Source organism: Papaver somniferum, chromosome 1 (assembly GCF_003573695.1).
Source record: "Papaver somniferum cultivar HN1 chromosome 1, ASM357369v1, whole genome shotgun sequence".
NCBI lineage: Eukaryota > Viridiplantae > Streptophyta > Magnoliopsida > Ranunculales > Papaveraceae > Papaver > Papaver somniferum.
The window spans coordinates 52,912,862-52,984,950 of NC_039358.1; the positions used below are offsets into that span (position 1 = coordinate 52,912,862).

Consider the following 72,089-nt stretch of genomic DNA (forward strand, 5'->3'; position numbering starts at 1 on the left):
GTCCAAGTCCAAGAGTGGTGGAAGAAGTGCGACGAAAAGGAGCAAAACACTCAAAATCAAGAGAATAGCCAAAGTACGATCTTAACTCATTAAAATTAAGGATTTCTCATCATCATCTTGAAGAGAATTTAAATATAAAAATAATGCAAAAAGAATGAGGTCATTCTGAGTTCGGATGAAGAAGTTGTGGTCAAAACAAGCTTTTATTGAATACCGAAGACAGTAAAGTTCGCGGACGGGTTTCATACTTTAATTCCGAAAATTTCTGCTGGAATTTGAAGTTTTCGGACTGGGTACGCGTACTTAGCAAGTGGAAAACGTGTATTAATACCTTGGAAGGTCTAAGGTCACGTTTGGGAGTCTTTATGTCGTATTTTCGGGTCGGGTTCTTGAACCGAACTAAATACTTGGAGACCAAGTAATGTAAACCTATAAAAAGGTATTAGGTTATGTAATATAAGATCATATCGAATCTCATATCACAAGTTCTACATCAAAAACCTAGGGTTTACCCCTTTAGGGGGAAACCACCATTATTCATCTTCTTTGTAATATGAGTAACTAAATCCTTTGTTGATTAAGGATGAATTCAATGTTCTTAGTGTGAAGATTTATTAATAATACAAATATGTTGAGAGTTTTTATCATCATCGTTTGTCTTTACCATATCTAGGGTTTATGAGTGATTCTTATATTGATTTGGGATGCATACTAGATTGATCTATTGCTATTAGAAGTTATGAGATAAGTAATCGTCGATTAACTCTCTATACAAGTAGAAATCGCAATACGTTACATAGGGATTATGTGGAGAAATCGTGCGTGAAGACAACACCAGCAAGGAAACCTTGATCTAAGAGTTTAACTACTGGGATTAACCTAATTCACAAAGCTTAAAGCGTTCTATTGGATTACACCTTGAGTGATCTACTACTTGGTGGTTCGTTGGATAGAATCTGGTAGTCGAGAACTTCCGTATCCAGTGATTGAAGGAGTTTTGGAGATAATACTGATCTAGCTGTTATTCCACGGTTGGTGATGAATGGTTCTTACGAACGATAGATAAGTATTTTAATCCTGTTAATGCTTGGTAACGGAAAAGGATTCCTTGATCATCCCTTTCTTCTTATTGTCTTTATATTTATCTTACAACCAAACCCCCCTTTGTTATTTACTTTATTTTGTAATTTCAAATAACCTATCAATTACACAGCTCTCTGTGGAACGATCTCTTACTACCGCTATATTACCAGTTAATTAGTGAGAAATATATTTATTAATTTTTTGTGCCTACAACAGCCCATACAGTGTGATGCGCATACAACTCATAACCGTCAGTCTGAGAAAAAATCCCGCCACCATAGCGTTATACCTGTTTTGGCCCGAAACAATGTATATCAAACATAATGTTATACTCGTCTTGGACTGAGCAGCTATCATAGCGTTATAATTCTCCTGTCCATGCACTTAACTCATATTGATATTAACATCCAAGTAAACTCATGCCAATCATGCCTTAGTCTGCTGCTTGACTCACCTCTATACGTTAAGTGCATCACTTGCATTCTTTTTGCTGAGGAATAGATAAAAATGTTGCGTTTGACAATGTCACTGTTGCATATGCATTGTCTAAGCCTTGGCCAATGATTGGGCCAATTCCTAAGTCATTCCATGACTTGCATTGTATCATTAATCCCTTCCTTGAGCTGGGCTAATTATGGATTACTGATACGCAATACTATCACATAGTATTTCATGTGTCAAGTAGCCTTTATTGTCTCGAACATCATGTCGCTTCATTTTCGGACTACACATCTCCATTGACCAGGCCACTGACTTTAGTAATGCATCATCATTGCGCTTCACTGACTAGGCCTGTAATAAACGTACCCCACCCAATCCATTCAACTCACTTGTTGAGTGCAACACCAGTTCAGGATATCTTAAACTACTTGGCCTTGTACGCATCTGATCCATTCTCAGAAATTAGCAAACTGGTTTGGCCTTTATCCTTGCCGAAAATTTTCTGCCTAGTACCATATGCCATCACTTAGCTTAAGAAAAAGAGCATGTTCTTCTAAGCTGTGAGTTAATATTAACTCAGCTTACTTGATGGACTTGCATCTTCATTCTTTCCGCGTTACTCCATGTTATCGCTACCAAATATCGTCGCGCTTCCACATAACTCCCAACAACAAACTTTCTTATGCACCATTTTTAAAAAAAAAAATTCAGCGTCTCTTATTGTATACTTTCGCTTAGTATATTTGTAGTGCTTCCCCAATGAACTTAGATTTATATTAACCAAAAAGAGACAAGGTTCTTGCTTAAATACCACCTTCATTCATTACACTAACTTTACATAATAGGCTTAGAGACTCATTCACATTTACACCATAGGCCAATATACAACCTTACTAAAAGCAAATAAACAACCAACGAAAATATACCAACAAAAAGTGAATTATCTTTTCAATACCATAAGATCATCTACTCACAACTTAAAGTTCAAACAAAAAAATGCAAACTAAGAAATGTTGAAGCCTCCATACTTCCATCACCTTGCATGTTCAGGCACAAAATAGCATTGCAATACCCCTGCTTCATACATGAGTCAATCATGGCGAACATGGGATAATAAGATCCATAAGGTGACCAACCTCCTGATGGATTTCAGTCAAACTCTCTTCAAACGAGTGGATAGGAGCAAACTCACTTGCCTTTTCTTTATCGCGCTTTATATCATACAGACTGACGTTTCTCACACCCTTTACAAAACATGACGCTCTTGGATCTTGTATGAATATCCCTTCTAGGTGAGACATCATTGTTGCTTCTGCTATCTAGAAATAGTTTTTACCAAGTATCATCTCAAATTCATTAAGATGCATTACCATTATACTGATACGGCCCCACTATTCTCCAACTTCAACATTCGTCATAGGCATCCCCTTGATAGGTTTAGCTATATAATTCATTGTTTTCATGCAGTAATCAGCTTGATATAGACTTTTAAACCCAAGTACTCTTTCATGGACTAGATCATCACAGTGTGTGAAGCACCTATATCATACATGCCTCAGAGACGATGGTTGTGAATGCCAACTTTCACGTAAACCAGGACAGCGCCATTCATCCCTTTCTATGTTGATGCCTTCTGTGCTACAGTTACATAGTTATGTCGGATTAACATCCTCTACCTCATCACCTTCATCTTTCTCGCCACTACCTTCAGTGACTATTACAGATAATTTTTGTCTATTAGGAAAATCACGTGCAAGGTGAGGGCCCTTGCATACGAAACATCCACCGGGTTTTTTCTTTGCGTGCAAACTATCATCCCTTTGATAGTTCTTCTCCTTAGCCTCAAAACTTTTCATGTTACCATTGTCTTTATACTTCTGGTTTTTCTTCTACTTGCCCTTCTTATTAGCATCAGTTAAGGTATTAATTGATCTAACATCAGCAAGGTTGTCCACTATTGCAATGAGTGAACGTAGGTCTTTGGCACCCTGCCTTCTTACTTTAGCCTGCCCCCACGCTCGCAAACCAGGCGTAAAGTTAAACAACTTAACCTCCTTGGACATGTTGCGAATATCTAGCATCAAAGACGAAAGATATTTAATGTACTCCCATGGTGTACCGGTATACCGCAACTTATGTCAGTTTTCTCTAGCTAACCAAGACGCAATTAATGCTTGGCAGGAATTGACCCTTCAATTCCTCTTTCATGACAGTCTATGTCATAATGTCTGGATGACTAACAGTAAAGTCGTCATCAGTTCCAGTCTTCCACCGAAACTTCACATCACCCTTCAGCTACATGCTAACAATAGTGACTTTTTGCTCTTCCGGGGTTATGGTGGCCTTGAAGTACTGATTCATGTCCCACATGAAATTCTCCAATGCCTTTGTATCTCTTGTGCCAGAAAACGCCTTAAGTAGTGGACTTTAATCTTGGAGAAATCCCCCCCCCCCCCCCCCCCCACTACTACCTCCATCAGTAGTCTATACTTTAATCTTGGACTTTAATCTTCTTACCCACTATTATTCTCCTTAGAATCCCTAACTCCCAGTTAGTTATTCATAGATTCTATGAACATGGTCTTAATATTAATTTTGTCTTCCAAATCTAATGCATGAATGCGATCCATCACCTTTGCATCATAGTTGAAATCGTTAGGATAGCGCACCCTTTTGCCAAACCTATTTTCCAAGTATGATATAGTATTTGCTAAGGTATCCATCTGAATTTTCTTGTTATCCATTGTGCTATTTCAACGACTAAAACTCGAGCACAACACAACAACCTGTGCTATGATACCTAAATTTTCATACCCGCAAATGCACCTTGCAAAATTTAGCGCAGATATGACCCAACAACACAATGGTTCAGTGATATCTAATCACCCACTTGTACTTCAGCCTTATAAGTTTGCACCTATGCAAACAACAACATTCCAATGAGTTATGCAACGGAAGATTTACTTAGATTTTCTCTTTACCTTCGAATGTAGCCCATACTACAAATAGGGGTTCTTGCCATGATTATACTTCACATAAATTGGGGAGCACTTACGAATCAACAAAACACATAGACAATTCCTAAGCCAACAAATTCCTTTTCATTAGATTAAGGAATGGTTAAATATTGTCCAACCAATGGACATACAAGCTTACTCTCTAACGAAGCTTAAAAATCACTCTCTACTGCAATGTGGTGCCTCTACACTTGAAGACTTGTACTTGCATAAGTTCTCTGGATTATTTATATCTCCAAGAAAATAGCCAATCTGTGTGTAACCGATTTCACATCCTACAGGTGGATGTCCATAGGCAGTTATCCTAACCGCAACAATACTTTATAACTGCTTGTTTTTGTGTTGTCTCGCAGATTGAATCCACACTTGTCCTCGGTGGTTAGGGAACGCCAAACATGGTTAAAACCACTTTATATTCCGTTCTTGTCCAACGCCTTTCTCCGGCATGCGTGTGATGCGCATACAACTTATAACCGTCTGCCTGAGACAAAATCCCGTCGCCACAACACTATACATGTTTAGGCCTAAGCCAATGTATAATTATCATAGCACTATACTCGTCTTGGCCTGAGCCAATGCACATCTATCATATCGTTATAATTCTCTTGGACATGCACTTAAATCATATTGATGTCGGCATCCAACTAAACTCATGCCAATCATGCCCTTATCTGCTGCTTGGCTCAGCTCCATATGTTAAGTGCATCAGTTGCATTCTTTTTTCCAACCAATAGAAAATAATGTCGTCTTTGGCAACGCCACTATTGCATATGCATTGTCCAAGCCTTGTTGGTAAATGCTTGGACAAATTCCTAAGTTATTCCATGACTTGCATTGTATCCCTAATCCCTTCTTTAATCCGGGCTAATATGGAACACGGTCATGTAGTATTGCATGTTTCAGGTAGCCTTTCATGTCTCGGCCATCATGTTGCTTCATCTTCGGGCTATGCAACTCCATTGGCCAGGCCACTGAATTCAGTAATGCGCCATCATTGTGCTTCAGTGACTAGGCCCGTAATACAAGACTACCAGCGAGCCTCATGAGGAACCTGCCAAGGGAGAATACTGGCCTACCAGCGAGCCTCATGAGGGGCCATCCAAGGGAGCCGAAGCGGATAGAGGGATTGATTATGTCGCAAGGCGGTTAAATGCAGTGAAATCACTACAATTGATATGCAGAAACATCTCTTGAAGGAGAATTAAAATGAGAATTAGAAGAATGAGAATGAGATGAGAAGAAGTTAGGGTTGAGGAGGGAGCATAGACGAAAGGGAATAACAATTCATTAACTGGTTGAAAAACAAACAATAGCCACAAGATGAGTATATGGACGATACTCTCCAGGCTAGCGTGTGACTCACACGTGAAAATTTAAGGCAACACTCAATTTACTAAGGGCGTCAGCTAAAGAAGGTCAACCCAAATTGTCATGAACAAGGGACATGACAAATACCCTCTACTCCAAAAGATCCTTGTCCTCAAGGATCAGCTTTTGGAACTGTGTTTTCATCAATTGGGTGTCTTCCCAAGTTGCTTCAGTATCAGTCAAGACTTTCCATTTTACCAACACTTGAGATATCACTTGCTAATTCTTAACAACATTTCTGGTAGTTATGACCTTGTCAAGTGTCATTTGAAGCTGTCCCTTGCCATCAGTTGCAGGTAGAACAGCCTGAGCTACTATTCCAGCACCTAGTTTTGGCTTCAGTTGTGATACATGGAAGGTTAGGTGAATTTTGGAGCCTACTGGTAGCTTAAGATGATAAGCCACACCACCCACCTTAGAAGTAACTTGGTAAGGGCCAAAAAATTTGGCAGCTAGTTTCATATTTCTTCACACCTGCACTGTTGACTTCCTATAAGGTTGTAGTCTCAGGTATGCCCAATCACCTACATTGAAGGACCTCTCAGTTCTCTTCTTATCTGCTTGCTGCTTGATTCTGTGTTGAGCAGATTACAAAGCCTCGTTAAGAACTTGAGCCATTTCTTGTCTCTGATGTAGATAATCCTCAACTACAGCATGAATACCTGCTTGAGAAGATAGGATACCAAACTGAGGAGGAGCATAGACATAAATAGCTTCAAATGGGTTAACTTAAAGCTTGTGTGATATGTGGTGTTAAACCACCAATCATCTAAGGGTATCCATGTGAACCATTTAGTAGGTCTAGAACTAGTCATACATCTCAGATAAGACTCTAAACAAGCATTGATTCTTTTTGTTTGTCCATCTGTCTGGGGATAGTAAGCAGTACTAAGATGCAGTGAAGTCCCTACCTTAGCAAATAACACTTTCCAAAAATTGCCGATGAAGATACTGTATCTGTCAGACACTACGGACTTGGGCACGCCATGTAATTTGAAGATAATATCAATGAATTTGTTGCCACTGAGGAAGATGTGTATGGGTGTCTGAGTGCAATGAAATGGCTGTATTTGGTAAATCTGTCTACCACTACTAATATGACTTCCCTTCCTTCTGATTTTGGAAGTCCTGTAATGAAATCCATACAGATGTGCTCCCAATCCTGATTTGGAATGGGTGGGGGTTGAAGCATACCAACTGGTGAAGTGTTGAAATTTTTATGTTGTTGGGAGACATCACATTCCATGACATATGTAAGGATATGTTGTTTCATCCCTGCCCAATAAAAATAGAGTTTAGCTTTCTGATAAGTTGTTTTCCCCCCTGAGTGTCCTCCAACTGGAGAAGAGTGTAGGGCCTCTAGTACTTTCTTTCTCAAGTCACCAGTTTGGCCAATATATATCCTCTTCTTGTACCTCAAAATTCCTTGCTGATAAATAAAATATCTTGTTTCTTGGCTCTTGGTGGTTAGCTCAGGTATCCACTTTCCAGCTATGGCATCATCAATGTGACTGTCTTGGATTCCTTGTAACCATGATGGCTGTACTTGAGTCAATGCATGACAAGAACTGTCCCCTCCAAACTTAACTCTAGATAATGCATCAACCACTAAGTTATCAGCACCCTTCCTGTATTTAAGTTCATAAGTGTAATCCAAAAGCTTAGAGAGCCACTTCTGTTGTAACACTGAATGGATCCTCTGGTCCATAAAGTACTTAATACTTTGGTGGTATGTGTATATGGTGAACTTGTTACCAAGTAAATAAGTTCTCCATTTTGAGACAGCTAGTACAATGGCCATCATTTCCTTTTCATAAGTAGACATAGCCAAGAATCCACTTCCCATACCTTTGCTAAAGAAGACTATTGGTCTCTTCTCCTGCATCAATGCACCTCCAACTCCAACATCACAAGCATTTGTTGCCACTTCCAATGGTTCATAGAAATATAGCAATGCCAATACAAGGGTGGTAGTGACTACTTCTTTTAGTTGTTAAAAGGCTGACTCTGCTGACTCACTCCACTGAAATTTGTTTTTCTTAGAGTAACTTAGTTAAAGGATTACAAATGAGGCCATAATCCTTAACAAACTTCCTGTAGTACCCTGTAATACCTAAAAACCCTCTGAGATCCCTAAGAGTATTAGGAACTGGCCATTTAACCATGCAGGCAATCTTCTCAGGATCAGCTGCTACTCCATCACCAAATATGATATGCCCCACATAATCAATCTGTGATTGTCCAAAAGAGCATTTTCTGATCTTGCCAAATAGGGAATGCTGCTTGAGTAACTCCAAGGTGATGGTTAAGTGTTTAATGTGAGTTTCCACGTTAGGACTGTAGATGAGTATATCATCAAAGAACACTAAGATGAATTTCCTTAGATAAGGCTGGAATATATATTTCATTAAAGTTTGAAAACTTGCTGGAGCATTTGTAAGCCCATATGGTATTACCAAAAATTCATAGTGCCCCTGGTGTGTCTTGAATGCTGTTTTCTGTATGTCAGCTGGAGAAACTCTTATATGATGATACCCATCCCTTAAATCTATCTTATAAAACACCTTTGCACCCTTCAATTCATCAAGAATCTCATCAATGACATGTATTGGATATTTGTTCTTGATTGTGAGTTCATTAAGCCTCCTATAATCTACACAAAACCTCCAACTTCCATCCTTCTTCTTGACCAACAATATTGGAGATGAGAAGGGACTATGACTTGGCCTGATAACACCAGAAGCTAACATTTCTTGAACTAGTTTTTCCACTACATATTTTTGAATGAAAGGAATTCTATAAGGCCTTTGGTTTGGTGGGGATGAAAGTGGTTGTAATGGTATATGGTGGTCATGACTTCTGGTGGGTGGTAGGTGAGTTGGCTCCTGGAAAATGGATTTAAAAGAATCTAAAAGTGGTTGGAGGGAAGGGGGGGATAAGGATTGTTTTTCTTCACCAGAGATAGAGAATAAATGTCCCATTAATCCATGCTTGTGTTTCCTCCTGTATTTTGCATACTCCTTTCCTGTCATGAGTGAAAGGATGGATGACTCAGTAATTCCTTGCAGCATTACATCCTTCCCCTTTGAGCTGAAGGTGATGGTTAACTTCTTGAAGTCAAACTTCACTAGACTGATTCCTTTCATCCAACCAACACCTAGTACCATGTCACAACCTCCTAAAGGTAGTATTCTCATGTCCAACTGGAAATTATTGTTTTGCATTGCCCACTGAAAATTTGGGCATTTGGAAGAGCTTACTAACTTGTTTCCATCTGCCAAAGCTACTTGGAAATTAGCAGTTGGTTCAACATGACGGCCACTTAATCTTGTAATCTCAGGGTCTAGGAAGTTGTGTGTGCGTCCACTGTCTACCAGAATAGTAATAGCGTGTTTATTTAGAGTCATGCCATGAACCTTAATGGTGCTTGGTGATGTATTACCTGCCAGGGCATGAACTGATATCTCCACATCCTTATCTGCCACTTCTTGTATTAAGAGAGAATTAGAGGGTGAATTGGCTCCTCTTCATCACCCACTAACATAAACAATTGTTGTCTCTGACATTTGTGACCAACCTTGAATTCTTCATCACAATTATAGCATAATCCCTTATCCTTTCTGGTCTTCATTTCAGCATAAGTGAGTCTTCTTATTGGAGGAAACTTTGGACTAGTAGGAATTGTGCCTCTAGGTGAAGGTGATGTAGATTTTGGGCTATGCACTGTATTCATGTGGCTCTGGGGAATGTACAATGGTGGTGGTCTGTTAATCTTAGCCTTCTTGTTGGAACTGTCAAGAAGCATCTCATGCATTCTTGCCAAGTAGATTGCCTTTTCCAAAGTAGCTGGGGAAAACATTTGTACCACAATTCTTAATTCTTCCTTCAGCCCACTGATAAAGCTTGATGTGAAGTAATCCTCGGTGAGGTGCTTATTCTTAGCTAACATTAGTGCCTTGAATTCCTCAAATATTTCTTGGTACTCTGAAACAGTACCTACTTGACTCAATTTATTAAACTCCCCTACTATGTCATCATGACCCAACTCTTGAAAATGAGAACAAATATCCTTCATAAACGTTTCCCACCTAACAACCTCCTTCCCAACTTGATAATCATGAAGCCATACATCTGTCTTACCTTCTAAATACATGGAAGCTACATGTACCTTTTGTTCCTCATTCATTTGATGCAACTGAAAATACTTGGTACACTTCCTTACCCAAGACCTAGAATTAACCCCATCAAATCTAGGAACATCAACCTTAAGTTTGTGTGTATGAGCAAAATTAGAATTCTCACCAGGTAGAAACTGACCAACAATTCTCTCATGTGTATTATGAACCAATGGATTGTTGAGTATTGGTCCACCAGATCTAGTTGATTGGTCCTTGAATTCTTCCAATAACTTTCTGGATTAGTTTTGAACATATCCATCATAGTTGTAAGCAGCAGCGGAGACGGCGAATCTTGCTTGGCTTTAATTTCTAACACCTCCTTTGCTAGATTCTCATTAGACTGAATAATTGATGTTAGTTGTTTAGTAAGAGCTTCAAACTCAGCTTTGCTCACCATGGTTAAGGGTCACTCAGAATCGAGTGCTCTAATACCACTTGTAGTGATATCACTACAATTGATATGCAGAAACAACTCTTGAAGGAGAATGAAGATGAGAATTAGAAGAATGAGAATGAGATGAGAAGAAGTTATGGTTGAGGAGGGAGCAGAGACGAAAGGGAATAACAATTCATTAACTGGTTGAAAAACAAACAATAGCCACAAGACGAGTATATGGACGATACTCGCCAGGCTAGCGTGTGACTCACACATGACAGTTGAAGACAACACTCAATTTACTAAGGGCGCCAGCTAAAGAAGGTCAACCCAAATTGTCATGAACAAGGGACATGACAGTAAACTAACTCCACCATCCATGTCAATGTCAATTCTACAGTATTGCGCATCGGTGACTCGGACCTGGAACCTCCTGGAACACATCAAATCAAAGACATTATTAACACTATCCCCTAAATAATGATCCGTAAACTATATATATGTAGTGCGAAACTACTAAATAATTCTCCCAGATCGGGATGACCAGACGAACTAGCTACGCGTTTTAAATTATTAAACGTGGTTGTGGTTGTTTGGTTCCTAGACCGCTCCACCTATCATGAATTGATTTTCATTTTCGTTGTAATCTAAATTTCTAATCGGATTATGCCATCTTACATCAATCAGCTAAAGATTGTTTGGATATAGCATCAGGCATAATAAACTTTACTTCCTAATATATATATATATATATATATATATATATATATATATTGTCATCTAGATTTTGTAAGTCGCTGGTCCTTTTGGCCTAATATATGAAGTTTACAATTTGCATACTCTCGGAGTCTCAATTTTAATCTAGTTCAGCTATTGCCAAATAAGTTAAAAACATCATGGTAATACCAATGTAAATGACAGCTCAATGTGACGAGTGTAGTGCCTAAAAAGGTTCACTCTAATTGCATCAGAATCTGCAACCCAATCATCAGTACAATGAGAAACTAGATTTGTATGCGGTCGACCAAACAGCTTGCAGCAATAACGTGTACTTCATGCACCAGTTCTGAGAAGTATGTCATGCAAACTGGTGGTGTTGCACACAAAAATCTTATGAAGTAACAGAAGACATGAATAACCTTTCAGCAATTTAGGTTGAGTGCAGAAACAATTCACCAGTTCTGATGACAAACAAATACTATAAGCATCATCCAAGTCATTTGATCCATTGAAAATGAAAACAAAAAAAATAATGATACAATTGCTACATTAAGATCAAGCAAAATGCTTAACAATTCAAATACAGACACTGCTTGCAAATAAATAAACTACATTAAAAAAACTTACAAACAGAACTTCAGATATGAAATACAACAAATGAAACATACAAATGAAACATTCTTTCATTAATCGCAGCTCTCTTGCGTAGTTTCAACAACAACCCATCATGGTGCACAAGTAAAACGAGCATCATATTCAAACCCGCGGTATAATCCATCACCATTACCAGGAATTCCATCAACCCACCGCCATTCACCTTTGCCTGCCTTGATGGAGTAATTCCACATTGCTAATCTACCAATCCGTTTCCCCGAAAAACAAACCCTATCTCCTCCACCAAACACCTTAAACTTACTCGACTCCTGAAAACTTTTAAACATGTCCGTTGGCATTCTGCCAACTTCATCCCATTCCAATGTCTCCAAATCCAGTCTCAATATTAATATAGTCGAACAAGAAGCATTCAATGAAAAAGATGATTTCAATCCACCCACCATCAAAATTCTATTACCATTTCCACGAATCAACCTAGGTCTTTTCAATATATCAAAAATATCACCCCATTCATGTTTTTCTAATCTTTTCCAACCTTGTGATTTCTCAAGCTCAGTTAATGTACATGAAAACAATTTCCACTGACTTCTCCATGGAGATCCAACATCACATAAAGCAAACAAAGAATCAAAAACTAAAATTGGACTCCTAGGTTTCGACACTAAATTCGATGAAAACTTCTGCCAAGAATCACCAACACCATTAAAGTAAAGACAAGCAAGTTCAGTAAGCACCAATACTCTATCAACAGGCCCAACTAAAACCGTGCCGTGCCTCGACCAAGCCGATCCAAGTGCCGGCAAAACCTGAAATCTCCTCGTCAACGGGTTACATAGCACCAGTGATTTCCCCGAATCGGGAGAGTCAACCCACAGATAAACGATTCCTCCTGATGAAGCAACTGGATTTGGAGATCTGAATGGAATGAAATCGAAAGCGAATTTCATCCATTGATTCAGATCAGAATCGTATACGTGCAGATACGAATGAGGTGATGATACAGTAACTCGATGGTGGTGGTGGTGGTGGTGATGAGATGGACGAAGTGATATGAGATTCAGAGGCGGCTTTAATGAGAGGAGATTTATAAATGATGATGAAGTTAAGATTTGATTGAAGAATTTTGATAAAGAACGACAGATTAAGATCTCACGGATTGATAGAGATGAGAAGATTTGATGAAGACTATCTTGAGGTAAGTGATGAATCAAACAGGTGGTTTCCATTCCCGATAAAACGGGTTGAGTAACGGGATATGAGCCTGTTTTATCGGGCGGAGAAAGGATCTGCTGTTTGATTCCGGATATGGTGGGAGGGGGAGAGGAAAATTGGTGAGGAGGATTTTGGTTGATGATGATGAGAGGATTTTTATTTAAGTTGGTGTGTGAAAGGAGAAGACGAAGAAAAAGGAAAGTTTTCTTCTTCTTTATTGTTTTTGTTACGGAAGTACCCTTTGTAGAATGAATAATGCCTAATGATTTTGTTCCGAGCAAGAAGAAAGATAGAAAATTAGTCCCACATCGGCTATCTAAGACTTAGGCTTTAACTACACGAGTTTGGAATTATAACGTAGGAATTACTGTTTAGTCCATTTTTTCATAACCCAGTTAATGACTAGTCCATCCGTGAAAAAGATTTACTCCCTAGTTTAGATTAGATTATTTACTCTGTAGTCCAAAAAATTTACTTTCAGTTTTTCAATTTTCTTTTTTATTTTTACCAGCCAGGCCGTTCTACCTGTCAACTTATCACTAATCGGTTTTTATTTTTCATAATAAAAGCACCGCTCCACCTATCACTAATCGATTTTTATTTTTACGGGCCGCTATACCTATCAGCTTATCACTGATCGGTTTTTATTTTTCATAATAAAAGCAACGCTCTGAAGATAATTTCTGTTGGTTTTTATCTTTCATAATAAAAGCAACCCTCTGAAGATAGTTTCGGTTTTTCAATTTTCCAGACCGTCCCACTTCTCGCTATTCGATTTTCTATAATTTCATAATAAAGACAACCGTTTTAAAGGCGACTTTTTATTTTTATCAGGCCGCTCTACCTATCACTAATCGGTTTTTACTTTTGCCAGGTCGCACCATCTACCACAAATCGATTTTTACTTTTTTTTTTATAATAAAAGCAACACTCTAAAGATAATTTCAGTTTTTTAATTTTCCAGACCGTTCTACCTCCCGCTATTCGGTTTTTATAGTTTGATAATAAAGACAACCGATCTAAAGGCGACTTTATTTTTTCCAATCGTCTCCACTAATTACTAATCAGTTTTTTATTTTTTCGACACCGTTTCACTTATAGTTAGTCGATTTTTTCTTTTTTAAAACAAAAAGAACCGCTCTAAAGAAAACTTCAGTTTTCAATTTTCCAAACCATTTCATCTATCACTAGTCGGTTTTTATTATTCTTTAACAAAGAAAACTGCTTTAAAGACTGTTCCGTTTTTTATATCAAAATTTTGACATTCATTTAAGTTGAGGATGATTTTAAGACCACACTATCTAGTTATACTCGAAAGATGCGTTGCTAATACTTTAGACTACAACTTTGTCTTTACTTTTTTTTTAAGACGATTTCTTTTAGAGACTGCTCCATCTATTACTACTCTGTTTTTTGTTTTTGTTTTTCCAGGCTGCTCTACCTATCACAAATCGGTTTTTTGTTTTTTCCAGACCGCTCCAACTATCACAAATTGTTTTTTCATTTTTTTATAATAAAATAACCGCTCTAAAGACCACTTCAGTTTTTCAATTTTCCAGACTGTTTAATTTATCACTAATTGGCTTTTTATAGTTTTGTAACAAAAACAACCGCTCTAAAAGCGGGTTTGTTTTTTTCCAGACTGCCCCACCTATGACTAATCGGTTTTTTCCAGACCGCTCCACCAATTATTAATCAGACTTTTATTTTTTCTTATAATAAAAACAACTGCTCAGTTTTTCGATTTTCCATACCGTTCCACCTATCACTGATCGTTCTTTTTATATTTTAACTAGGTATCACCGGGGCTTTACGTCTCCGGCTCAACCTTTGATTAGTGTCATGTATCATGTAGATTTTGGTATTCATATATTTTCATCAAAATAATTTAAAATATCATTTAGGATTAAGAGTGTCAATAGATGTCCGAAAATTCCAAAATGTCAAATATTATTCGAAAATAATTTTCGGACTCGGATATCCGAAAATATAACTAATCTGATACGATGTCGAATATAATCATATCCGCGTTCAAAATATTTTTATCCGTAATTTTAAAAATAAATATATATTTTTTAAACCTGAAAAAAGATATTTTTTATTTTATTTTAGTTAAAAAATCATTTACAAATATCTTCATCCTAATTAGTTTTAAAATAATACTAATTTGTTCCAAAAATATAAAAAATTTATTATTTTCCTTTTTTGTGATTTCGGAGCAGATAATTATACGATATCCGATAAAATTTCAGGTACGAATTCGAAGTAAAAAATACAGTATTCGTTTGAATTTCGAATCGAATTCAGATAGTTTATGAAATTTTGGGATTCACATACGGTAGCGCCCTATTCGCACTGTATTCATCCGTCTACCCCCTTAATTAGGATGCTTACCATTAATATAATCTGGTAGATATCGCCATTAATGATTACATAATTTTTGTTACTTGTGTGTTTTTTATTAACCATGACCATGGATTAGATGTGAAAATCAAATGTGGAAGTTAATGGCCGTCAAAGTATAACATGACATGTGAGGATGATACTTGGCGTTTTGTCTAACAAATTAGAAAGATTAAACACGATTTGAATATGTATAAAATCTTTTTACCAAAGTTTAATTGTTTACATGAAAGGAACAAATGAACAATTCCAGCATTTATTTTAGTATCCTTTTGAAAAATAAAGGTTCTAAAAATTAAAACAGTAAGTCTAGATTTTTAAGAAAGCAACACAGGAAATCTATTTCCAAGATAAAAAAAACAGTCTAGTTCAAACTATCAAAACAATAATAAGGTAAATAATCAGGTGCATAATGCAAATGCTATTACAGATGGTCAAGCAGTTAATGTCTTTTCACACAGCCAAAAACCTAGACCTGTTGTATTCAAACCATAAGATAATGTGAACAATATAAAATTTAGTTATAACATTCTTTATCAAAAATATCAATGACGAAAATAACAAAAGAAATTAAACCAATTAATAATAATTACTATCGAAAGTGAATAAACATGTTTTTGATCCGTCCATGAATCTTAATTTCTCTCTTTGGGCATTTCACTATTCTCGCATCGGTATTTGCGCAATAATTGTGTTCTTTCTAGAGTCCAGATTTTTTCTATGTCGGTTCTGTATTTCCATTCGGGATGTTGTTTTGAATACCCCAGTAGCTTTTTTGAATCTTTGGATGAGTGGTGCACCAACTTTTAGTCGGATTTCGTAGATTGGGAATCCTAGTTATTCTAGATGTTTTAAAGAATTTTTCTGTTGTTTGAATCCGTACTTAAATATCAGGCGCGAGTTGATCGTATACGGGTTCATCTCTTTGTATAAGTGAGAGTTAATCTTATATTTAATTTCAGTTCTTTGTGTTATAATGATTCTTTCTTCCGGATATTTTAGATCCCCGTGCTTTCTAGTAACAGAGAGTCATTTGAGAAAGTCATTCGATTTTATTCCCTATACATGTATTATATTATGTATTCGAGAGTCCATGATTACAAAATTGATTCAGAGTTGCTAGGTTGATCAAAGGTTTTCACCGTGAAATGCACCGTGAGGGTGATGAACGGTTCAGATAAGCGTGCTTTGCATTTGGATAGGGGTGGGGCAGAACCATCCCCTCTCACACGGTGCTTTGCACGGTGAAAACCTTCTGTGAGTTGATCATTTCTAAATTGATCAGCGGGAATAATACTATTGTTATTTCATATTTTTTTGTCTTACTCTGCAAGCTTTTCTTATACTCTCTCAGTTTCTTAAAAAGAAATACTTTTAACTTTAAATTTTGTATCTAAAAAAAAGATACTTTAACACATATACTGTTTGGTTTTCTTAATAAAATTACTCTCTCATATGCTTGCCTTAAAAATGTGCAAATAGGAAAAGTGTCTCTTTTTTTAGAAATAGAGGGAGTATAAAATAACGCGTAGATTAAGTATGGAATTCAAAGAAAATGCACCAAAAAATTGCATGAGATCTAGTTCCAAGAAATAAACCCAGCACCTTAAGAGAGCAAGAGGGTAAAATTTGGACGCGCCAACTGTGAAGAAGGTAAAATTGGGACACGTCAATTATTTAAACTTTTAGGATGATTAGTCTTGAACTTGCTGACTGCAATAACTCTTTAACAAAATTAATATAGTCACTGATGGACATATTAGAAATAGCGCAGATATGTACATGAGCTAGGCAAGAAGAGGATCGCAGTTATATGATCTTCACTCCTCCGATCATCTACCCGTTTTTTTCCAAAAGAAGCATTTACAAATCTCATTTAATTCCATTGGCGATGGTTCATAGTCCCAATCTGGTTAGGTAACATCTATATGACCATTAACTTGTGAAATCTAGGCATGCAAGATCAAGTCCACAAAGTTGAGTCAACCGAAATATTGTTGGATCTTCTTTCTACACCAAGCAAGAGCTGTAAAACAACCAACGAACTTCAAGATCAACACTTGTAAATTCCATAGCGAATCTAAATAAACCATGCATAAATTTCCAAGAGAAAAAATAAGCAAAACCTTAGGTGGATGAACCAATCACATAAACAATCCATACCGTTGGAGATGATAAAACAACATACCATGTATAGATCCAAATGAGCAGATTCAACTCAGGGATTTCTACAATGAGGAATAGAGGAACGATGAGATTCCGGAGACACTAATATGATGACAATCATGGTACCATACTGGAGTTTCCAGAAGCACATGGATTCTTGGGAACCATCCTCAGAATCATTTTAGACAAAACTCGTCGGAGCATCAACCTTCAGCAATCCACGGTTTGAGTATAAAAACTAATGATTATCCATAAACAAACTCAGCCACATATGCTTTGCTACACCAAGTAAACTGATTACAAAACTAATCCTTTCACCACAACCTCCAGAAAAAAAACAATTTACCGATAAAACTGATAAACCTAAAAACCAAGCATCACAAACGACCAAATAGTCCATAATATGAAATCATGAGCATTCCTCTAGTTTCTTATATGGATTTCCTAAAAAAATTCTCATGTATTTCCCATCAGATATATCACTTATATCCCATTGTTTTTCTCCAAAATTGTATCAAAGTCATTAAACTCTCATTCTCATTTATTTGAGATTGGTACTTCAGGTGCTTATTAAGAGCTACATGATATTGGTAACTTATTCAGTAGTCATCTAGGATACCTACTAACCTAGGTGGTGACCCCGTAATATATCCTTATAATTTACCTACTGAAGTGATGGACTTTCTCCAATAGTGTATGTAAAGAAAACTCCTAATGACTCGTGCAGCAAAAATCACATTATCAATATTGCAACATTCTAGAAAACCCGAAAAAAGAAGATGAAAATTGAGAATTAAGCTAACATCAGAATTAAAAAATTTAATCAGTACATATAATGGAAACAAAAGACGATAAAATTAATATCTTTAATGAAGAAATACCTAGCTGAAAAATCAAAAACTACTGTATAAACAATGCTAGGATATCCCAGATATAAATTTTAGCTACTCTGTTATCCTGTGAAAACAATCTTAGAAGTCCAAGATCCTGGTCCAACTCGATATCTTCTGTTGGAATCCTACTATATGAGCATCAAATATTGGAAGCACTGTTTTGTAATCGGAAGCATGGGTAAGGTTTTAGCCTTCCTAACCTATCCAAATAAGAATGCCATCTATGGGAGTCGAACCCACAACTACATGGTTAAAAACCATGCGCTCTTCCATTTGAGCCAAGACAACAACTACCATTCCCAATGTAAGTGGGACATGATATGAATTTAATACAAAGTAAATTGAGCATAATGAATGAAATTACCCGTCTTAAGACCATAATGCGACATTTGTTGCACTTCAAACGCCTTGGAACTATTAAATTGACAAAGATTAGAATGAAGCCGAGAACATATAGTTACAAATAAAAGATAAAAAAACAAATCAAATAAAAATAATTAAACACCTTAAGTTTTGATATCCTTAAAGCTTAACTGGTTAATACGGTATGGTGTGTATTCAAGATACTAAAGGCAGTTCTTAATCAAAAATAAAAGACAACTAATGAATGAAATACAACCTAGGAATTGTCTGTTTCATCTTTGCTAACTCTGAACAGTTCAGAGAAAATGTCCAATTTTTTCAGTGCTATGTACAGGTGTGCAGAATCCTTTGGATCTCTCTTTTTTAGAAATAACAATCTACTAATCAAAAATCATATCCAAAACCTAGTGGTTATTACTTACATAAGAGCTTTTCACATAAAAATAAAAATAAAAAACAAAAAGGAAAAAAAAGAACCATCAGTAAAATCAGAAAATAGAAAAATCGAAACAGAAAGGAGATTAAATCCAACCCCTCAGCTGCAAAATGAAAGAACAGTGATATAAATCAAAAGTCAATAGCCCAAAAATATTTCAACACTGAAAATATATATTATTACAAACAATAATTAATTCAAAATAAAAATAAGATTAGGACTAACAAAATATGGGTAATTAGACATACTATCACGGCACAACAAAGCACATCAGTGGCATTATCTCATATAAATTACCCTATCAACGTAGGATGATTTGACAACGAAGGTCCCTCTCCATCTTTAATTCATGGGTTTTCTCTAAAAACAGGTGGTCTTTCAAGATCACGCTGCACACAAAGTGACAACCTTATAAAAATATTTAGTTAGAACAAAGCTGGACAGATATGTGGACGCTGAACTACATACAATGAATTGGAGACTCTTTCTTTGACACATCGAACAACTTCCGGTAAACCTAAATTACTAAGACTAATCCCACTAACCACCAAATTAACTCACACTTTAAATGAAGCAATCCCAACTAATTGGATAACACATCCAACTACCGAAAATTAAGAGAGATAACCAACCTGAAAACAACTGCGCAGTAATCTTTCAACTTAATATCCTCTAATTGGTGTGGAGGTGTCAGTTGAGATCCTATGTTGGACAGCTCATCCAAAAGCTTTGCACGGGGACCAAAGTCTGATCTCTAACCTTTTGTCCATGTATTGGAGAAAAAAACATTAAAATCTTAATTAGGAATTGTTAGTTTCATTCGCAAATGCACAAATCTTCTAAATCAGATCAGGATTACTGGTAGTTCAAATGTATAGTCACGTCAGGAAATATTGTTCTCAAAGAACCTCATCATGTCCCTTCTCCAATAAGGATAATTGACAATGAGCGTTTCTGCAAAGAATATCTTGGCCTAAAAATAGTAGAAAGAAGAAGTGTAACACTGACCTAACATTCAAACAGTTCGCCTGGCATTTTTAATCGCATCTATTGTATTTGCTCATGGCACCATGAAAAAACATGCTCAGCGTAGTCACACTGATACACCCATTACGAATGATATCATCAAAAATAGGCCATAAAGTATTAATACTGTAGAATGTTTTGGCTGAAAAACACCCAAAACTTTAGGGTCTCAAATCTCAATGTATGGTTGGGACCTACTGAATTCACGCCTCCACATATTTGGAATGACAGTGAACTATTCCCGCCTCCACATATTTGGAATGACAGTGAACTATTATGGTCAACAGATATATCTTCCCTAATATTTAGTTTGCAAAAATAGTGAGGGATGCAAGCATTGTACTTTGAGGATAATTGTAATTGACTAAGCTAAGCTAGGGGAAAGATACACCAAAAGTTGGAGTCAACTGAACTCTTCGAATCTAAGTGCATTTCGTGGAAATGGACGCATGATAATTGAGGAAAGATTATTGCAAAGCAAATAAGGTATGACAGCTCAAATAACTTGCATCTTCACTGTTTTGCTCAAGTTCTTTTGCATGAGTTTCCACCAATTCTGAGAAATTTTGGATCCTGAATCAAACAAAAATATGGTAATCATACTTCGTAAATAATCATCAAAAACTTAATGCTGTAGAAGTGCATGAGGAAAGTACAACTAAATCGATGACAAAAGAAAATAAATAAATAAATGAAAACTGTCATTTCCACAGCAGGAATGACATCTTAAGCTCGCTTACACCATCGCGATGCCTGAAGGAGCTCATCAGTATCAGAAGCGTGTTCTATTGAATCACTTTCATAATCACTGAATACAGGACCGAGAAAAATGTCTCCAACAGCTACATCTTCGTAGTTATTAGTCATGTTCCTTTGTATGACCACCTTTATCTTCAGTATCATCCTTGTATCTACCTCCTACATTAACAATAACAAAGCTAATTAGATCACAAAACTTAAGTCATTATTGTGGTCATTTTTTAGAATCCTTGCTCGGAGTCTTCTTTAAACATAACTTTAAGTTTTTGCCTCTTCTTCTTTAAACCATTTATCCCAGGGAAGCTCCACCAACATGCTCGTTCGATTCAGTATGTTCTCTCAAGGGAGTACTTCCCATACCTACTCAAATTTTCTTATTAATCAAATTTTTTTATCAGAGATTGGTGTAGACAAAATAAGATAAGTAATGTATGAACTTTCAGCACTCCGCTGGTAGTTGCAACAGGCGATGCATGTCGTAATGCATCACAACAACTAAAATTATCGCGTTGTTCCCGTGTATGTCAAAGCTCCGCCAATAAAAATCTGTGGATCAACATTAGCATGCAGAGACTAATAACGTGCATCGTGGTTTTTATATGCGACCCATTACCTGAAATATATTGCTAGTCATGTTTGTGTTATAGATATTCTGAAGAAAATTTAGCCAGAAAACCCAAGATCATTAGTCAGAAATTACAATATTCATAAGTCATGTTATCTAGTTAGCTCGTTCACAGTTTAAGAATTGATTAAAACCCTAAATATAAACAGAAACTAACCTAGAAAATTGACCAACAAAGCTTCACCTTCATCAACTCAATTTTACAGTTCCTATAGCAAATAACAAAAAGCAACTATATTAACTATTGAGAAACTTCCGACATATACCTCAAAAACGTCAATGAAGTACTGTTTCCTATGAAACTCCCTTGTCCATTTTGTTTGATCTACAGGTTATAGTTGTCTGGTTTAATATGTGAGGAAAAACAATTAATTAGTAATATAAACATTGAAGTATGTTGTTTCCTTGAGTTGGAATCAAGAGCCCTATATATCAGAGTTGAACCCTTCTTTAAACCCATCTTTGTAACACGCAAAGTATAATCATAACAAATATAACATGAGTACAGAGTACCAAACCACTAAGACTATCTACTTGTTAAAATGAATTTTATATACCAATGCGAATCTACAGACTTATTCCCTATATTTATTCATCCCGGTGATCTCTGTTCATTTCCTAGGTAGACATAATTCAAAAGTCATTTCGAGAATCTAAGCCTATGTAACAAAAATATTGATTTCCTAAACAAAAGGTGACAGTAATATGATGAGACGATCTTGAAAAAGATCGTTAAAGCTATTAAGAAGACTAAGAAAATTGTTACCATTTAGAGCCACACTAAATCTGACCTTTTCGACCCCACTACCAAACCAACAAAATTTCTACAATTGGAATCTCGAAGACAATGCTGGAGAACTGAATAGCAACACGTGAAAATTAGTACAAAGACATGCAAACAGATACTTCAATATAAAAAACAAACGAAGAGCACTGTTTAAAACGCTCAAGCAGGCAAACTGAAAAGCGAAAAAGAATGCAGTAAAGTTTGTCCAAAGTTCTAATTTGTTCTTGATCAAACAATAAGAGAAACTACCAAACCAACTATGCAACATAATGGAACACCGACCTGATTGCAATGGGCTTCTGGTGTGTAACTACTAAACACGTGATTATGTTTGATTTGGATTTCCCAGGGAAATGTCTCTAGGTGCCAGTGTACATTCGATTAAGATGCACAAAAAATCCAAAGAGGATATCACATGTCACTGGTATGCCTGTTTCTCATTCTTCTAGAGATAAGAGTCGTACCTGTCAGAGTACGTAGATCTCTATAATTTACTAAATGTCAATCAATCGAGTTTTACTTTATGGTGCAATAATGTATTAGTGTATAGAAAATACTGACACATAAACATTAGCTGATGATAAGAGTGTAAAAAATAAATAAAAATTGGTCGCAAATGCTAAGGTGGTAGCATAAGAGATTCATCTGAGCATGAGACATTACCACCGGGATCGCTTGATATTCTCGTATATTTTGATCATGTAGTTCTGTAAACTTGAGCAGTGAGTATAAGTCTCGTGGAGAAACCAACCCTGTATAAAACACAAACTAAAAAGGAACACATAAAAAAAATAACATACTTTCATATACACTTCTTTCTAGCAACGTTAAAACCTTTCAAAATAAACCAACCTTTCAAAGTAAAAGCTTGGCAGTAACTCAACCTTACTGGCATCTCCTGAATGGACTTTTCAAGACAACGATGATGATATTTTAATTTCTCAGAAGTATCCCTTGGCTAAATGATCAAATGTACGTCTCACTCAGCTGTACACCTTTGTAATAAAGGCAGGTAAGTGCTCCAAGCTCTAGATGGTGCAATGTTGTGGCTATAATTAAACAGGTCTCAGAGTGGTGTATGATAGCAAACGTATTTTTTTCGGAAACCAAAATGGTATCTGCACTAAACTTATAAAAAATAGAAAGGAGAAATGGGTACATGAGAAAATCTCACCTTTCTAGACCAAAAAAAAATCGAAATCAAAATTTGGACACCCTGAGATAGCTAAATTTTTGTAATCTCAAAATACAACCACCCCAAAATTTCAACCGTAAGATTATTGAAATCAACTAAGCCATCTTTGCGAACATAAATGTCCAGTTAAAATACAACAAATAAAATTGAAGAAATTGATTGAAACCCCTAAATTGGTACATGAAGCAATGGAAAAAGAAAGGGTTTTCCCTAAAATTGTTACCTAATTCAACTTAAGTTAGATCCATAAGAGACTTACAGGAAGTTTGATAAGTATAACTTCCACTGATATCATGAAAAAAAAGCATGGATTTGCGGCTCTGCCTACAAACCTTAATTTTGCGGAGTTGCGGTCATACTCCGCATCTTGATGGGGACGCGATCTAATTTGACCCTTGAGGTTAGAAAAAGTTCTTGAGTAGCTCCCATGCGTGCTGGATTCCTTCAGTATAAAGGACAACATACTCCAATACTAAACAGGGATTACGGTATAGAGGCGTAGTGTAAAAATTGTAGCAAATCAAATGTTTTTCTTTGTCATTTTTCTTTAAATTAGTGAGTGCTTATATCTGTCTAAAGGGATAAGGGAAATAGATTATACAATCAAACATGGGATGATCTTTTATGTTCGAGGGATTTCGAAAAACAAAAATGTCTGATCCAGAGTCGTTGCACCTGAGACGAGGTCAAATTATACCGTGAAAGCAAGCCTAAGAAAAAATCGCTTAATACAAAATAAGTTACTCCCCTGCATGCATCTCCTTCCTAGAAAAATTCGACCAACTGACACAATAAGTGATGCTATCTCTGACTTAGTTGAAACTGAGAGCTTCTAACTTCAATCAACAATGTTCCTGATGTATAGTTAAATGCCCCCTTTACCTCCCACATCAAGAATTACAATCACCTCCTGTTTAATTAATACGAATGCACACAGTATCATAAAGTTATTGAAAAGCTTAGAGCCAAAATCTTGACTGGAAAATGCTACTCTAGTGCATTCAAAACTGTAGTTCACGTCTAAGCCTTAGCAATCCAGAAACAAAGGAGAAGACACTAACCATTACTAAGACAGAAAAATAACTACATGGATGCTACAATTTCATTTAATTAAAAATGTTTTAACCCTTGCAATTACCAACTGATGAGCCTAAATAATCCCAACTAAGAATGCTCAGAGGCAAAGGAACACATATCAATTAAATTCAAGCCAAAATATTTTCGGCCCGGCGCAAGTAAAATTTCATGCAGAAAAATGGTTACAAAGCAGAAGATCCAAAAATTATCGGTAGAGCATTCCATAATGATGTCTTACTGCATGCCTAGAGTACGGAGAGAGTAAAAGAGCAAGAATGAAGTTTCTTAAAAACCACCAAACATGAAAAGCAGAAAACACAAACTCAAACTTAGTAAACTTAGTAAAACTGATGTATTGATGTGGAGGAAGCCAGGCTCATTGGCTCATATAGCCCTTGGGTCAGTCTGTTCTGATGACTGAATTGGGGGTGATATAATTTTTACTATATGCTATACCATTCACTATAGAAGTTAAGAGACTATGATAGTATCATTTTGCTCCAATAGATTTTAGGATATCAATACCAAGAGATAAGTCGAGCCCCGCAAGAAATTGGTAGAGCCAATCATACCTGAAAACAATCTATACTTTAACTTGCAATACCATTCATCTCTTCCCATACTATCCCACAGCAACCGTGCAGAAAAATACTACAACTATCAAATTTGACGCTAACTGGCACCAACACCTACATTGTTACCCAGACTAAAGAACTCATCAACTGTACCAACTAATAAATTTCAGCTGACTATTGCTTGGAGTCTCAATCTACCCAACCACTTACTAAACTAATTTTATCTCAAAAACAATCCCAAGGAACTAAGATTTACTCATGTTAAAGTAACAATCCGACAAATCAACGTTTGTTAGATGACTAACCATACTTAGGTGAGTATGCTGATGAACCATTCTCTTTTCCACCTGTTCGCAAAAATAGAACAATCTTTATGAATGTATACTTCCAGATAGAACCCCTTAAATTCATGCATGAAGCAACGGAAAAAGAAACTAAGGGTTTTCCCTCAAATTGTTACCTAATTCAACTTACCTCAGATTGCATGAGAGACGTGACAGGAAGGTTGATAAGTATATCTTCTACTGGTTGGTCATCAAGAAGATGGTTGTTTTTCTTAATTGGCGTCTTCCGTCCATCTTCTCTTTTACTTCTGATTTGAATTTCCAAACCCTAATTTAAGATCAAATATTACTGACTCACCTTAACATACGGAAAACACCTATCCAAAAACTCCAAAGAAATTACAGTAGAAAGTGTGTACTTGTTTACAGGAGAAGAGAATATTGGATAGATAGTGAAATTGAATTAATCGATGAGTGCTGTATAGAGCAAGAAAGATGGTTTCAAGCAGAAAAATTAGTCGTACATTGGTAGTCTATGCCTTAAGATGTAAGGGAAATTCCTGTGGGAATTAACAACCTAAGAAGCTTGGTCGGCCACGTGGATGGGTGCTAGGATACCGACCCTAACTCGTCATAATTCATGGGTAAAACTCAATTCGAAAACTGGTTGATTAGATGAGAGAACCCATTGACTTATAAACTACCCAATTAAACTCCAACCAATGTGGGACTAGGATCCTAACATCTCACCACGCTTCTAGACCCAACGTCCTCGTTGGCCCACTCTATCGACACTGACCCGGCGGTAGCCCTTTCCTTATGGCGGCTCCACTCGACTATCAGTATTCAATGCAGTGACAACTACGCCCATACATAGGTGCCCCTACACCTTAATCCAGCCTATAGGTCACCCCTTCCGTGGAACGGGCATGGATCGTGGTGGTTGGCTCTGATACCAAATGTTAGGGTACCGACCCTAACTCGTCATAACCCATGAGTAGAACTCAACTCGAAAACCGATTGACTAGACGAGGGAATCCATTGACTTATAAACTACCCAATGAGCCTCATCTAACCAATGTGGGACTAGGATCCCAACAATGGGCTAAACAGATTTTCTACTGTAGTAATATATAATGACTGCAGTACAAGAAGCGCGCAGTGAAATTCAGGAGGCATGGATGAACCTAAAACGCCAATGACTAAAGTGAAACTGCTGCCTACTTACCGACGCTGGCGGCTTATAGCTTCCGCCATCAACAACTAACGGTAACAATAACGATTATTTCTTATCTGTATAATTACTTAGTTCTCTCCTGCTAAATTAAAATACTTTTTTACACATATCAATTTTCTCTCAATTTCATTCAATTTATTTTTCAACCATGTAATCTTGGTTTTGATTCTCGTAAAGGACGGAAATGGATGAAATTTTGTACGAAGAAGAGCCGAAAATATACTCACTGCATCAATTGGATGAAGAACCAAATGAGACTAGAAGGAGACGAAATTTTATGTTGCAATTACATTCTGGAATGATATCTAAACCAAGTCGCTTAAAACAATTTAATATGGAAATTTTCCATGTCCGTGTGCATAAAATGCAACATACGTTTCACCTGAGTTCAATAGCAACTAGTGCTTCAACTGTATTATGTGTACATCGAGCCTTGAACTGAAAATGGTGCTAACATGAAGCAAAAACTTCCTTACATACATAAACCTAGGAAAGAGATAATAATTATCACCAAGTGACATTATTTTAGGATGTACCCTAGAGAGTTCCTATGGTCCATGCCACCTAAGATTTTTATGTTTTAGAAAAAAAATTAATGTGTGAGGTAGTTATCTGAATATTATTTAAGTTATTCTCTAGTTTCAGGTTCAGAGTTCTGTTCCATTAGAGGATGTAAACTACCTAGTCACAAGTATATATAGTTATAAAGATATCAAATATCTAATTTTAAGATCATTGGTTTGAAAAATTCTCAACTAATAGAAACAAGTTTATAGTTGGAGACGTTTTCTTTTTACCTCCTTAAATTAAGGGGATTTTTCTTTCACATCCGTAAACCAAGAGTTAAACTGTTCAAGCATTGTTCGGTTGAACTCTTCAAGCGTTGGTATGTCAAGGTTGGTTGTCATATTTTAGTATCAAAACTCAAAGTCGCTTGATTATATTACTAGAGTCAACTTCGTTAGGTTAGACTAGGCGTCTAGAAATGTTGAGACATATAAGTATTACTCTGAAGAATCTGAAGACGTATCGACATCAACAAAGACACCATCCTTCTACTTAAGGTTAGTAATACAAGACTTGACTTGTTTCCATTTCCATCGATGCTTTCAAGTCATTTAGATTGAAAATATAGCATATGAATTATATATATAATTCTATTATTAGAGACTTGATCATCTTATTATGATCAAAGTGTCAAGGAAAAATATACAATTTGTATCACAACTTAGGTATATTGAATTATGAAGTATAACGTTTATCTTGTAAACTCCGTAATTGCGACATAAACATAATCTTTGTAACTTGTTACTAGATTATGCAATGAACTTAGGATCGATTTCATGCCTAGAAAACTATTTAGACTACATGAGTTTAAGGAAGTAGACTTACGAACCTGTTTCGCACTTGAAAAAAATCAATTGGATTGGTGATCCGGTTTTTATTGAAGGTCTAAGGCAGGACCGATCCTTACCTATTTGAGGATCTCGAGTGAACCGGTCCGTACCTATATGGGGGGTCTCTAGTGAACCGATCCGTACCTATTTGGGGAACCATGGTAGGATCGATCCCCATTGGAAGACCGATTTCTGATGGCACATATACTTTAGGGTTTGTGTGATTTTGGAAATTGGGTTTGCAAAATAAGATAGTTCTAGATGTCAACATAGTGAGTAATTTGAACATGTGCGTAAGTTGTATCTTTTATTGTTCAAATATTTTTCTTGATACTCAAAGTGAGATCCAAAACCAAAATGTTTGAGAATTTTTTATTAAGATTTTCGAAAATTTATATTTTGTTTTTCCAGCAAGTAAAACATATTTATGGAAGATATATTAGTTAAGTATCTTGTATGCTAGTTAATATTGAGTTGTAATCCAAGAGATATTTCGGTATGACAGTTGGAATATTGGTTGGAACTAGACAAAACCGAATTTAGGTGATTATTACGTATCTTGAAAAAAAAATCGGATATGAAAATTCCTTGGTGACGAAACTACCTTGGTCTATAAATAGTGAAGTTTGTTCTTCTTACAAACTTATTCTGAGGAAGACACTTCATTTTGCGGTCAATGTTGTAGCTAATGCTGTAGTTGACTAATAGTATTACTTGTTAGAATAAAATGTGTGAGATTCAGCCTGATCAGGTTTTGAGGATACACTAATGGCTAACTATATTACCTCTGGAGGCAATACTTAATAATTAAATTAGATAAATGTTGCATTATTCTTTTACTCTTTTTATTAAACATTATTAGAAAACCATGTTATAGGTAATCTTGGTTGGTTCAGGGTTCACCATATTATTAGATAAATGCTACGAGTACCGTTACGACACAAGTTATTTCTAGTATTTCTATAAAACATAATTTGAATCTCCGACATGCCCCTCAAATTTGATTGCTGGGGAATTTACTATTCTCGACTCTATTCTCGATTTTGTTTCCACTCCTCTCCCGCTCATAGCTATTAGGCTTTGGCTCTTTGATTTGGCGTCAAGCGGCATAATAGACTCACATTGATGAACTAAGCCATACACAATAAGTATATAAAGTTTATTGTTTGGCATCTCCGTGTCGATTGGTAGTTTGTCAAGTATATTAGATAATGGGCGTAGCTATTTTCGATTGGTGGTTGCTTGGATGTCTTAGATAATGAATCTACATCGATATCATTAAAATTCACCGGGAGTTGGATTTAATTTCTTAGACACACTGTACCTATCACTAATTTGATTTTTTACTTTTTATTCAGTAAGTCAATTCTGAAGTCTGAACCTTGATCTTGGCATACAAAAGATCAATAACTATAGTCACGCTCGAAAAATATCTCTTCAGGTTTTTAGTGCTTTAGCTCTTCCACTTGCAGTGGCGGAGCCAAGGGTTGACATACCTCGCTTTAGCCTTTCTTAAAATCTCAATAACTAAATAAAATGTTTAGCATTAAGCTAGTATATTAAAGTCCTTATGCTTATTTAATATATTTTTTCCCCCCTCAATATTAATTTCCAGTTTCGCAAGCAAATTATTAACCAAGGCAACGTTGGTGGACTCACTGCATGACTCTAGTAATGAAAAAAAGCACAACACATCTCGTATACTAACAACACTAAGGCTTATTCCTATGGCTATGGAAAAAAAAATGTTGTTTGGCATACCATGTGGTATGGCAAATGAGTTGCGCCACTATGGGAAAACCACTGAGAGACAGAGTTCCTATCGACCGTTATTTTCAAGAATGTTGGTGATATTCAGAATGTCGCTGGTGTCAGACATTCCAACGCGCGATATAAATAGCAACGCTGCCGATATCAAGATTATCGACCAGTAGTTATTTTGCAACGGCTAATTCCCCCATGTTGGTTCCTATATATACGTCATCGTACTTCTCCAAGTTACTCACACCTACTTCTACATATATTTCGCCGATTTCTCTATCTCTATTCTCAATTTTAAATTTCATAAATTGCGAAATCCAATGAAGAGAGGAATGTTATCATGAATCAATTTAGATTACAGCAAGAAATGTATCATGGGAGGTTTCAACAACTTGACGATAAGGAAGCTGAAGATAATAAACTAATCGACACTTTGATGCTAGTACATACGGGCCAAATGCCCAGAGTTCCAGAGCCACAAGAAGAATTCTCAAGATGATATACGTATCGAGGGAGGGAATTTTACCATCAGAAGCTGATGCACGATTATTTTCTTCCCAATTGTGTGTACTTAGATCGAGATTTCCAAGGTCAATTCTGCATGCCTCGGCATCTGGGGAGAAAGATTATTGAAGAGATTTGTCGAGTAAAACCTCAATTTAATTATCAGTTTGATGCACTGAATATTATAGGTCATCGTTCTGAACAAAAAGTTACTCCGACTTTAAGGATTATAGGTTATGGCAGACCAGCAGATGCAAACGATGAGTACCTTCGTATGGGTAAAACAACTTCATTCACTAACTTTTCATTGTTTTGTGAAGTAATGATTAATCATTTTGGTCCAACATATTTACGAAAACCAATCGAGGAAGATGTTAGACAAATATGGAGGGAGAATGAGGAAAGGGGATTCCTAGGAATGCTAGGTAGTCTCGATTGTATGCATTGGGTATGGCAAGGATGTCCTGTTTATTGGGCCGATCAATATACGAGTCATTATCCAGAACCGACAGTTATCATTGAAGCTGCCGCTTCTTATGATTGTTGGATACGACACGCTTTTTGGTCTTCCGGGTTCACAAAATGATATTAATGTTTTGCACAAGTCGCCTCTGTTTGAAGATCTGAAGCATGGAATTAGTCCCCAAGTCCGTTTCATGATCAACGGCCATCAGTACACTCATGGATATTATCTTGCGGATGGTATCTACCCAAAATGGTCTACCTTGGTTCAATGCTACCGTCAGCCTCCTGCTGGTGCATTGGGCCGTTCGTACCGGCATTTTAACGATGCCCAAATGGCATTGAAAAAGGATGTAGAACGCGCTTTTGGAATTTTGAAGAGGGAGTTCGCTATCATTTGTGTCCCATATCGTGGGTTGAGTCCTCGTGAAATGCACAAGACTATGCTCACTTGCATAATTCTTCATAACATGGTAATTCAGGAAACCCGTCGTGATTCAGAGTGGACTAAATATGAAGACGAAGATTTGAGACCAGAGATTCAACCAGAAAGAGGCGTCCCTGCAAGGAATTATTCTCAAATGCCTTACTACATTCAGAACCGAAATTTGTATGACAGTTTAAGAGATGATTTGAGATTGAATCTTTGGACAGAGCATGGAAGACAATGATTAAGTTATGCAGTTTATTAAGTTATGTATTTTGTTTTAAGTTAATAAGCAATAGACTTATTTAAGTTAATGAGCAACAAACTTATTTAAGTTAATGAGTAACAACATTTCAAATTAATCAACTTTTCATTTCAAACTAATATTAAGTAGAATGCAACAACAACATATCAAATTAAAATACAATACTTCAAATTAAAACTTAAAGTAATACATCAATCATCTAAAGGAACTATTACATCAAACTCATCATCAGTTTCATCCTCATCATCATCACCATTGGGTTAGTTGTTAGTTAATCCAGCTTGTTGTTCAACCTGTGCTTGAATCCTATCAAATTCGATTTGCCACACATGTTTTTGTTGGGCGTTCATAATTGAAGTGTTAGCTTGAAGAATGTTATGCTTGTCATAGTCCAACCCAAAGTTTTCTTGAGAAAGACGACTTTTTTTACTCTCCCTGTTTTGAAATTTCCTATCAACTGCTCTTTGCTTCTCGATGGTCTTTTGATGTTCCATAAACTCCGCCATGTTAAATCTACTGGAACTCCCCCCTTCTTGAGCTAATTTTCTAGACAGTCTTGCATTGTTCCTCCCTAGAAGTTTTCTCTTACCATCATCATAATTATGAAAAACTAAGTTACCATTTGGGTTTCTTGTATTATCTGGTGAAGAGTTTGATGAACCTGGTGAAAATGGTGAAGAATTCGGTGTTGAGGGAGAAAAATCATATGGTGACTTTTCAGGTACTTGTTTACTTGCTAAGAAATCTGGATTATATTTGTTCAACACCTTCAAAATATTGTAACAACTTTCGCAAGAGAACCGTTTACCATGTTTTCGCTGCCAATCTGTATGAACTTGTCTTTCAAAATCAAAATCCACCAGACCACTCTCCTTGCCTCCTCTTGGCTTGCATTAGCAATGCAACATAAGCGGCTACTTCCCTGTTGATTACAATGAAGTGTTCTGCCAATCCTCTTGCATCACGACCATTGATGTTCATGGTTTGTTCTTCATTTTACGAAATATATTTTCCCACATGGTGTTACCATGTTGTTGTGCACCATCGATACAATCTTGGGTAAAATAAACATAATTACGACAAATGCATTCATCTTCTATCATGTTGTATTTTGGACCACAGAGTTTGGTTTTTTTAACTTTGCCTTGACTTTGAGTTTGTGAATCCATATTACAAGAAATAAAGAATTGTAGAGAAGGTGTGATTGTTTTAGATTTGAAGAAGATTGAGAGATTGAGAAATTCTAGAGATATTTACAAATTCTGGTGTGAGTTGAAACGAGTTTGAAATTGGGTATTTATAACGGGGAAGAATTGTAGCCGTTGGATGAGGAACTGATGAGCAATGCTCGGGTCAGCGAACGACATAGACACCATCGCTGGCGCAGGAATGACCAGCGCGCGTTTTTCTGACCATATAGCGATGGACTTTCTATCGCTCGCTGGAAACTCCATCATTTATGCCTATATGTTATTTCTGACATATACGCATACACGTTTGGCAATTTTGTATACCCATAATGAATGCATATATGGCAAAATCAGTTATTTGGCATGTGTATAGGAATGCCCTAATGGCATCATATAAATACTGAAACTGTTACACCCGAGACAATTGGGTTGGTCCAGATATGAGACAAACAGTGGCACCTTTGGAACCGTAGATTAGCAGAGGGCTGCTGCAGCCACGGATGGGCGCCACATCACTTCCCTTCTCCTTTTCCTCATGTCCCATATCTCGACTATGCTTTTTTTTTTCCTTTGTTTTTGTCCTGCTTTAGTGTTTTCAAATAAATACTTTCGAAGAATAACATCATACATATCCTTCAACATCTCACAGTTCGGAAGCATGGTGGACTTTAATTGTAAAAAGACAAGAACCGCATGGCTTGTAGGTCCTAAAGCATGGTGGACTTTAATTGCAAAAAGACAAGAGCCGCAGGGCTTCTAGGTTCTAGAAAAACTTAACGCTTCCAAGACTTTAAAAGACCAGCGAACTAGTAGTAACTATACACGGGAACGGCTAAGAAAATGCTATCGAGATGCAGATGCTCCACCTGCATAGCATGTCAAGAAGGGAGTACGAATAATATCACTCCGTCCCTTCAGAAGACACCCGTGCGTGCACAAAAATTACATTTGATTTCTCTCGTGTGGCCAAAAAGAGGCGCAGTAAGCAAAACAAGCCTACTATAAGGTCGGCATGTTTTATTAGAGGGGCGGCAGTGTGATAGTAATGTCCCTTTAGTTGGTTAGGGATGTCTTAAATGAGATGTAAATTGACTAGATTACCCTCCCCATTTTTTAACCTAAATCAAAATTAAATTGAAAATTTGTTTTCTTTTTTTTTCTCTCTTCTCCTCCTCCCATCAACCATAACCTCCATTAAAACTCAAAATTTCATCGTCTTCGATTAATCGACGATTCGAAAATTAATCAAGTGTAGTGTAATGACTTATATAAAGTATGTTTTGAAAAACCCAATCAGGGTTTAGTTTATTTTGTTCAATTTAAATTTAATTTCTATCAAAAATTAGGGTTTTAGAAGAAAATTGAAATTGAAGTTTCTGGGTTTACGTGAGTTACGGTTGATTTTAACTCTATTACGAACCGTAACTGGAGATTTTGATGTTGTTACGGTTGGTAATAGTTCAACTACCAATCGTATGTTCTTATATCTGAGAATTTTCTTCAGTTATGGTTGGTAACCATTTTAGTTTACGAACTGTAACTAAGTTACGGTTCGTATCGAGCATTTGGAGTTACGGTTGGTATCGAGCATTTGGTTACCGACCGTTACTGAGTTACGATTCGTATCGAGCATTTAGTTACCAACCGTAACTGGTTTTACGATAGGATTTTCTTCGAATTGATTTTTCTTAAACTCTAAAATCTGATTTTGTTTTGATTTAGAGTTAATTGAAGTGAAACTTAATCATTTACACTAAACTAGATTATCAATACTAAACTATATAAGGGTTAATTTGTCATTTTCAGTATTTTTTTTTGGATAAGGGGCACTTGAATTATCATGTAATGACCCTTTTTGTCCTATTACAATGTCGTCCCTCTAATAAACCACGCCGCCCCTATAACAGGCTAAGCAAAATCATTCAGTCTCTGGTACCATTTGCATCTTAGTGATCCATCATAATAATCCCACATTGCTGAACTAGGCCTTGAGGCGTGCAGTTTATAATGTTTATTATTTGGTGTTACTATCGCGGGTTGGTGGTGGGTTGGATGTCTTAAATAACAGACCTACATGGCCTATCAGCAATATTGATTATAATTCATCACTGGATTGATCTCTCTAAGACCTCTCCATCCATTATCAATGCGGTTTTTGTCACTAATAGGTTTTCTTTAACTTCTGTTTCTTTGCTCCATCTCTAATTGGTTTTTATTTCTAAATTATTTTCACATCGGATTCTACCATCTTTTCCTCTTTCACTTTAAATTGAGCACAAAGGTTTCTTCTCCTTTTTTTTTTTTGGGGTTTTTTGTTTTTTTCTTTTGAAAACTTTTCGTTCAGGAAGGATGATGGCTTTGAAAAGGTCCCCGGGTCAACGACAACTCTGAGGTCTTTGAAATGATATCACAGGAAAATAAGCCATAAAAGTTGCCTCAAAAACTAAGTCCTACCAGTAGACTGGAGACCAACCAGCTCTTATGCTGAAGAATGCTGACCCCCTTATGACAGCCTGTGGAAGCTGTTGCCCTCACAAATTCGCAAATACGATCTTCCAACCTTGTGAGTTCTTCCAGTAGCAAAACTTAGCAAGCTGATTCAGCAGATTTCAAAATTTATACCTCTGGCAACAGAAGCGCATGTCCACACAAAGAATACTAAACTGTAAATAACTGCAAACTGAAAATTCTAAACCTCAATTGCATTGATAATTCACATAAATATTATTCACAATAGCAAATGATAATAAAAAATAAATAATCAAATCTTTAGTACATAACACTACTACTGTACCATTACTATCCATTCTTACAGAGACAGATCCAGGAATTGGGTTCAATCAAGATATGGATAAATAACAAGGACTTAGTATACAAAGAGGCCAGAACTAGAATACAGAAGGAAATACCCGCACAATGGGATAAAACAATCACAAACCTGATGATTAAGAGCAACTCTCGGTCATCACTCAAATGCAATCTCCAAACTCTGACATGAAAGGAACAATGACAATAATTACACTCGAAAAAGATCTTGTTGGGTTGTATCTTCTTTAGCTCTTAGATTTGGAATGCTTTACAAGCCAATCGATAACTGAGTCGATGTTGGTGGAGTTTCTGCATGATATCATAAAGCAACAAACTTCCCTGTCCGTCAATGATTTCAGTCCCCTGCACAAACAATAGCGAGAATGGCATTATCACTCGGTTACTTCAGTGTCCACAATCTTTCAAGTAATCATGACCTAAATTTCCCCATCCCTTCATGGACAGATACAGTTGGTAAAAAGAAAGAAACAATTCTATTTCACATACATTTGATCAGTTAAAGCCTGTTTGGATAGAGCTTCGGGCTTGTCAATCTTGTTACCCAGAACCAGCAAAGGGATACCGTTCAGTGAAGGCTTGCTCAATAGGTCATGAAGTTCACTTTTTGAGATGGTTACATTGTCGTGATCAGCAGCATCAACAACATAACTGCAACGAGCAAATGAAGAAACAAGTAAAATCAGCACAACTATAGGTTTCCATGTTGACAAAGATAATGTTACTAGTAGTTTAGGCTTTTGAATGACACTGTACACAGCATTATAATTCATACCAAATCTTAGAGTGTACAAAAATAGACCAGAACCATAATTCAAAATGTTATCTAGTCTAAATTCAACAAGTCGCTGATATTCTACACCTAATTTTTACCATCACAGTACTCTCAAAGTCTCAATGTCAAATTAGACAAGCGACTCTAAGCAACATGGACTAGTAACGGACAACATGGGGCTCCAGTATCAATGATGCCTCAATGAAAATTTATAACTAGTGCAGAAAAAGGAAATATATAAACAAGAAAGCTAATCTGTTCACATTTAGCAATCATTTCTAATATACAAGGGGGATTTTTATAAGGCATACACCTTTTGCACCACACTCTCAAGATATACAGCAGTAGCCATACATGCAAAATTAAAATCTATGCTCTCACCTAGATAGCTTACAAAAATATATGCACTACAAATACCAGTATCAGGAAGTATGCCATGCAAACCGGTGCTGCACAAGAGTAAAGCATACAGATTATACCAAATTCCAAGTAACATGATTTTTTTCATATAAAAGTTCCTGACGGTTCAATCCTGAGCACCTAGGAACGTAACATACTCTGATTCTGAGATATAAGATCAAGGATCTACTTTGAGATAATTTGGTTGTGAACCCTACAGTCCAAAAGCAACCAATTACCAGATGAGGAGTTATCATTATTAAGTGTCATTGAGATATGTTGATTTGAAACAAGATTAGGAAATGAAATATAAATAACTCAGCATAGAGGCAGAAAAGAAAAGAAGGCGAAACACATCTCATGCAAGTTCAATATTGTAGAGCATTTTATGTGTCATTCAACATATTATAGTTTAAATAGTGTCGGGCAACTTAATTCACAAACAGACAAGGCTTCTTGGAAGATGTTTATAGATTATCAAACTAGTGGCCATACACGCAAACAGCAAAGAAAGATCCAATATCCTAACATAAGCTTTTCAGAATTAGATGCTTCCTCTATACATCATACCAACGGAGTAAGAACCAAATAATATTATCATTCTGTCACTAGCTTTACGCCTTCCATGTACAAAAACAGGGTTATCATTCCATATAGAAAAGGGAGTCCTTCTAAGGCCTTTAATGTGGTTGTAAATGAGTATGAAGTAGAGAAGACCTACTTTTCTATGGAGTATTTTCTAACACAGATTCATTATCCAACAAACAGGAACCTAATCTATGTACAAAGTTATTAATTGGAATTTGAATTTTCCCACTTGACGATAAGCTGATTAAAGAACTTTGCACTAAGGTCTTAGTTTTCGAAAATGTCATAATGCCTCACTAGATTTAAGGTAGCAGATATACCAAAGGTCATCCAAGAGAAATCTAGTAGCATATGTGAGAACAAGTTGAGCAGGCAGATACATACACAATGGCTGAAACGGCACGACAGTATCTCTCCCACATGCTGCGGAACCTGGGTTGACCTCCAAGATCCCATAACTTAATTGTGACATTCCCTTTAGTCACCTTTCTCATATTGAATCCTATCTGTGGGTCACAAAATAATGGAAAGACAACATCTTTTTCAAAAACTGAAGTGGCACATCAGTCGTAAATTAACAAACACAGGAAAAGACTCCACTTGAGAAAGATACCAATCACTTACAGTTGGTATCATGTCTTCACTATATCCACCAGTCTACGGAAAGAAAAAAAAAACAGAAGCAGGTCTCACCCATAAGTATTCAGAAGTAAAATCAAGAGAAAGGGACACGAAAAGCAAATGTCTATAAACTAAAGCGAAAATCTACTCACAGCAATGACATTAACAAGAGAAGTTTTCCCTGCACCCTGAAGTCCAATCAAAGAGAGCTCCATTTCTTGTTTGAAGAAGAGGCTGCAAAATATAACAGCAACCCACCAAACAAACATTCAATCAACAATTTTCAAGTAGGCAATTCAATGTTTCTATTCTCAAGTAGTTACTATTAAAATCTCAAGCCAGTACAGTATAACATGTTTCGAAAAAGGAATTCCACAAGAGATGGTCACAAACTTAGTTTTTAAGATTTTTAATATCCTGAATAATTGGAATTTCAATGGATGTAACAAAACTGAGATAGGTATATCATCCCTGAATTCAATTAGAACCTCAAAAAACATAACCTAGCTGATTTCATTACCAAACTGATAAATACGAATTTCTCACAACATTCAAACCTAATTACTGTCTCTACACATACGATTGAGCTACTGATCATTGTCTTAACCTAGATGAATCAGAAAAACAAAAAACAAGAAAAAAAAACAGAAATAAAGAGATAGGGAGAGGGAGAAAGAGAAAGAGAAGGAAGAGCACCTTCGAAGCCAATTGAGGAAATTTTCCCATATTCCCATGGTTGAAAAACGAAAGAAGTTGAAAGAAAAGGGAAATTGTTCAGATTATTTAGGTAGGGTTTTGAACGAGGAGAAGAAAGAAGAAGATCTGACAGGCGTCTTTGCAAATTCTCGACAGCCGATACAGAGTGTCAAACTTAAAAATTATCAGAAATTAAATTGTAATAAATAAAGGAAAACAAAGAGCTTCGGAATTATGAGGAATCATAACCCTTACTTTTGACTTTAATTACGAAACCAACCCAATCACCTTTTCTTTGTTTGTTGGAATGAGACAAGCTCAAGCCGAGAGAAGGACTTGGACGGCTGGACCTCTAGGAGGTTAAAAATAGATACCACGGCCCAATAACATACTCATACTCCCTCCGAAGAGTGATATATTCATTCTTATCTAATAAGACAAAAATGGGTCACTCATAAGTAATATCAAAAATTCTTTATTTTATATAATTTTGCGATGACAAAACAACCGTTGTGCCAAAATTGGAATTACGCTTGGAAAATGAACTAAACCTAGGCGTAAAATTGGAATTACGCTTGGAAATCAATTAAACCTAGGCGTAAAATTGGAATTACGTCTGGAAATCATCTAAACCTATGCGTAAAATTGGAATTACGCCTGTAAATCAAATAAACCTAGGCGTAAAATTGGAATTACGCCTGGAAATCAACTAAACCTAGGCGTAAATTTGAATTACGCATGGAAATCAACTAAACCTAGACGTGAACGACATGCAAATCAAAGTTTATGCTTGAATTGAACTAAACCTAGACGTAAGTTCTTCAAAAACTAAATTACGATTGAAAAATCTAGTACCGTACCATGTGTAACACTAGCAGAAAGTAAGTAAAATCCTAATTTTACTTCGATTTCATTCGATTTAAGCACAAAAACGAGTACAAAAAGATGGGTTTGTTCGATTATTACCTTACATACATCATGGATTGTTGTTGAGGAGTTTGAAAACTTGATTCTTCAATTGATTGAATCGGTGAAATGAGTTGAGGATGAAGTTGAGGTTGATTGAGATGTTGATTACCATCACTAGGATCAGTTTGCTTCTTCCTCATCTTTTTTTATTAGTTTTAATTGAATGGTCATTTGGAAAAATTGCTATTGAATCAAAAGTATCCCTTAACCAGATTTTTGGTCATCAGATATCCAAGTGACGCTCTTCTAAAGGAGCGTGACTCCCCAATAACAGACTTCTAAAAGATATACTAGATTGAAAAGGTGAAAATACTATGAATTGCGAAGGAAATTTTTGGCTTCGATGATTAAAGATTCTGTTGTACACTTTTTGTTTTGTAAGAAACTCTTTCGGGCCATATTGTCAACCATATGGTTGCTTGTAGCATGTTAAGAAGAATAGTGCAGATTTTTCGCCTTCTACTTGGGACGTTGCAGCTTGCAGGAAACCACTAAGATAGGACACAGTTTCTGCATCGTATTCCTAAGACCTTGAAGTATTTGGCATGATTAGCAAACAGCCTATGAAGACGTACGCTTTTCGTGTCACTCATGTTCTTAATTACGGTAAACATTTATTCACTTTGGATCGGGGTTTCCCTTTGCTATCTTTGGAGGAAGAACATGATTAATTTAAGCAAGCAAAGAAGAAAAAAAAAAGCCTGATTGATCAATAATTTAAACGTGAGAGTGTTTTACACATTTATTAATCCTAAAATAAATGAACGGAGCCATTTAGGAGGAGATGTCTTTAGTTGCTGAACTATTTGCATCAACAGAAACAAGACTTTCCTTATAGATAGTAGCCCTAACATAAGACGGTTTCATTCCTTTCCCCAAACCAAGATCCTCAAACTCATCAGTAATAGAGTTGTAACATACCAAAGTTTTGCCCAACATTAAATCAAACTTTCCACTATAAGAATTTGCAAGGATACGACACCATCCATACCTTGTTTGAAGTCGTGGAGACATGAGATCAACTTCGTAGAGCTTCGACCATGACTCCTTCACCGTATTGTAATCATTCAATATCCATACCTTGTATATCAAAGAACATTCCCTAGAGTACGTAATGCAAGCTAGTTTATCACCTATTGATTCCAACTGCAAAAAGTTATTTTCTGGAATCTGTATTTTTCTTTGGTATTTTCTTTGCTCAAGTCAAATGACAAAATCACTTTCTGATGAGGATCTGCAATATGGTCCACAGCTTCATGGAAATAAATACCATTCAAACTCTGTCCCGTTGTTGGGCAACCACATTGAATACGGAAATCTGAGTCTATCAACCTCCAAGAATCAGTACTGAGGCAGTATATATGAACTTTGCGCGGGCTGTAAAATATAAGATCATCATTTTCTTTGGGTCCGAAATAAGAGACCTGTATCACCTTGTAATCCTTGCTTTTAACATCAAAACCGAGTCCAACAAAATCATAATGGTTATACCCAACTTTAGGGTTTCCGTCTGACGACTTCGGTAGAAGTCTACATTGTCTCGTTGCAGGGTTCCAAAGAAAAATATCCCTGGTTATCGTGTTAAGTAAGCAAATTATTCCATGAACAGAATCCTCCATCTGCAAGGCACAAAATTGTCTCACATCTTTCAAACCTAATCGTTTGCCTAGATCCTCCAACTTCTTGAAGCCTCCTTTTTCAGAAAGCAAATAAAACGAAGGTGTAGGTTTTCTTGTTTCTAGTAATTGATGCCTGCAGATGAAGGTGCCGCCTAACCTGGAGCTGTTCATGTCGTCAACCGCAGTAGCAGTGATATGGCTTTGTATAAAGTGAGATGATTTAATGAGGGCGTACCATGATCTACACACAGATTTGAATCGCAACAGAGATTGTACTGGGAGCCATATCAAAATTTGGAAAATTACATCTTCCGGCAGAACAACAATAGGAGTACCGAGGCAGCAACTTTCATCCATTTGATTGAAGTCTAGTCTCCTAAAACCACTACAACGAACAGACGTTGTTAATTAAGTCACTGATCAAACTAGACTCTCCTTGCTAAGGCGGAAAAGAATACCAATTAAAAAAAAAATATTTGCTCGGTAACCTTATATTTTATTCGGTTAAAACTTGATTCGCACCTAAATCTTTACCATTGAATTGGGAATGGACGATTAGCCACCAAATTTACAAGCTAACGCTCCTAATAATGTTGATTGATTAAAATCCTAGGACAAACTATATGTATTTATAGAGAACACATGCATAAAAATAGTAGAGTCATAAGCAGATAAGGGAACATAGTCCTAAACATAAGCTAATTCCTATTCCTTCCTACTAAAATGAAACTCCCCCGAGTCGTGCATGCATGCAACTAGAAGGAATCCTATACCTGGTGTTTGTTGGTACCGCAACATTTTTGTTTGTGGGAATAAGATTTGGGCGATCATATCGGACACAGCCGTTACTTTTAAAATATTTGTCATGATTAGCAAACAGCCAAACCGTACTATGAAGATACTTTTCGCGTCACGCGGGATCTTAATTAGGGTAAACATCTCTTCCCTGCGGACTGGAGTTTTCCTCTGCTACAGTTCTTTTTCAAGCAAAGTAAGAAAGAAAGTGATAACAAATAACTAGCCACCGAGAGGAACAGTTACCATTTTAAAGATATTCAAAATGGACTAATGGAGGAAGAAAGCAACATGTAAGCAGGCAAACTAAATAATTATGGGATTTTTAACAAACTGCCACACTTGCAAATACCGATTCAAGAAAATGCCATCGTTTTTTTCAGAGTTTATTAAATGCCACAACCGTTAGTTTTTCCGTCAGGACCCACACACTTGGTCTTTTTCGCTGACTCGGTCAAAATAATCTGTCACGATTTACATATTTACCCTTGAAAACCCTATTATACTAGTCATGGGTTCACCATCTTTCCCAGTTAGTTCTTTCTTCTTCCTCTTTCCCCTGTTCTTCTCTTCTCGTTTTCCGTGAGAAGATTTTGTGATTATGATATCAGAAACTTAAGAGAAACGTTAAGAATTGATTGTCGGTGATGCTGTTGTGATTGTTTGAGCACGGGATGAAGAGGATGGAGTTGTTGCTGTAGATCGAACATAGGTGTTCTGAAGTTAGGGTTGCTGTCAGATGTAGAACAAAGGGGTTGAACTTTAATTAATGTTCTGAAACCATTTTGAAGATAAATCGAAGAGCTAGGGTTTTTTTGTGGAGAAAAGATAACTTAGGATGTCTTTGATTTGAATCCCGATTGGTGGGTCGATTTCAATTTGAAGCAATGGTTTGAGTATTAATTTGAAGAATTGAGCTGTATCCACAGAAATTGGGATGCCGTTCTCTGCTATTTTGGGAAAGAATTTTATGGTTTATCAAAATTAGGTTTAATTCATACAACTTAGGCTATTTTAAAAATAGGGTTTAGCTTGATTTTTATTTTGTTTTCATTTTCGTATATTAAATTTTGTATTTTAGTTATTAAGGTTTGTAATTGTTTTTTACTGTGAATTGACAAAGGAGATTGTTTTGATTATGATGGTTTTCGTGATGAAGCAGTATTGGTCGCTGATACTGGTGGTGATGCCAACGCAGTCTATTTGTTCGCTGAGAATATGGATAAAGTAACTGATTCAACAGAAGTAACTAAAAGATTAGGAACTGATGAGCGTGGTTATGAAAGTGATGAAGAAGAGAGTTTTGGAACAGACAGAGGCATTCTTAGTGGTGGAGGACCTGGAGGTATGGAGAGCCCTGTTGCGAGTAAGATGGGGGAACAAGTTAAAGAACACGATACGGGAGCATCTGAATCATCAGAGGTAGCTGCAAGACTAGGCACTAATGAGCGTGGTTATGAAAGGGATGATGATGATAGTTTTGGAACTGATGCAATAAGTACTGGTAGAGGAATTGAGAGCGCTACAGCAAGTATGGGAATGGTTGATCGAGCTAAAGGATTGGTTAATTATTATTGGTATGGAACCGAAACTGATGTTAAGCCTGACGAAAACGGAACTGGTGCTAAACTTGACGGTAAGCTGCAGTCGCATTAGCAACTTTATGATAACTAATTTTTGAGTGAAGTACAATGTTCTGTATTAATTCTAAATGTAATTTTGTTTTTTATTTCAACAGATGAGGTGCGGAAGGTTGCTGATGCTGGTGCCGAAAGAAGGAAGAATGAAAGCCATGAAACAAGTACCACCGGGGTTGAGGGTCTAAACTGAATATTCTAGTTACTTCGTTGTTGTTGTGCTGGAGATAGTGGAGGATGATACTGCCAAGTATCCTAGCTATGTTTTGAGTTTTGTGTTTGCTTTTTTTTGTTCTGAAATCTGCTCAGTGGTGATTTTAAGTACATAATAAGGAAAATGTAAGTTTAGGCGCATCGTTTTTTATGTTAGTGTGATTTCTTCTTTGTACTTGTAGAAATCTATGTGAATGGAAATGCACTTTGTTTTCGCTTTTGACACTAGAATCTGTTGTGAAGTGCAAATGAATCAAATGAAGTGCAAATGCACTTCTTTGTACTTTATCCATATTCTCAGCAAATGAATCAAATGATGTTGTTGCTGCTGGATGAGCACAACGCGGTCTATTTGTTCGATGAAATGACCCAAAGAAGACATGAACTGTAGTGAGATGTTTCAAGGGTGTAAATGTCTTTTTTTAAGCTGAACTACTGCCACCTATGCACTAACGGATGTAAACTTTTGCTTGGAAAAAAACTGGATGGAAAAGGTCAAATGTGTGGCACTAAATAAATTCTAAAAAAAACGTTGACACTTTCTTAAACATGAAATTGAAAGTGTGGCACTTTATTAAAATCCCCAATAATTATTCGATTGAGATTCATTCTTCCAAAACGCATCCACAAAGTCCACTAAAAAAAGTAACTTAAAACAAGATAAATTTTGTTTGATTGGACGAAAAATTCAAACATGAGAGATGATAGACAGTGCACATGGGTTCCGCCTATCTTGATTAATCACTAATTAATAGACTAAAACATATAGGAATCCGGTATCTAGCGAGTAGTTCAACCTTGAACACAATCCATCCTCACTCGGTGTGTTTTTTCCTCCATTCTCCATACTCTACTTTAAAAGCCCCATTTCACCAACCTATTTCATTACATCCCCCCGCAAGTATTTTCAAGATCATGCCTGCACCAATCAACAAGTTAAAAAAAAAAAAAAAGATACAACACGCGCACTGGAATTTACATGAAAGTAGGCCAAATTGAAAAAAATGAAAATACCATGAGTTGTAAAAGAAAATTTTGGCTTCGATGATTAAACATTATGTTGTACACTTTTTGTTCTGTAAAAAAAACTCTTTCGAGCCATATTATCACTACAAGAAAACTTGGTTTAAGCGACCAAAATCTTAGCAAGATCTTAAAATTTTGGTCGCTTTAATAGTTAAGCAACCATGTTTGCAATTACCAAAAATTTTGGCTGCTATTAACATGCTCCCATTAAATCGTAGCTACTAATTAAATTTGTGGGTTACTCCAGCATTTTTCCCAGTACTACATAGCGAGTGGAATAGTAGGTTAGTAGCTATTTACTTCAAGCTACCATGTATCAACAATTCAAAATATGTTTGGCTGCTAAAAACCTGTCTCAGCAACCAAGGTACAGCGACCACCAATTCAGAAAAGGAAAGTAGATGATTCCAATAATGAGAAAGGGAAGCGATCACCAATCTAGTGTTTGATGTTTGATATTGAGATGTTTAATTTTGATTTGTAGAAATTTTACGAGGTGGGTTTCCAATAAAAGTTATATAGTAATTTTACGAGGTGGGTTTCCCATTCTTTCGCATTTTGCTAATCATTTTCATTCAATTGATCTATACACATTCGTAGTATTCAATCCAAAATTTATATGTTCTACATATTTTCTACGATAATAATTCACTTGTTCATTCCCGTCCATTTCTAATACATTACTCGAAATTCTATCTGTTGAGAAGGTAATTACCGAATTTGTTTCCAATCATTACCTATCTCTTGGATTTCTATTGGCCAGATAAGTTTGAAAAATCGTATTCCTTGTTCGTTTTGTGATTAGCACAATTTTGTATGATCTTAAATACTATTTATATCCTAATTTTGTGATTAAAAAAAATTGGGACAGAGAAAAGAAAGAATCGGAAAAATCTGATTCCTATGATTTAACATGAAATTTATTTAGGTGTTTTATCAAAACCTTGAAAATTTTAAAATTATATCATTAATTCATTTTTTCAATAAATCGGTGGAACTTGGTCAATTTTTCCGATTTACTGTCAGTAGTTCCCATCCTCGGTGAACTACTGATGGACATTGATCAGTTAAAATAATGGATAACTGGATAAACCAATTTATGTAAGAGAAATTGAGTAAGGTCGAGCGAATTGGATAACATTGATAGATAAAGGGTGAAATACACAAAGGTCGATAGACATTCAGTTAAAATAATGGATAACTAGATAAACCAATATATCTAAGAGAAACTGAGTGAGGTCCAACGATATTGGATAAGATTGATGGATAACAAGTTAAATTAAGTTAAAACGAAGGAATTTTAGTTTATTTGATCGATAACCATATAAACTCGTGGAATGTAAGAAAAATTAACTGAGCAAAGATGGATAATGAGCAAGGTGATTTAACTGACCAAGGAGCTGCACATGCCCGGTCAATGATGGTAGATCTTAGCTGTTTTTTTCTTGTCTAGCCAATTGGATTAGTCTTTAGACAACTGACATATCTTGAATATTGTGCATCATCTTACTCATGGTGAATCTTAATATTTCTCTTGTCACTCTTTTATATTACATTCTGTAATCACCGTGGCTCTTTTACGTCTCTGTTGAGCTTGTATCTCTGTGATCCTTACAAATTAGTACATTGCTTGTTTTATATAGCACCACCAGGGATGAAATTCAAGTGGAAGGTGGTTATGGCGAGCGTCTTCCACCCGCAGAAACCAGATTTAGTCATAGAGGTACATGCACTCCTTTTTTGTTTCCTGCTGCAATAATCTGTAGTTGTTCAGAGTCTTAATCTGCATGAATGATGCTCTGATTAAAGTTTCTCTGGTGAAAAAATCGTGTCGCAGGACTTTGTGGATGATTACGTTTCCACTGATAACGACCACGATGATCAACTTGGGTACGAGGTGCAAGGAGAGGATCTTAAAGGGGGCCGCGAGACTGAAGAGGATATGACAGCACAGCCTGATAATGAATCTTATGAAGGAGATGGTATTCTGCCTTTCCCTTCAGAAGCAGCACCTTTTCTTTATTGTCCCCTGATCCTAAAAGGCATTACTCTGTCTATTCTCTTAGGGGTTTTTGCGCGCCCCACGAAGGAAGGTAATCATTGCTTTTAAAATTTTGACAAGGTTGTTATTGTCTATTTTCTCTATTCATGTTAGAACTAGGAGAAGTTTCAAATGACCCTTTGAGGATGATGATCTAAGGGCTAAACTCTAAATAATGTCGCTAGGTGGCCAAGGGGGGATGGTGCCTAGAAGGACTAGTCGAGGACTTGGTGGATATTAGTATATTACTGATATATGTATATGCAGTATTGTGCATGTGTATAGAGAGACATAGGTGGTTTAAAATTATTTGGAAGAAATATAAACTCTTAACAATTGGAGAAGAGAAGGCAGCTGGTCTTCTTTCTCTTACTCTCTATGTTTTGCGTACTCGGCTTTTAGGCGAAGCCTAGTCGGGCAAGCCCTTTAGTTGTTAAGCGCCCAAAAGCCACCTGGGGACTAAGTAGAGCTTGTTCCTTCTCTTATGTGGGGCCTTTGACTATCCATCATCTGTTTGATCCTATGTAGATAAACCTCAGATTTAATACTTTAAACTCTTGTTCTGTGTGTTTGCTTATAATTCTTTCTTTATCTTTAATTTTTTCTTGTCCCTCAAGGCTACTTGGTGCAAATGCCTACTGTAGTTTTAATCAAAATGGAAGAATGTTATTTTGGAGTATGTATCATTTCGATCTTCAGATCCAATTGATTTTAGGTTACCTGGTGTTGATTTATTTTAATTAAATTAATTGTTCTCGCACATGGGAAAAGAACACGAGATCTAGTAGAGTCTTGTATAAACAAGATTTTGTTCGCTTAACCTATGTTTTCGTACATGATCAATTTGACACCATATATTTGTCAGACAATGAGAGTTATGTTATGTACTCTTGCCCTCATTTTTTAGATGGTACGCCTTGTTTACTGTTTGGATCTCCTCCAAATTATTAAAATATGCAGTTCTATGTGTATTCTTAAATATATCCACTATCTCCAGGAACTTAAGCACAAGAATGATGATGGCAGTATGAATCTCTTATTATGAGCTAGGTGCTACAAAGTCGAAGGAGTGTTCATCTTTTGTTTCAAAATTAAGGAAATTGTAATCATCATTTTATTAAGAAATGATTAGTTTGTATTTTTAATCTTTTTGTTCCTGTAAAGATTTTCTTTTTTAAGAAATGATGTAAATTGATCTATGTGATATGATAAAACTTGATTCAGTTTTTAATTTGGTTCATAATTTGTTTTAGTATCAATTTTAATTGTTATTTTAACTTTAATTTCAATTTGGGATTATCTAAATCGAAATCGGCCAGATACTTCCGACACCAGAACAACAGATGTAACCGGCAAAAAGTTTGGTAGCTCAAAAATGTAAGCAACCAACTTCAGGTATTTCACTTGCTCTATTATTATGGTTGGTCTATCTATGAAGCGATCGGCGTTTCACTTGCTCTTATCGTTGTTTTATCTATGAAGTGATCATCGTTTCACTTGCTGTATTTTGGTTGGTCTAGCTTTAAAACGATCACTATTTTGCTTGCTCTAGGAAGGTCGGTCTAGCCATGAAGCAATTAAGAAAAAAGACGCTACATGATAATTGTTTGATTACTAAAGCGATTGCCTAACTGCTCTAGACTTGTTGAAATCCCACTTTTTGCAACTCCAGAGCGAGAACCAAATTAAATCGCTTTAAGGGATAGAGCGACTCAATATGGGCTTTTCCAACCAAAAATACCTGGTCGCTTAATCCAACTTTTCTTGTAGTGTATCCACCACATGATTGCTGGAAGCATGTCAAGAGTAGTGCAAAATTTTCACCCTCTTCTACTTGGAAGTTGCAGGAAACCACTAAGCTAGGAGGTAGTTTCTGCCTCGATCGTATGTCCTAAGAAGTATTTGGCATGATTAGAAAACAGCCTATGAAGACATTTTCACGTCACTCCTGTTCTTAGTTAAGGTAAACAAGGCAAAAGATTTGAAAACAAGGCAAAAGATTTGAAAACAAGGCTAGTTTTGTAGAAAACAAGTAATAGAAAACAAGACAAATTTTGTTTGATTTGATCAGCATGTAGTTGTGAATTTCCTCACAACCATATTCCACTATACCTAACATTCATTCCAAGTAATCATCATTAAATTCTTTATTAATCTTTGATATTAGTTACAAATGGGACACAAGTATCCCAATAATTCTACTTTGTTCCCAAATTTACTTTCTCTCACCTCAATTCTTATCTAACACTCACCTAGAGCTGGCAAACGGTCGGATCGGGGCTGACTTGTTACGGGTTATACGAATTCGGATTAACACGGGCCAAAACTTGCGGGTCGATATTCTTCACGGGTGGCCATTTTCTTCAACCCGCACCCGTAACGGGTAAAGCTTGCGGGCATACGGGTTAACCCGGCTTCTTTAAAATTAAAATTTAATTGAGTTAATTTGTGGTCCCGTTTAAATTTTGACCATTTGCACTCTCTATTAAACACAAAAATCAAACACAAATCCATCCAATTTCAACACTAAAATCAAACACAGGTCAATGCAAAACAAAAATCAAAACCCATTTTCAATCTTTATTCAATTTCTGAAACTCCATCTTATTCACAATCACAGAGCTTCACACCAACATTTCCATTTAGTTGAGGACCTGATAATTTTCTGATTTGGAAAAAACAAAGCAATCATAAACTCAGTACACTAACAATACTAAAAAAAACTGAAATAGAGAAGGTTGTTGTTTGGGATTAGTCTTCTTACAAAGCTGTAACGGATGTGCCGGTGCAGGTAACACCTTTCCAATTAATCCCTGTTCCATAAGGGTCTCCACCATTTGCAATCCATCCTGTTAATTAGTTGTGGTGGTGTGTACAAGCTCATGACCCCAAGAGCATTAGCCGTAGATTAAACGCAGAGAGGGGTGACTCCCATTCTCAATCAAAATCTATAGATAGAGCTTTAGGAAATTAATAGGTGAGACAACTGTAGATTTCCTTCATCGTGTAAAGAGATTTCATTGCAATTACCAGTACAACTATAGATTAATTGAATGAGTAATCAAGCAAAGATTTAGATCTGATTGTAAATCATAAATAGAAAAAGCATAAGGTATCAATATGCTAAAGACAAGATGAATCCTAAATCAAATTAAAATCTAGGTACTGGTACTTCATATTTTCAAGAAAAGTTGAAATGGGTTTGGAGAATAAGGTCTACTAATTGTAGATTTGCAGCAAAAGTTCATTTTGAACCAAGATTAAAAGGTATTTTCGGAGTTCTTGTAAAGATGGGGATTTTAAGAACCTAAAATCTACTAAACTCGATTCAGATGGAGATGAGACGATGGCTGCCGCTGCGAGCGAAGAAAAGCCAAACATTTTAGCTTTTTAGGGTTATAAAATGGGTAACATTTTGTATTACATACGCGTCTAGTAATGTTCTAAGTTCTAACGTAGCACATCCTTTTGACAAGTCCACTGCCCCACATGACGTGTCAAGTCAACAAAAGTATAAACCAAAAATTAAAAGAGAAACTAGTGTATATGATTCACACGGGTTTACGGGTTGAACCTGCGGGTTTACGGGCCGGACCGGGTTTACCCGTTTTCTCACAAGCCGACATTTCTCCAACCCTAACCGGCTTGTTTAGGCAACCAGCCAACTCAGACGCGGGTTTTACGGCCCGGTCCGGGTTAATCCGCGGGTTTTGGCTTGTTTGCCAGCTCTACACTCACCAAAAGAAAGTTGCTCTAAGTAATAATCTTACCCCTTTATATAGGGTTTTACATAGTGGATGACAGCTAAGAGATCCTTTATTTTCGGAATCTTGGTGTGACACACTCGCTCATGTACAATCACTCATTCTCACGCAAACAATGCCTCGCACAGATCTTCACACCTTATTCGTGACTCTGCTGACATCATCCACTGCGTCATCTGAATCTTGTTATGTGCGACCTCTCTCGCATAGGTCATGTAGTCTCTACTTCGCATGGTTATTTACATGTGCGATACTTCACTCCTACATTCTGCCTCTTCTCATTTTGTTTATTTCATAGGGTGAGCGATATGAGAAACTTCTGTCCTATATTATCGCATATGCTTGTCCTTTCATATTTTACTTTCTCGACAATTTTCCGGAATTCATGCTCCTTCTTACACGTGTTGAGTTTACCGTTGTCACCGGCCATGTTTCTTTACCTATTTATTGACTTTTTCCAGAAGATAATTCTTTCTTCTTCTTTTTTTATTATTTTTTTTTCCTGCAACCACTTTGTATTCTCTCTCTCGTTGTTGTTGTTTGATCTGTTGTTGTTGTTGTTGTTCTTCCATCACCATGAATTCTGAGAGGTTTGCTTCCTTCCCATCATGATTTATTGATTATAGTTGTTACTTTTGATTTACTCAATTCCCATACTATTGTAGGAAAAGTTCTTCTGCTAATGCACTAAAGCTGGCTTCTAAATCTGCCTCTGGTAGCATTGATAAAGAATCGCATAAAAGGAAGGCTTCACACAACAAAGAAGTAAAAAATATTCAATTTTTCTTTAAAACAATATTGTTGCATCTATTTCTTATCTTATTTTGTTTTTGCAGACTTCCCATTCTGAGATTGGTAGTATCAGGAGACCACAAGTCAAGAAATCTCGCAAACCCACGGTGATGACGTCAAATCTTTCTATTCTTGATTATGGTGTAAAGGATGTTACTCCTGTGTTATCGATTCCTCCTTTGCATACAGATCCTCCTGTTACCCCTGTAGCATTAATTCAGTCTTCGCACAAGAGTCCTATCGTCACTCCTAATACAGCTCAAGTTCTTGAAGCAAACATTTCCACACCTTCAAACATGTCTATTACTATAGAAGAACTTTTCCCTTCTAGTGATCAAGGAATAAAGAATATTTCTACTTCCGCTTCTGCGAATGTGGATACTTTTACTACCACTTCTGCGAGTGTAGATATTGTTGCTCAAATTTCTATCAATTTTCAATCGAATCCCTCTGGTCCGTCTATTCCTGTGGATACTTCTACACCTCTCCCTATTGTTTTTGTTTCTTCTTCTTTACTAGATTCCCTTTCCTTGAGTAAAAAAATCTTTAGATAGTGTAAAGTTTGTTTCTCAAACTTTATCCGATATTATCAATGTTGCCCAATCTTCAACTAGTGATCCTTGCAAGCTTCGCGTGTATTAAGCCTTAAGCAAACTCATGTGTGAATTCCCTTCTGATATTGCTGCGAGGAATGAGATCCTTTCTCAAATTGATCCCAGCTTTCATGTTGCTTTAGATGTCTTGGTAATTACTTCGCATATGTTGATTTTTTTTTTTATTTATTAACTATATCTTGATCCCTTAAACTCTTTTTTCTTTCTTCCCAATGTAGGATTCTCATTGTCGCATGCTGTTAGCTGAAAGACACTTTGAACATAGTTGTTCTCAATTGGAGCTTTCGCATCAGAATACTGAATTGGAAAAGGAAGTTGCGAGATTGAAGTAGAAGTCCTTGAAGTGCAAAGATTGAGAGGGGAACTTGCAAATAGTGATGCATGTGGGATCAGAATCTCGCAACAATTATGTCTCAGCGAAGTTATCAATGGTACAGCACAATAGCGTCGCAGAACAATTTCAGAAACGACGTCAGCAAGGATCATGAGAAAGATGTGATAGTCCTGCGAAAATTAGAGAGCTTGCGAAATTAACATTTTAAGGTTGGGAGAATGTCGCAAACCATATCCGAAAATAAAGGACAGATTAGCTGTCATCCACTATGTATTTCCTTATAAATAGTCATTCGAGTTGTAAATGAGAGAGAGAGATCTTTTTAGTAAGAAACAAGTAAATAGGAGAGAGAAAGTTCAGAGCAGAGATCATTCTTGACTTCTTTATCTTTCTTGTAAGAACATTCAAAAGTTAATCAATAAAATTAAGAATATAAACCTAAAAATGAGTTGATCAACAATGAAATCGTATGAGGGGTGTAGTGTAGGATTTCCTGCAACTACATAATGGCGCTAGAAACAGGGAATTGAAGATCGAAAGTTGAAAATTGTTGATTGAGAATATTCAAATCAAGAAAGTGATTAAATAAATCAGTGAATCAGTTAGAAGAAAGATGAGTAGAATTAATGAAAATGGCAAAAGATTGGAGTGTAATATGATAACAAAAAGCTTGATTAATGAATTCCATGAAAACATCAAAGGAAGAATACATAAACGAAATTTTGAAGGAAAGAAAGTTATGGCGGTAGAAAAAACATCATCCTTGAAAGATTGGGAAAAGCAAAAAATTGCATTCGTGGCGGAAGAAATACTAAAAGAAAATTTGAACCATACATCTCTGTTGGTCATCACAGTGCCTATTACACGAAAAGAGAAGGAGACAACAATAAAATCCACAGAAGAATGGATGCTGAACAGAACTTTAATCGATACAGGAAGTTCAGTTGATATAATATTTTATCATGCATTCCGGGGAATGGGATTTAAAGACGACCAGTTCAACATATTTTGTTCACGCACTAGTACAAACCTTCACATAGGCCACGTTTTTTAGTTTACAGTCCAGCCACGTTTCAGGTTATTTGTGTGGCTATTGGTCATCAGTATAACTATAGCCACATTTTGTTTTACCATGTAGCCATAGTGCACCATTTAGTCATGGGTTTATTCCTAAACCCATCAACTGTAGCCATAGGGTATCGTTTGGTCATGGTTTTCAGTTTAATCCAATCACATGTAACCATAGATGCGTATATGGCCACATTAAATAATTTTGTATGTGTCAAAAGTGTCGGATGACAATAGACACACCTTTTAGACTGTGACGGAAAGAGGATTTATTTAGCCACATTGGTTTGTTTATGTGTCCATAATATCTGGTTTATTAGACACGCATATACTAAGGAATTGACACATTATATCAAACATGACAAAAGATTGACATATGGTTACTCCATATTTTTTTTGGGAGGATTATGATATGGCTACACGAAAAACAAATTGTGAACATAGCGTCGGATCCATTAGACACATGAGATTGAATTTTAACTTTTAAAGTACTAGCCATGGTTGTTACCGAGTCTTTTCTAGGCCAAATGCTCCTAGTATGCTTAATTTTCAAGCAACATATGCTAGGGTAATGTTTATGCATGTTCACTGCAATAAAGAAACCTCAAGCTCTGGTGTATAGAAGGATACATTACAAGTGATTGTGGCTTCCAAGGTAATTGCAATACAGCGGGTGCAGCCGGGTGTTTTGTGAAAATAAACATGTATAGTGGAGTTCTGTTGTGTTACTTTCTCCCAAAATTCCCGATATATAACCATGCCAAAATCCAAAATAGGAAACCATATCTTAAACTTTTCATACAAATCTAGAAGGGACTGCAAACGACAGGAGCCATCTGTGAGACCAACCAAACCTGTTTAACTTATCAATTCACAAAAGCTTTATATTTTTAGCCAATATATTTAATGAAAAAATTTAGATCTACAACCAATATTTTTTATTTACCTCTTTCCAAAAGAAAAAAACAAAAATATTACATCAAATTGATTTTGGAGCCAGCCACTCCAAAACTACGATTGCAGTAGGAATGCATTTCTTTTGCTCTTTATATAACAAGACAAAACAATCCCATAATCAAATTCTTGATGTTTTAGATGCAGAGTTCGTGTCCTACAATTCGAGTGTCAAACTTATAGAGGCATCTGATGGCATAAAAATGACTTCGTCAAAGCTCAGGGACAATGTAGAGTGTTGAATAGCCACAACGAACCTGCAACAGGAAAATAGGGTTCTGAGTTCAAAAAAAACAAGGAAGAAAGAACGAGGGCACAACAATTAATACAAGGTGTCAGCCCAACTCAACATAAATTGTGGTCAAGACTTCTTACAAAGAGGACTTTCACAAGATATGGGAAAAACCCTGTCAAGTATGGTATTCAAAACGGTTGAGGGTTAAATTGGAACAAGGAAAATGAGATTAAAATTCACTATTCTTCACAGGCTACACAATACAAACTCCTCACACAAGCAAGTGAACCGCTCCATGCAATTCACTTAGGAAAAAGCATCAGTCCGCCCCCAAATGCTTTCACCATAAAATTGAGAACCATAAGACCTTTAGCACCATCATTTTAAATGTTTTTTTTTGTGGTTAATGAACTGGAGTTTCCATCATATATCTACAGGGTTACGAATCTAATTTGGGTACTTGGAATTCAATTTCACCATATGCTTTGAGTAATGTTATGAAGTGTATAAAAGATTTCTGAAATACAAGTACAACATGTAGTTATAGTGCATGTGCCCATAAATATATTCAAGCAATAGGACAAAAACATACCAACTCTCATTCTCTTGGATATCTATTTAAAAGTGACCAGAGTAGCAAGTTGTAAAGTACAGTAGTAGAAATTTCAATTGAAGTTCCATATGAGACACGGATAAAATGATGTTATTCATTTTACAAAGAATAAAGCACGCAAACATACAGAAAGCATGCTAAGGAACAGGATTAAACATAAGTTCCATCTTTATCGTTCTTTCAATATCATGTCACTAACCGAATAACCACAGATTAAAGGAAATAAAGCGATGTACCTGCGGGAGTGTGTCATTTTGGCTTGCGTATAAGTAAACCTCGGCAGTCAGTTCGGAAGTAATCATTTCGGGATTCTTTACCCAAGTCTTGTGGATCTACAGACGGCAAGATATTATCATTCGCAGAAAAGATTACTGTACTGAATTCCTCATCGTTGCCATCGTCATCTCTATAATTTTTGGGAGGTGTCACAAAAAATAGACTTTTTCTTATCTAACTGGTCTTTGACATAAAATACCTGCTTAGCTTGTGAGGCTAAAATAAAAGGATCATTTTTGTATCCCAACATAGTAAGGTCAACAATCTTGTAGCCAAGAGCATCTCTTTTGACCCCACGTTTATTATCAACCCAATTGCACTTGAACAGATGAACTTTTCTTTCACAGTAATCTAACTCCCATATCTCTTGCAAGACACCATAATAAGAGGCTTTACCATATGTAACATCATCATCTCTAGATATGTGCATGTCATTTGCTGCAACGCTAACCCCACTATTCTGGTGAATTCTACCATCACGGGATCTTGTGCGGAATAGATATCCATTGATGCGATATACAGTGTATTTCGTTACCTCGTAGTGCGGGCCGTGTGATATCCATCTTAAGTTCTCTGAGATACTTTCTCTGTCGTCTGCCAACTCTTTTTCAACCTGAAATTCATTATTAGGATGAACCTTGAGTTTAAAGGAATATAACACATCAAACAAGACACTTTTTCTATGACCTATTACCTCATTTTTTAACCAAGCGCCAAAAGTGTTAGAGTGCTCTTTCTCTAGCCATGCTCGCTTTTTAGTAGAATAGTTAGTTTCCAAATATAGCTTGTGTCGGCTGGTATGTACAATAACCAAATGTTATTATACTTTGTACAAAAAAAAAAACAGGAAAAAAAACAGGAAAAAAAACAAATTAATACTTACTCTATGTAAGGCTCAATTTCAGGCGTGTTCTGCATTACATAGAAATGTGCTTGTCTCAACTGTTCAGGGGTAACTATACACGGCTCTTCAGCTGATAACGGTTCTCCCTCCTGAGATGTATTATGCCTATCTAGTGGAATACCAATTGTCCTGATGCTTTTATGGTACTCACAATATATCTCAATCGTCTCTTCTGCAACATTCTCTTCGGCAATGCATCCACAAGGTTGATTCTTGTTTCGCACATGCCCCTTTATAACCTTCATACACCTTTCGAAAGGATACATCCATCGAAAGCAAACCGGACCGCATAACTTCACTTCCCTGGTAAGATGTACAGTTAAATGAATCATGATGTCAAAGAAGGATGGAAGAAAATACTTCTCTAGTAAGCATAACGTCACACAGAGATCCTCTTGCAATTTATCTAGCTCTTCCACCATGATTTCTTTGGCAGATATTGATCTGAAAAAGAAACAAAACCTGATAATAGCATATCTCACAGGTGTAGGCATAATTGATCGAATAGCGACGGGCAAAAATTGTTGCATAAGCATATGGTAATCATGTGATTTGAGTCCGATCAGCTTACGCTCTTTTAGGTTCACAAGGGTGGAAAAATCCGAACAATACCCTTCTGGAACTCTTAACTCGGATAGTGTCTCCAAGAATATGTCTTTTTCTTCCGTAGTTAATGTATAACATGCTGCGGGAAGTATCGTTCCTTTGTCATCTGTCTTAGGGTGTAACTCCGATTTTAACCCCAAACGCACCAAATCCTTTCTGGCGTTTAATCCATCTTTTGTATTCCCGTTGTGCAGCAACGTTCCAACAAGACTTTGTCCCACATTCTTTTCGACATGCATGAAATCAATACAATGTTGGACATCATTATAGCGCCAATATCTAAGTAGTCGCTGCCATATGTTGTACTTGCTCCAGTAAGTGGTTTCCCTGCCTTCCTCTTCCTCACCTGACCTATCGACTTCTTTTGATATTTTTCTGATGCGCTCAATTTTCGTTTTTCCGATGCGCTTCATCTTTCCACCTTTTCCAGGTGTAGCCTGCACGTCTTCCCCTTGAGTATTCGTCCCCTTCTTTCCCCATGAATTCTTTATACATTTTACCTCCTCATATATTTCTTCCCCGGTCATTGGTTCTGGAGCAGTCTCCCACTCTTGTTTTCCGCCAAATGCCCCCTTCTGCCTTCTGAACGGATGCTCATAGGGTAAAAATCTTCTATAACCAACATAAACATTCTTGTTTGAGTCATGAAGCCTAATACTGTGCGTTTTTTTACGACACACCACACAACCATGATATCCAGCGTAGCGACAACCACATAGTGTACCAAGAGCAGGATAATCGTTTATCGTCCACAAAACAACTGCACGTAGAGTAAACATTTCTTGGGCATATGCATCCCATGTTCTCTTTCCCTTCTCAAATAAGAATTGAAAATCTTTAACAAGAGGTTCTAAAAAGACATCGATGTTGTTTCCTGGCGCACCATCTATAAGTAACGACAACATGATGAACTTTCTCTTCATACACAGCCCCGGTGGAAGGTTGTAAATCACAACCAAAACTGGCCATACACTGTGATGTTTGGTGCCTGTGTTTACATCAACTCCATCAGCCGAAACAGCTAACCGCAGATTTCTTGGATCACCTTTAATTTCTGGGAAATTGTTATCTATCTCTCTCCAAGCATGTGAGTCTGCCGGATGACGTAAAACACCGTCTTTGTTTCTAGTGGTATCGTGCCATATCAAATCTTTTGCTGTGTGCTTCGATTGAAACAGCCGCTGAAATCTTGGGATGATGTCGAAGTACCACAATACCTTTGCTGGAACATTCTCGTAAACTTTACCATCCCTGTCAACTTTCCATCTGGGTGCTTTACAAGTAGGACACACTTTTTCATCCTTGTACTCATTCCAATAAAGAATGCAGTTGTTGATACATGCATGTATCTTTGTGTACCCTGAACCCATTGATTTCAATATTTTTTTGCCTGATATGTACTCCTCGCCATTAAATTACCTTCTTTGGGAAGCATGTCCTTTAACAAGGGTAACAATTCATTAAAAAACATGTCTGATGCACCGTGCTTACTCTTCAACTTAAACAACTGCACAATTGCAGACAACTTTGTGAAGTTGGGACATCCTTCGTATAAGGGCTTTTCAGCATTTTCAAGTAACTTTTTAAACTTTATAGGGTCATCTGCGAACTCTTCTGCAGCCTGCATCATATCTATAGTGTCTGGAGCATCAGTGGGAGTTCCCATTCCAAAATCTTCGTCTGGAGCATCAGTGGGAGTTCCCATTTCAAATTCAGCGTGCATACCATTGTTGACGTTAACTGGCCTACTAGTTATTGCCTCATCCTTTTCCCCATGCTTATTCCAAATAGTATACGTTTGATCGATTCCATTTACGAATAAATGATCTTCTACGTCGCCAACGGAGCATGCACAGAGATTTAAACAATTTGTACACGGACACAACATAAGAAATTCATCATATGTCTCACCCTCCTCCTTGAGATGGTTGACAGCATACCGCAGAAACGCCGCAACTCCTTCTCTATAACGTTTCTTCGTTCTATCAGTACTCATCCAGGATTTATCCATTCTGAAACGCAAAGAGACCAGTAGATCCATCAGTTGCACTCCAATGAAAGCAAAAACTGATAAATCAATTCAGAAATACAAGATTAGCATTAACTAATAAATATGTTTCATTTCAAAATAGTAGTTATCCCCTGACTTGACAATTTAGACATCCAGTATTAACTCAGGAAAATTGGTCTAGTACTTTCATTATATTGAGTCATTTCAAGTTTTGGAATAACACATACTGAATCTGGAAAACTCAATCTGGAGAAGATGGGAGCAAATGAATCTGGATGATAATAAGACAAATTATAAGTGGTACTATTTATAATGCAAAGAGTTTGAACTGTGGCCAATTCATAGTGCAGCATCGAAGATGAAGGGTCTGTATGTCAGCCGCAGTTGGGAGATTTCGCGAGAATGAATTGCAACAGCTCTAGGGTCAGTGTGTTTGTTAAATTAGAGTAAACACTGATCTGTGCAGTCGGCAGTTAGAGTCAACAGTGTCATTTCACAAACCCATAATCACACATCCACACAAACCCATAATCAGAATGTCATTTCAAATAAGTACTCTAATTGATTAACTTAGCAATATCAGATAATAAGTAGTATGTCCCTAGTTCTATAATTGACATAGTTGGCAACTTTTATATCTCTGGGAGCTCAAATCTTCTTCTTTAGACAGATGTGAAGTCACATCTATCGAGAAAGAGCTCTAATGTTCATGAAGAATGATTGCACAATGACAATGAGAAAAAAATACGAAGTACTTAACACTGGTGCATAGTACATCAAGGCTTGAAAAACATACCTATAAGTAACTTTGAGTCAGTTTTAGTGATTCTTTAAAAAAATGCCTTCCTTTTATGGCTTTTCTCTCCTCGTCTCAAAGTGCTGATTTAGTAGAAATTAGATCCAGAAACAGCAAATCTCAGGCAACTGTTGCAAAAAGTTAAGAATTTTATCATTGCAAATTTTCAAATTCTTCCAAAGGTCTTAACTGAAAATGCTCGAAACTGCACGATGGTATTATACATAAAGCAAATCACTAAATCTGTCTCTCCTGGAACTGGAAACTCAATGCTTTCACTGAAGAATAATGACACCCCTGAAACGGATTGAAAACAAATACATGTACCTACAATACATCACCCATTTAGCTACAGATTCAAAAACAAATAGGATAACATCACCCATTTAGTTATATGAAACATCACTAGATTGAATGAAACATCACCCATTCAGCTACAATACATCACCCATTTAGCTACCCATTTTACTAGTCCCTCAAATAGGATAACATCACCAGATAAGTTCTATGAAACATGCTCACAGATTCAACATGATGCTGAACAACAAAGTAGTGAGCACAGATTCTATATGTTGCAGGAAAAAGAATAGACACAAACTTTAGTGCAGCGAAAAAGAATTTTAGTGCACAAACTTCATACACAAACTTTACTCAACAGATTCTATATGTTGCAGGAGTTAACAACATTTCAGGCAAACATGGGGTATATCATTCAAGACAGAGCATGAAAAGTTCAGAGGTTTAACTAAATTACAATGGGGTTACAGTTCAACAAGCTATCATGATAATTATCAGAGATAGTAACTTTAAGGTTTGAGAATGATACCTCCAGTATAAACTGGGTTTAGGCACTACCACAGATTGTGATGCTCCTTCTTACCCCCTCCTTGGTTTGTATTTCAGCCTCACAAGTACCTGGTTGCTCAAAAGAGATTGTCAGGACTAACAAATTCAGAGAGCATCAATGCTGACTAACATCAAGGGAACCAGATGAAGCTAACACAGAGTGCAATGGGTTACAGCAAAATTCAAAAAGCTAACATAGTAACACTTATTACTACGCAAAAATCATCTAGTATAATGAGAATTTCAGCAATCTAAGAATGAATGCTACAACATACCTAAGATGGGAGTAAATCAGACTGATTTTAGGGTTGAATCTATAGATATTCTAAAACATCAAGGGGAATAATCCCGCCCAAAAGTTATTTCTTTTGATTTCAACCCCAAAATAAAAAGGTAGGGTTCAAATCAAAAATAATTGACTGGTATTATTACCGCTAGATGTTCTCAATATTCTTGATTTCATCAGATTTTCATCCTATGGAGGTGCAGAAATATTTCCAAAATTGAAACTAAATCTTCCCTGAAAATCCCCTTATTTTCTGCCAGAATATCAGTTGGAGAATTTTTTTCCTTAAGATAGAGAGATATGGATGAAGTGATTTAGAGATTTTAGGGATGAACTGATAGGCGTACATGCCTGTTTGAGAAGAATACCCATTTACATTGTTAACATCAAAACGAGCATGTGTTTGTCTTTTTTTTAATAGGGTTGACCGACACAAGTAAAGAAAATGCAAAAAAAATTGTTAAATTAGTTTGTGAATATAGTTAATTTATCAAAAAAAAAGTAAAGTTAAATTATTTCCTCACCCACATTTAGTTAAAATTAAATTATAGTTAATTATAAATTATTCAATTAAAATTAAATTAAAATTAAATTATTCGATTAAAATTAAATTATGATTATGTAATAACTAAATTATGATATGTAATAACTAAATTTTTCCGTGTCTCGATTCCAAAGGACGAAGTTCCATTTTCATCAGTTTTACTCGAACTCGTTCCGAATCGATCAATATTTCAGGTGAAGTGTCGAGTCTTCCGAATCGATCAATATTTCAGGTGAAGTGTCGAGTCTTGATTATGTAACTAAATTTTGATCATGTAATAACTAAATTTTAATTATGTAATAACTAAATTATGATTATGTAATAACTAAATTTTTCTGTGTCTCGATTCCAAATGACGAAGTTCCGTTTCATCAATTTTACTCGAACTCGTTCTGAATTGAACAATATTTCAGGTGAAGTGTCGAGTCTTGATTATGTAACTAAATTTTGATCATGTAATAACTAAATTTTGATTATGTAATAACTAAATTATGATTATGTAATAACTAAATTTTTCTGTGTCTCGATTCCAAATGACGAAGTTCCGTTTTCATCAATTTTACTCGAACTCGTTCCGAATCGATCAATATTTCAGGTGAAGTGTCGAGTCTTGATTATGTAACTAAATTTTGATCATGTAATAACTAAATTTTGATTATGTAATAACTAAATTATGATTATGTAATAACTAAATTTTTCCGTGTCTCGATTCCAAAGGACGAAGTTCCATTTTCATCAGTTTTACTCGAACTCGTTCCGAATCGATCAATAGTTCAGGTGAAGTGTCGAGTCTTGATTATGTAACTAAATTTTGATCATGTAATAAAAAAAAAGTAAAAAGAAAAAAAAAGAAAAAAATGAAAAAAAATTTAAGTAAAAAATGAAAAATAATGAAAAATTTTATGCCACATTTATGTCCAGCCCATTCAATTACATGGTTTAAGCTAACACTCCAGCCCAGTCCATTACATGGTTTAAGCTAACACTCCATCCCAGTCCATTACGATTTTACTTATGTTATTTCAAAATGCATCGAATAGGATGTCCATAGTAAATCTAACGGTGAATATATTTATCACAAGCCCAACCAATAGTTAGATTAATAGGGAAGAACCTCTTATCTTACGCTCTGTAACACCTCAAAATTATGTTCGTTTTATCTTTCCTCCTAATCCAGAGTTACAGAGCGGAGAGAACTAGAGAAACCTAAGCAGAGTAAAAAGGGGATAAAGTTCTAGGCTTAAAATCATGGAAACATTGAGATTTGTTAGAGTAAAAAGGGAAATCGGATTTCTAAAGTTTGGAAATATTTTTAGGTCTACCGTAGGATCAAAATCAAATGGTATTTTCTTAGGAGATTTTTCCCGAAAAAAGGAAATCGTAGACCAAACTCAATCGATTTTTCAGTTCACCCTAAATAATTTTGAGTGGGATGAAAATGAAACGCAAAATCTTTTCGGCGGGATTATTCAATCTGTGCGACTTTATAAAGGGCCGTATGATGTTGAGGAATTGCATGGCTAAATCTTATAAAGGTATATCATGTTCTCAATCTTTCTTTCATCTAAAAAGCTTAGTTATTCAAACCCTAATTGATTCAAACCTTAATTTTTGAATCAGACCCAATTGATTCAAAGGTTAAGTTTTGACTCAAACCCTAATTCTTAATTTTTGATTCATTGAAAGCAGGGTTTATGCACCTGTTTATTTCTTATTAAGAAGAACAATGTTGTGCATGCATGTTTAAGCTTTTCCTCTGTTATGCTTAGGATCTTTATGCGGATTGTATTCTAAGTTGCATAGTGGCTGGATAACAACTCAGTCTTCTATGGTTATGGAAATGCTATTCTTTTATGTTTTTTTATTTCTTTTCCGATGAATCTGATTAATGTTTTTCACACTGCAAACAATAGTTTAAGCTTCTGTGGTTCTCCCTGAAACCACTCGACATCACATTCTTATCTCATTTAGCTGGCCACATTCTCTGTCGTGTATACTCCCGTGTCATTGACGTTTTGTATAATGGGATTATAATTATGTCAGAGCTAGGTCAATTGAATGTTATTCCTTGGTTTTTTTATCTGTCTATTCTGATGAATGTTTTTCACACTGCAAACCAATAGTTTAAACTTCTGTGGTTCTCCCTGAAACCACTAGAAATCACATTTTTATCTCATTTTCATCAACTTTAGCTGGTCAGTAAGCTTCCATCTGTCGTGTATACTCCCGTGTCATTGACATTTTGTATAATGGGATTATAATTATGTCGGAGATCGGCATCCGTCGTTTGTTTTTAGGGAACTTGGTAGGTTTACATAATTGTGTATGTTTGAACTGGAGTCTTGCTTGAGTTCTTTCAATGCTCTAGTAAAAACCTCAGTGATTAATAATTTTTTAATTGTTATATGTTTTAACAATTCTGAGACGGCATCCTTCTCTTGCATCTAATCATACTAATCAAGACCATGTTAGTACTGACATAATCAAGACCATGTTAATTGACTGTTATTTAATTTGTGCTTGTGTCTAGCTTAATAACTTTTGACTTTTGATTGAAAAGAATTCAGACCTTATTTGATTGAATCATATACATGTATATGCAGTTTCCTATATGACTACACAAGAGAATTCGAGTTGGGAGCCAGAGTATGATGATGATGAGTATGCTGAAAATGAGACTGCAGCCCTGGAGGCTCAAGCCTTGCAGAATTTAGGAGAGTCATAGGATGAAGACGAAGATTCCGATGGTAGTCGCACCGGTTCCGATGGTGATAGATCCAGTTCTGATGATGAGTCGACTGAAAGTCCTGAACATCCTGGTAATGCTATACTAGCTTGTCTGTTTTTGTTTGCTTTGGACTTAAAAAATATGAGTACACTCTTACACCATGTTTACTCTTATTTTGGGTTTTTGAACTATAAAAAGACACAGGAGCTCCAAACAATACAGTAGAGTCTAAGGAGAATAATGTTCGAGGTTTAACAAGATTAAAGAAGCTAAAGAAAAATTTTGACGGCGAGAAGCACGTGATAGAATTTGATAATTTTGGTCGATTTAAGGGGAAATATAAAGATGAAATTGCTAGTTACATGGGTGTATTGGTACGTCGAGACGTTGGTCTAAGGCACTTGAAGTGGAAGGAAGTGAATTCAGTGATGAGGGATAAGTTATGGCACGAACTATTGGTATGTATATGCTGATCTATATTGATTTTTAATACTATATTTGTTATTAATTTGTTACCTGCCGTTAACATCTCCATATTTTGGCAGCGGTTTTATGAAATTGAGGAGACTATGAGAAGACAGATTATGAAATATTTTGGTGAACATTTGCGCAACTTCAGAAGAAAGTTGTATGTAAAGTTCATAGTGCCCAATTTGGGTAAACCTGCTAAACTAAATACTGTTCCTAAACAATATCGTGTCATTGTGAACCAAGAACAATGGGACAAGTTCGTAAAGTGGAGGTTGTCTGATAAATGCAAGGTTGTATATTGCACGTTTTAGTTTGGAAATATTGATATTAATTTCATTAATTAGTCTAACTTTTTTATGAATGAAATTATTTAAATATGTATGCTCAGGAGTTGTCCATTAGGGGATCTAAGGCTCGTAAGAACCACAAATATAACCACAGGACGGGAAGAGCAGGGTATGCAGGGCTGTTGGAAAAATTAGTAAGTCCAGTTTGTTATAAAAAATTATTATTAGTTCCAGTTTAAATTATAGTATTATCTATCTAATTTTTCTTCTTGTGTATTTTATAATTACTAGATTAATGAGAAAGATATCCTTGAAGATGAAAATCCTTCACGGTCTTTACTATGGAGGATGGCACATCAAAAAAAAATGGAGAATACGATGACGATGATGTTAGGGAAAAAGCAGCTCAGCTTGTAAGACGACTGAAACTATCTAGCTATTTGTTTTGTGCTTGAGTAAATGTGAAAATAATTTTGCTTTAATTGATTATCACTTCTAATCCCTTAATTCTTTTTTTGTGCAGGAGGATTTTGATAAGCAGCTGGAAGATGGAACTTTGACAAAACAACCAGGCAATGATTCTATCACCCTTGTGTTTGGGGAAGAACATGCTGGGCGTGTAAGATGTATAGGCAAGGGAGTGACTCCAACAACGTACTGGCACCTGCCACAGAAAGGAGCATCCAAGGAGCACATTGAACTGAAGAAACAACTGGAAGATGAAAGACGCGCGAACCAAATGGAGAGAGATAGGAAGGATGCAGAAATGAAGGCAGCAATGAAGGCACAAGAAGAAATGATGAGCAGCTTAATGTCTCAGCTAAAATCTCAAGGCATATTGAAAAAGAAAATCAAAAGCAAAAAGGCACGGGTATGTTTAACATCATCCAAGTAATTTTGATTAAGTATGTATTTCCTAATAATTCTGCAGTATCTAATATGTCAACTGCACTATATAGAAATCTCCTATTAGAGAGAAGTCTCTTATGCTTGAATCCCCTGTTACAAGCATTTCTCCGACTGAATGGAATGAATCTAATACAAATAGAAATGACCCTGAATCTGAACATGTATCTCAGTCTACGGGATCAAAAGATAGTTCTGAACTCCAAATGGTATGTTTCTTTTGCAGGTATTTAAAATATATAGTGCTTTGAGAGTTCCATTTTTTGTTGATGTTAATATAGCGTATATTTTTGTAGTCTGGAAAATACAAACAAAAGTCTCCTGCATCTGAGCATCTACCCCTTAGTTCACTAGACAATTCTCAATGGAAAGACAAAACTGAACTTTCAACGGTATGTCCTTTTCACAGGCATTTAAGCATTTTGAGATTTGAATCTGTTGATGTCAATATAACATTTATGTTTTGCAGATTGGTAAATGCAAACTGGCTCATGCTTCACTGAGAAATATCATTGCATGGGGTTCGGTTCTTCCATCAGTGCCAGGTCAGAAGGTTCATAGAGATCCACCCCGGCATGATTGTGTCAGAGTGACGGTTGAAAATTCGATATTAAAGAATCATTGTTTGCCAGTCCCATCTACTCATCTCAAAACAGTAGAGGATGCTGAAAAATCTATAGTAGCTTGGCCTAAAGAGTTTGTGATCTCTTGCTCTAGTGTAAGTTGCTTTATTATACATGTTTATTACCTTCTGCATCCTGACCATATAACTGTTAACATGGTTTTTTCCCTTAATTATACATCCACTGGCTTGCTGTAGGGCCATCCACTTTCAGACCCCGGTGAACATGATTCTAACCCAAACGATGAATATGATTCTGACCCAAACACTAAGAAGAAAAAGAAGAAGAAACCTTCATATATGAAGAGCGGGGAACTAAAGTCTCGGAGATCCAGCAAGAGACTCAAGACTGCAGCCTAATTATTAATAGAAATAGTCGTGGACTATAAGATTTGGATGTTTAAACTTTTAAGTCTCTCTTTGAAAGTTTGTTTTCTCAAGGTTACTGCACAATTATCAGATTGAGATGTTTATTATATTGTGAAATGAAATTATTTTGGTACAATTCTAATTGTAGTCTTCATTAATTTTTTATGGATGGTTATTTAGGTGATTTTTGAATAGCTACATTGAAAACACTTGATGTGTCCAAAAGGTGAAAAATAGCTACATTCAAAACACTTGATGTGTCCAAAAGGTGAACAATAGCTACATTCAAAAAACTTGATGAGTCCAAAAGGTGAACAATAGCTACATTGAAAACACTTGATGTGTCTTCAAAAAACTTGATGTGTCCAAAAGGTGAACAATAGCTACATTGAAAACACTTGATATGTCCAAAAGGTGAACAATAGCTACATTCAACACACTTGATGTGTCTTTCGAAAAATTTTAGCCACGGTACTACAAATTTTTAGTAGCCATAACTTATTAATTGGCCAAGTAAAATGTTTATCATGTGTCCAAAAATATGGATGGCCATGGTACCATAGATTAAACGTGACTACAAATCATGTATTAGCCATGTTAAATTATTTTCCGCGTGTCCAAATGATAGAGATGGCCATGGTTGAGAAAAATTAGTGTGACCGCAACTCATGAATTGGCCATGATAAAATGAATTTTGCGTGTCCAATTGATGACAAAGGCCACGGCTATAATAAAATTTACGTGACTTTAAGGTAAACTTTAGCCACATATAATTAAATTGTGTGTCTATAAGGATCCTATGGCCACGGTGATAGTGAAAATGCTTAACTACCAAAAAAATATTGAGTACCATATAGACACGGTTTTAGAGTATGGCCATGGTTAATCATATTTATAGCCACTCAAAGTTTATGCAGCCATAGGATACCTTTTTGTCTCGGCACTGATGCCACATTTTTGGAGTGAAAAAAATCATGACCAAAAGCCTATGGACACGGTGATTAGTGTGGCCAATGTGAGATTTGCACTAGTGACGGCTTTGGAAAATCCACAACAAAACCTAAAGGAGAAATAGTGGTACGAATTCCACTTGGAGAAATCGAAACACATATGTAACATTGTGCGTGGTGGATATGGAATCGCCATATAATATGTTATTAGGAAGATCATGGATACATGCGATAAAAGTTGTGGTATCAACGTTGCATCAATGTATTAAATTCCCCACTCCAAATGGAATAGGTGAAATTAGAGGAGATGTTGACAATGCGAAATTATGTCATCAAATTGAAGTAAAACATTATGAAGAACAAGCAAAAAGAAACAATTTCGCAGAAAATTGGCAAAGGAAGCAAAGAAGGAAGAAGAATTTAGAGTTATATGATAAGGGCAAAAGAAGGAAAAGGAATACCCAGCGAAATTTCGGAAGAAGGGGAAGACCCATAAAAGCAATAAAAGAACCAACACCAATGGGAGAACCTAAACCCAGTTACACTGCCGCAGAACCAACAAAAGAAATAAATGTTGGGACTGTAGAGGAGCCTCTAATGTTGAGAATTGGAACCAAAATGGATATAGAAGAAGAAGAAGAAAGAACTGTCAACTTGTTGCGAGAATATAAAGATATTTTCGCAGGAAACATGGATGAGATACCAGGAATAGATCCATCAATTGCTTGCCACAAATTGGAGATTAACAAAAATGTGGACCATTTAAACAGAGAATAAGAAAAATTGCAAAACTTACCATTCCCAAATAGAAGAAGAATTACAGAAAATGCTTGAGGCAGGAATTATAAGAGAAGCTAAATACCCAGAATGGATAGCGAATATGGTCATTGTCCCAAAGAAAAACAAGGGAATCAGGATTTGCATAGATTTCACTGATTTAAACAAAGCTTGCCCCAAAGATAGTTTTCCGTTACCAGATATTCCTCAAATGGTGGAATCCGCAGCGGGAAATGATAGGGTATCATCTTTAGATGGGTACAAAGGGTATAACCAAATCCTCTCGCTGAAGAAGATCAAGAACATACTGCTTTCTTTGCCCCTAGAGGTTTATATTGTTACACGAAAATGCCATTTGGTTTGCGAAAGCGGGAGCGACATATCAAAGAATGGTAGAGAAGGTGTTCGCAAAATGGATACATAAAACATTAGAAGTATACGTGGACGACATGTTAGTAAAGAGTAAAGAAGCTAAAGACCATGTACAAGACTTGAGGGAGATTTTTGAACAAATGCGGCAGTATAACATTAAATTGAATCCTGAGAAGTGTACTATTGGAGTTGCATCGGGAAAATTTTAGGCTACATTGTATCAAAGGAAGGAATACAGGTTGATCCAGAAAAAGTGCAAGCAGTTCGTGACATGCCAACACCAGCAATAAAAGATGTACAGAAGTTGAATGGGCTTCTAGCTTCGCTGGGGAGATTCATTTCGCGATCATCAGACAAATGCAAATATTTTTTCGATATACTCAAGAAGGGTGCAAAATTTAAATGGAGTGATGAATGTGAAAAGGCTTTTCAAGGAATCAAAGAACATCTTATGAATACAACTATTTTACAAAAGGCAGAACCAGGAGAAGAATTATTGATTTACCTTGCGACAACGTCGCATGCATTAAGTGTTGTGTTATTGCGAGTAGACGCAGGAGTGGAGAAACCCATTTATTACATTAGCAAAACTTTTAATACGCTGAGAAGAATTACTCAAAGATTGAAAAGTTAATCTTAGCATTAGTTTATGCATCATTTAAGCTCCGCATATACTTTCAAGCACACAAGATAAAGGTATTAACAAAAGTACCAATTGAATCAGATGATAAAAGATCAGGGTGGAGAGATGGAATGCACAAGTAGGCCACTTTGATATTAAATATGAAATTTTGTCTTCACCAAAATCACAAGTTGTTGCGGATTTCTTGGCAGAATTTCCTTTAGAAGAAGATGAAGCAGTAGAAGAAATGATGGATGTAGAAGAAGAACATGGAGATCCAAAAGATTTATTAACAGAACCAAATAGATGGGAAATATTGGTAGATGGATCATCAAATGGAGAAGGAAATGGAGTTGGAATTGTTTTAATTTCGCCAGAAGGAATAAAGATGGCTTTTTCATTCAGATTGGAATTTGCATCCACTAATAATGAAACAGAATATGAAGCTGTGATACATGCTTAAAATTCGCAATAGAAATGAAACTAGAAAATGCCAGGATCACTAGTGATTCGCAGCTAGTTATTCGCCAAATAAAAGGAGAGTATACTACAAATGAACCATCCTTGAAGAAATACAAGAAGCTGGTTGAAGAATTATCAGCGAAAATCCCAAAGATAAAATGGAGGCACATTTCAAGAAAGGATAATAGACTCGCAGACGCTTTTGCTTTCATCTCAAGCATGATGACAGATCCAACTGCGAGATGCATAAAAATACAAACACTTCTGTCACCATCAATAAATAAAGAAGAGGAAGATGTGGATGTGATGATATAGATAATGAAAAAGAAGAACAAATAAACAATGTCGCAGACTGGAGAATGGAACTTCATGCATATTTGGCGAAAGGAGAAACACCAAGAAATAGATTGGAAACACACAAGTTAAAAAGCGAGCAACGAATTATGAATTAAGAGATGGGTTGCTATACCGAAAATCCTTTAGTGGACCATCACTCAGATGTTTGACACGAGAGGAAGGAGAAAAGGTGCTGAAAATGTTACATAGTGGAGATGCTGGCAATCATAGTGGAGGAAGATCTTTGGCACATAGAGCAAAAATGCAAGGTTATTATTGGCCATACATGCATGAAGATGCAAAACAAATATCAAGACGTTGCGAAGATTGTCAGCGCATGGAAAGAAATACATGCACCAGGAGCACCATTGTCATCTTCAACCAGTGTGGCCCTTTGGAAAATGGGGCTTAGACATTGTGGGGCCATTTTTACCAGGAACTGGACAAAGAAGATACTTAATAGTCGCAACAGATTATTTCACAAAATGGACAGAAGTGAAGGCAGTACAACATATTCGCGACAAAGATATCTTTACATTCATATTCGAAAATATCATTTGCAGATTTGGAATTCCTGCACAGTTGGTATCTGATAATGGGAAACAGTTTGAGGGGCAGAATATAGAAATGTTACTTAATGCATTCAAGATAAAATGTGGAAAGTCCACTCCTTTGTATCCACAAGCTAATGGGCAAGTAGAAGCAACAAATAAAACAATTGCAGATATATTAAAGAAGAAATTGGAAGGACATCACAGATCATGGTGCGAACAAGTACATAATGCAGTATGGGCTTATAATACAACTAGAAGAGAAGCTACTGGAATGTCACCTTTTTGTTTAACATACGGAGTTGAAGCGGTGTTACCAACAGAAGTTGTTATTCCGACAACAAAAAGAGAAGCTTGGGAGAAAAATCTTAGTGCGGGTTTAATTTTAAAAAACTTGATGAATTAGAAGAAAGAAGAGAAAAAGCTTTACAACATATGGAGAATTATCAGCGAAGATTAGCTCGAGAATATAATAAACGTGTCAAAATACGCGAATTTCAACCAGGAGATTTAGTTCTGCGAGAAACACCAATATATCAGCGAGAAAATGGTGGAAAATTAGCGAAAAAATGGGATGGACCTTACATCATTAAGGAGATAGTTGGAACAGAGCTTATAGATTAATGGATCCAGAAGGAAGAGATGTTGGTCATAGATTAGACAGACCATGGAACAGGTTGTATTTAAAAAGATATTATCAGTAAGAAGCTTTGAGAAGTTATGAATTCTGAAAGAATAATTGCAGAATTACTCATATCAAAAGAAGATCATGATGTGCGAAATTGTCGCAGAGATAATCACAGAACAATGACATAAAAGAAAGGGGCGAACCTTTATGGCGTACACCCTAGTTCGCGAATAAAATTTCGCAAGAGGCAAATGTAAGACCTAAAGTACGTCATATTAGGGGGTACCTGTTACATGGCTCAGGGAAAGGCTACACCGC

At 36.3% G+C, this 72,089-nt stretch overlaps 5 protein-coding genes, 1 long non-coding RNA gene and 1 other non-coding gene across 7 annotated transcripts; all 7 read right to left on the reverse strand.

Annotated features, from left to right (window-relative positions):
- Nucleotides 1–6,497: 6,497 nt before the first annotated feature.
- On the reverse strand, nt 6,498–10,484 carry LOC113310676. Its single transcript, XM_026559446.1, has 5 exons — nt 10,372–10,484; nt 9,474–10,321; nt 7,975–9,387; nt 6,997–7,835; nt 6,498–6,596 (listed from the first exon to the last, which is right to left on the reverse strand). The coding sequence occupies exons 1-5, from the start codon at nt 10,482–10,484 to the stop codon at nt 6,498–6,500; spliced, it is 3,312 nt and encodes a 1,103-aa protein (XP_026415231.1).
- A 1,178-nt stretch (nt 10,485–11,662) lies between these two features.
- Nucleotides 11,663–13,277, reverse strand: LOC113286876 (SKP1-interacting partner 15-like). The gene has a single exon (XM_026535511.1). The coding sequence runs from the start codon at nt 13,022–13,024 to the stop codon at nt 11,909–11,911; it is 1,116 nt and encodes a 371-aa protein (XP_026391296.1). The 5' UTR covers nt 13,025–13,277; the 3' UTR covers nt 11,663–11,908.
- A 5,410-nt stretch (nt 13,278–18,687) lies between these two features.
- On the reverse strand, nt 18,688–18,760 carry TRNAK-UUU. Its single transcript has one exon. It is a non-coding gene; the product is annotated as a tRNA-Lys (tRNA).
- A 16,769-nt stretch (nt 18,761–35,529) lies between these two features.
- LOC113286915 (ADP-ribosylation factor-like protein 8a) lies at nt 35,530–38,909 on the reverse strand. The gene is made up of 6 exons (XM_026535563.1): nt 38,748–38,909; nt 38,204–38,285; nt 38,055–38,087; nt 37,815–37,936; nt 36,158–36,319; nt 35,530–36,013 (listed from the first exon to the last, which is right to left on the reverse strand). The coding sequence occupies exons 1-6, from the start codon at nt 38,783–38,785 to the stop codon at nt 35,896–35,898; spliced, it is 555 nt and encodes a 184-aa protein (XP_026391348.1). The 5' UTR covers nt 38,786–38,909; the 3' UTR covers nt 35,530–35,895.
- Nucleotides 38,910–40,490: 1,581 nt separating this feature from the next.
- Nucleotides 40,491–41,692, reverse strand: LOC113310751 (F-box protein CPR1-like). The gene is made up of 2 exons (XM_026559555.1): nt 40,937–41,692; nt 40,491–40,796 (listed from the first exon to the last, which is right to left on the reverse strand). Exons 1-2 carry the CDS (start codon nt 41,690–41,692, stop codon nt 40,491–40,493), a joined length of 1,062 nt encoding a protein of 353 aa, XP_026415340.1.
- Nucleotides 41,693–49,532: 7,840 nt separating this feature from the next.
- Nucleotides 49,533–50,459, reverse strand: LOC113329005. Its single transcript, XR_003349693.1, has 2 exons — nt 49,812–50,459; nt 49,533–49,712 (listed from the first exon to the last, which is right to left on the reverse strand). It is a non-coding gene; the product is annotated as an uncharacterized LOC113329005 (long non-coding RNA).
- Nucleotides 50,460–54,785: 4,326 nt separating this feature from the next.
- On the reverse strand, nt 54,786–58,577 carry LOC113310826. Its single transcript, XM_026559657.1, has 9 exons — nt 58,179–58,577; nt 57,708–58,019; nt 57,214–57,431; nt 56,962–57,045; nt 56,581–56,904; nt 56,392–56,491; nt 55,897–56,310; nt 55,658–55,753; nt 54,786–54,830 (listed from the first exon to the last, which is right to left on the reverse strand). Exons 1-9 carry the CDS (start codon nt 58,575–58,577, stop codon nt 54,786–54,788), a joined length of 1,992 nt encoding a protein of 663 aa, XP_026415442.1.
- Nucleotides 58,578–72,089: the final 13,512 nt, after the last annotated feature.

Coding starts and splice junctions, on each gene's coding strand:
- LOC113286876 (XM_026535511.1), bottom strand. CDS start 13,024: ATGGAAACCACCTGTTTGATTCATCACTTACCTCAAGATAGTCTTCAT.
- LOC113310826 (XM_026559657.1), bottom strand. CDS start 58,577: ATGGGTTCAGGGTACACAAAGATACATGCATGTATCAACAACTGCATT. Junction 56,311..56,391: donor GCGCTTGGTTAAAAAATGAG/GTAATAGGTCAT, acceptor AATGAATTTCAG/GTTGAAAAAGAGTTGGCAGA. Junction 54,831..55,657: donor AAAATGACACACTCCCGCAG/GTACATCGCTTT, acceptor TTCCTGTTGCAG/GTTCGTTGTGGCTATTCAAC.
- LOC113310751 (XM_026559555.1), bottom strand. CDS start 41,692: ATGGATGAAAGTTGCTGCCTCGGTACTCCTATTGTTGTTCTGCCGGAA. Junction 40,797..40,936: donor TTGCAGATCCTCATCAGAAA/GTGATTTTGTCA, acceptor TTGATATACAAG/GTATGGATATTGAATGATTA.
- LOC113310676 (XM_026559446.1), bottom strand. CDS start 10,484: ATGGTGAGCAAAGCTGAGTTTGAAGCTCTTACTAAACAACTAACATCA. Junction 10,322..10,371: donor AAAGCCAAGCAAGATTCGCC/GTCTCCGCTGCT, acceptor AAACTAATCCAG/AAAGTTATTGGAAGAATTCA. Junction 6,597..6,996: donor GGGAAGTCATATTAGTAGTG/GTAGACAGATTT, acceptor GCTCCTCCTCAG/TTTGGTATCCTATCTTCTCA.
- LOC113286915 (XM_026535563.1), bottom strand. CDS start 38,785: ATGGGAATATGGGAAAATTTCCTCAATTGGCTTCGAAG. Junction 38,088..38,203: donor CTCTTGTTAATGTCATTGCT/GTGAGTAGATTT, acceptor TTCTTTCCGTAG/ACTGGTGGATATAGTGAAGA. Junction 36,320..37,814: donor CGTGCCGTTTCAGCCATTGT/GTATGTATCTGC, acceptor TGCTCGTTGCAG/TTATGTTGTTGATGCTGCTG.